The 63,048-nt window shown below is 41.3% G+C and overlaps 1 protein-coding gene across 1 annotated transcript; it reads left to right on the top strand.

Moving 5' to 3' along the window:
- Positions 1 to 5,245: 5,245 nt before the first annotated feature.
- Positions 5,246 to 54,997, top strand: AACS (acetoacetyl-CoA synthetase). Its single transcript, XM_067307083.1, has 18 exons — positions 5,246 to 5,414; positions 8,506 to 8,609; positions 13,375 to 13,495; positions 16,212 to 16,325; positions 25,910 to 26,007; positions 30,592 to 30,706; positions 31,289 to 31,370; positions 34,300 to 34,447; positions 39,811 to 39,891; positions 41,021 to 41,145; positions 44,845 to 44,909; positions 45,102 to 45,224; positions 46,502 to 46,615; positions 47,163 to 47,288; positions 49,343 to 49,412; positions 50,397 to 50,455; positions 51,775 to 51,977; positions 53,650 to 54,997. Exons 1-18 carry the CDS (start codon positions 5,297 to 5,299, stop codon positions 53,785 to 53,787), a joined length of 2,004 nt encoding a protein of 667 aa, XP_067163184.1. The 5' UTR covers positions 5,246 to 5,296; the 3' UTR covers positions 53,788 to 54,997.
- The last annotated feature ends 8,051 nt before the right edge of the window (positions 54,998 to 63,048 follow it).

Genomic DNA, 63,048 nt, shown 5'->3' with positions numbered 1-63,048 from the left:
CTTGGACATATATGCCAAAACTCAGTACACTTAATAGTGTGACTCCCTCTTCTGGCAGGTTTTGTACTGTTCTTTCTTGCAGAGTCAGACCAACAAAAAACTAGCTGAGAAGTGCAAGTTAGATAACGCTATCAGCTCCTTCCGCATAGTGAAACCCGATCAGGATGTTAGCAGAGTGAGGCAAGTAAGTATCCCAGCAGTTAGAAAAGCATTTTATTGCCTCTGTGGCACACTTTGATCCATCTTTTTTTTTTTTTTTTTTTTTTTGCCTGAGTTAGAGAAGACACGAACACAGCCATGGTGATATAAAAAAAAAGATTCACAGGTTTTAGGGTAGATTCTGCAGCAAGTGATGATGTGAGCTGGGGCAGAATATGTTTACTAAATAGCCCAACAGTATGTTCAAGGCATGGGAAATCCCGAATTTGCACCTATGTCCTTGATGTTTTAACCTCATAGCTGGGCCTAAGTCTGGTTGCTAAGTAGTCGAGTAGACATGCAGAACATAGACTTCTTGGTTATTGTCTTATCCCCCAGTTTCAGTCTGGCCAAAATGCTTCTTTTCACATATAGTAGACTGGCCTAGACCTTTCAGCATATTTATGCTTGGCCCTGAAAGAATTGGGCCCAGATCCAGGAAAGTACTTAGGCTCCTCTTTTATTTCAGGAGGATGTTGAGGCTTTGTATCTTTATAAATTTCACCCGTGGTGCTTTCAGTCTCTTACAGGATGGCCTTGAAACTGCTGATGTGTTAATACTTGTGTATATTCTGAAGTCTATTTCATATTCTTACAAAACAATTTTGGTAATTGATGATAGGTATTTTTGAAGTTCTTATGAGGTTTCCAGTTACATAATCTCAGTGTTATGCCATGATTAGATTCCCAACCGCTGGTAAAGTGCCCACTTCTAGGGCATTTTGTGCATGTAAAGAACCTTGCAGTGCAAAAGCATTACTGCAATGTAACTCACTGTCATGAGTGTTGCTCCCTGCACCAGTTATACTCTTTTGATTGACTTCCAGTTGGCATGGCCGTCTCTGAATCCCCTTGTGCTGGTTCTGATCCAGTGGACATTGTTTCTGGGAATTTTGGAAAGTTCTTATTTCTGTATCTATGCAAGTCTCTGTAGTGGGTTCCTTCTCATAATCACTTCTGCAAGGAGTTTGTTGTTTCTTTATATATATTCTTTACAGAGGGTTGGAAGCCTATTTTAGCAGCTGCCTTTGGAAGTCTGCGCTCATGGTTGTCCTTCATATAAGGTCAGGATAATTTGGGAGTTTTCCCTGGTATTTAATTGATTTCCTGATGTGTCTCAATGAGCCTGTTTCAGGTAAGTTAATCTCTCCGTATCCATAGCTCTTACAAAATTATACAGTATTTCACCTTTCTCTTGTTTACATAAATGAAATCATGTCTGCTCAAAGAATACATTACATCATGGCATTAAATATTGATCATATTAGATGTAATGTTAAGTGATTAGATTAGATGTTCATGTTGTTCTTTAACCACATTGAACTGTCTAATTAGGACAACTGTGTGGCTTCTAGAAAGATCCTCAGTTGAGGGTCCTATTGGAGGGGCACTACTGTACTTCTCCTATGCTTTCTGATCTAAACTAGAAACTAAATGACTTATTCAGATGTGGAGATGTAATAACATTCTGAGTAATACTTGAAATGAAATGGGGTTTTCCAGACATCAAAAGAAAGTTTTATCAGAGCACAGAGTCCTCTCTTTTGTGATTACTTTATGTTCAAAAAAATCAGCACAGCCTTTAAGAAAGCCAGCTAGTGTTATTGTGGACTGGTCCTCAACCTTACTGTCCGTTATTTTTCCTGTCTTTACTCCCTATTGCAGCCTCAACTCATCATGCCTGATTTCTGTATGACTGCTTGTCCTTTTAGGCCCTTTCTCTGCATGTTTTGCTGCTAGCTCTGTTAGACTTTTCTTTGCTCTATGTCATTGCTTCTTTCCTTTTTTTCTTCTTCCCTTTCTGCAAATGCATTTGATTGTATGTAATTCTGATTACTTGTATTCCTGACACCAGTTAGAGGTTGCAGAGATCCAGCATGTCAAATGAGCCAGAGGTTTCTTATTCTTATACAGACCTTTTAACCAGCTCATGGCTACTGTGAATATAGGGTCTTCTAAAACTTTCCTAAATCTTTAGACTTTATAATCCAGGTTTTGGATCAATGGATCATGGTCAACCCTCAGAATACAGCATAGACTGCCATGAGGTATTATCACAAAACTTTTAACTCACAGGTCCATGTATTTTATCGTTTGTTTTCATTTCACAGACTGACTACAGATTAATTACCTCTTAGACCACAAATGAGATGGTGCTATCATCATTATTATTGTTAATCATTTCTGAAGTGTCCTTTGAAAGGTCCTTAATCTAGTCTAGAAAAAAAAATTTTTATTTGTAACCTATTATTACAATTATTAGGTACAAAATGAGGATTAAAAGGATCTGAAAAATGCTGAATTACAGTTAATCTTATTCAGGCTGTTCCTCCCCAGTTATTCTAATCTACTTTCCAAACCATTTTTAGTAGTTGCTGCAGCCCTTCCAGTGCCCACATTCTTGTGAGAGGCTTATTTTTTTTTTTTTTAATTATGTTTTTATTTTCTAAAGCCAATTTTGAAAGAAGTTTTGGATAGGGAAAAAATGGAATCAGGTGACAAACACGGAGGAAGAAAAGATTATAAATAAGGATGTAATGGCAAAACTGCCGCTAAAAAGTTAGAAGCTCGCTGTCAAGCCTTCCTAAAAGCACAAAGGGTATCACCAGATTCCCAGTGCGTCTCTCACTCCTTCGGCAGTAAGTGGGTCAGCTCATATTTGGGTCCCTTCTCGGGTGATTTGCCTGCGCCTTTTTTTTTTTTTTTTAATGTAGGCGTTGCTTTGGGGTGGAGGAAGGCTGCTGGTCTTAAACGGATCTGAAAGCGGATAATATGTTTAACTGGCATCACAGCGGTGCCACGACCCCCTCGGGGCACCCTCAGACCTGTGGAGAAAGCACGGGGTGCCCCCCCGCCACTCCCAGCGCGCAGGATGACACCTGCCCTCCGATTGGGCGCACCTCCTCCTGCTGCGGCCGCTCATTGGTCGACAGAGAATAGCGCTTCCAAAACCTCTCGGGCGATTGGCTCCCGCCTGCGTCAGCTCTTGCGCGGTCAGCCTAGCCGCGAGGAGAGCGGGCTCTGGGCTGATGTGGGGCCAGGCGCGGCTCAGCCAATGGGGCGGCGCGGGCCGGGCCGCCGTGTGCCGCGCGGATCCGTCCGCAGCGGCGGCCGGGCCCTTCCCGCCTCCCGGGACGGGACGGGACGGGACGGGACGGGGGCAGCGGCCGGCGGGGCCGCACGGCGCGGCGAGGCCGAACGGGGCCTGGCAGCTTGGCTCGGTGCGCTCGGCGGGAGCGTGTCTCCATCGGCCCTGAAATAACCCGCCGGGTGGTTTAATTCTTGGAGAACTGTGGGAAACCTGAGCAAAAATCCATCTGTACCCCCCAGAGCAGGGCAGGCTGTAAATCCTGCGGGGGATAAGTGACTGCTGAGGGCTGGAGTGCGGGGATGGGAACACATCTGCAGAGGGTTGGGGTGGAAACAACCCGGCGAACAGCCTCACCCGAAGAGCTGAGCGTAATATTCAGCGTCCCGAGACAGTAATATGTAGCCGCATCGATTAACACTCCGCTCTGGTATTAAATGTCTTCACAACTGGGAGAGCAAAAAATAAAGCTTGGATTATCTTTCCCGTGGGAGTGAACGGAGATGGGGTTTAAGTAGCTTGTTTTTTGCACCACCAGCTGTGGATCACAGATCTAGGAGAGGTGGCAAAATATCTGGGGGTATGCCCACCGAAACACAGGTCCGCTTTCCTCATTTATCTCCGGGCTTTGGCAATCTGTCTGTGCAACTGGATTTATACGTCCAGTGACCTCTCCGAGCGTAGCTGCCAGGGGAAGGGAGGTGCATTCAAGTCAATACAGTGACCTGGTTCCACCTCCAGCCTCTCCATGTACTCTAGGCTCTGGAGAGATTTATTAAAAAATGTCATACTTTAAGGGTATTTCTTGGGGAAAATGAAAAATTGGAAGATTGTCCAAATTATGTTCCTATGACCTTCAAATTTAATAAAGTAATTGTATTCCAGTAGCATAAAAATTTTGTATGAGATGTACATTCAGTATACTATCATCTCCTTCATGCATTTTACTTTCGTATTTATGCTTGTACAATTTGCCATCAAATTCACATTATTTTTCAAGGCTTCTAGGAATCATGGTGGAGATCATGACCTTGCAAATATCAGTTACATAAATAGCATAGTTATGTGTGTGGTATTATTCAGTACTTCTTCTTGGCTAAAATTGGCTATTGCAATATACTGATTGTCAATAATAGGAAGATCTAACATTTTGAAAGCAGAAAAGCAAGCAATTTTAATTCAAGGAGGCACACATGTAGGCAGAGAGCTTTGCAAAAGTTTAACTGGGATAGTGGAAAACCGAGGATATGAAGTAATACGTTTCTTGCTTCATTATCGGGTCAAAGACATTTATCAGCAGAGATTTCTTCAAATCTCTCTAAAAAAAGAAAAGCTGTGATAACTTTGCAGCGATCTCTTTGAAAACCGTGAAGTGCAGGTTCCTGCCCTCTGTCGACACAGCGTTCGGTGGCCTTTCGGGGTGGCAGGGACCCAAGCGGCGGGTCTCGGGCGGCCGCGCCGCCACCGCGTGCTCTCTGCATGGCGCGGGCGGCCGAAGGGCGGGAAGCCGCCCCGACACCACGAGCGCTGGGCGCCTTTGCGTGTCAACACCCCCCCGGCCCCCCAGCACAGTGCAACAGGGCGCGTCAGACGTGCTGAGAGGGCCAGGCTGGCGCGGGGCCCCGTGCGGGACCGGCTGCCGGGCTCCCGCTCTGGCTCGGTGGCTAAATTAATAAAGCGCCCCCAGGCCCCGGGGGGGGGGGGCGCCCAGGCGGGGCAGCCGCGGCGCGGGGTGCGGGGGCGCAGACCGAGGCCAGCACCGGGGTGGGCGGCACCGCGAGCGGGCCAGGACGCCCCGGGGCCGCGGCGCGGCGGGGGCGGGGCGCGGCGCCCCGCACTCCTTTCTCTGCGGCGGAAGGTTACGGCGGGGGGCGGGCGCGGCAGGGCTCGCCGCCCCTTAAAGCGCCGCGCCCGGCGGAGGGGCCCGTAGTGAGGGCTGGGGCCGTGGGAACAGGGTGCGGCGCTGCCGGCGGGAGGTGACGGTTGTCCGCGTCGCTCGCTGCCGCCGCCATGTCCCGGGAGCCCGAGATCATGGAGTCGCAGGTGATGTGGGAGCCCGACACGAAGCGCAACACCCACATGGACCGGTTCCGCGCCGCCGTGGCCAGCAGCTGCGGGCTCCGCCTGGGTGAGCGCAGGGGCGAGGCGGCGGCCGCGGGCTCGGCTGCCCGGCGGGGCTGCGGGCGGCCCGTCTCCCCCTGCCCGGCGCGGCGCTGCGCCCGCGCTTCCCGCCGAGGCCTCCGGCGCCGCATCCCGCCGGGCGCGGGCGTGATGCCGGTAGCGGAGGCGAGCGGCCCTCGCCGGCGCTGCCGCGGGGCCGGGCGGGCTCCGGGCGCGGCCCCAGGGGCTTCCCGGCGGCGGCGGTAGCAGCGCTGCGGCGGCGGCTCGGCTCGGGGCCGCTGCGGTCGTGCAGGGAGGCCCAGGTGCGCCGCAGCGGCGTGGGGGGGCTCGGCTGAGGCTGTGCTTGCAGTCTCGTCCTTGCCTTTGGGAAGTGACTGCTTAATTTAATCCTGATTCTGTGCTGGGAAGCGAAGGGTGAGGTGTCAGCTGGCTTAGTGGTGGGAGCCAAGGCTGTCCTGCTATGAGTCTGCTCCAGCTATAGCACTTGAAGCTCTGCTTCGTGTTCATTCAGAAACACAGATCTGGCTGTAAATAGGTATGTAGTCAGCTGAGTTAGCTTAACAATCCCTTGTCTTTGAATTTCACCCTGCTTTGAGCAGGGTGATTGGAGTGGACTCCTTCCAGGGGTGTCTTCCAACCCAAACTAGTCAGATTCCAGTGACTGCTAACTAAGCAGTGTATCCAGGGCATCAGGAATCGGATGTGTTGGTTGTGTGGGCTCTTCCACCCCATGAGTCAGGTGGGTTTGAATGCTTACGGGGATCTGACTCCCCAGTTTTGATTAGCTTGCTTACACTGTCTGTGCCATGCTAAGTATTTGTGTCCAGAGAATCTTGTGTAGCTTTCCTGTCTTCCTAATCTGACTGCCTTAGGATGGGTCATGGTGGGAGTAGCTTGCAGGTGGCCTGACAGGCTTGTAAGTCAATATATACTGTATCTGTGGTGTGAGTCAAGGTGTTCTAGAGTATTAGCAACTTATGTGACATTTCTAGCAATTCATGCCTGGAAAATGAGTTGTCACCCTGATCAGAACTTGAGATGGAGGTAAGCCAGGTCATTGGTTTGACTGCTGGGGAGTTTTTCACTTGAACACTCAAATGTGTAGTGTCCAAGAGCCCTGCTACATAGGAAGCATGTTACTGCAGGATTTCAGCAAACTTTCAAATGCAAATGTCATGTAGCTTGCACTCATGTGCTTAAGATTGTTTCAGCTGTAAACATGGGCAGCCCTTCTGAAACAGCATTCAATCAGAACTGTTTCTTCACCCCATTTAGATGTGGCTGTGTCCATTCATGAGTAGATTCCTTTGTGTATATAGGAATCTCTGTCCACTCCCACTAGCTTCAAACTGATGCTCACTGGTCTGTGTGCTATTTGGGAAGAAAGGATTTTTTTATGTAATATCAAGATATGGACTTAGGAGATCTAAGAGCAATACAAACATTTTACCAGCATGGCTCTGTCCAACCCTGAAAATGTAGTGATGAGATGCAATGTTTCATTGCTAAATAACAGGCCTGTGCCCTGAAGGACTTGCATGGTAAAGCTCATTTGGGGACAAACTGTATAGACAAGACAGAACAAGCTATTCTTCATATTGTAACAAAGCAAACTAGTGGTGTCTGTAGCTTTTAGCAGTTATCAAATATTCAGAGCATGTTCTGTAATTGGTTTTTGAAGGAGGAGACAAGCTTGAAGTTAGCTTTAGGGAGGTCTTGTTCCCACACCAATTTATGTGCTATGTACAAATCATGAAGAGCAACTTGGGTGGACTGTTTTTAAAAAAAAAGTTGGAGTCTGAGACTGAGGCAGATAAGTAGGCAAAAACTGAGTTATGGAAAAGTCTTTGAATTTGACATGGTGGAAGCGAAGACAAATTCCTGAGGCATGCGTATCTAGTGAGTAATCTTCTACTGACTGAAAAGATTGAGTGGAATAAGGTGTGAGAGAGACAGACTGGGTAGGGAGGCACTTGTAGTGATTGAGGGTGAATAAGTGTAGAGAGGGTCTCAATCTCTTGTTCTTTTATTTAAAGCTGGAAGATGTCCTACCTGTAGGAAGAGGACAAAAGATGATTTCTGAAACAATCAATTGGATAACAGGATGACAAACCAAAGATAATTGGAGAAAATGACTTCAAGTGGCTTAGCTAAAAGCATCAAATAGGAAATGCAATTGGCAAGCAGGAAATGTGCTACTCTGCCACTGATAGTGGGTATTCATATTTAGTGTGGCTATTGGCACAGCTTCAGCCAATATGAATGACTTGAATATCACCTGTTAAGTTGGTGATAAGATGCTTCAATTGTCCATACCTAAAACTACTTTAACCTCTGAATTTCAGTATTTTGTTTGGATTTTGTTTTTTGCATGCATTCCTCAGGTTACTCCATCAGTTTCATCATCATGTAAAACTTAAACTGCTTATTTCAATGTTCCTGATGCCACCTCTTGGATGTAATATCTAGCTAGTAAACATCTCATTTTTGTCTCACCTGGGACATTCATGCAGTTTTAGCTTGAAAAGGTAAGCTGTAATTAATCAGACCCCTTATTTTGCAAAGAATAATTCATGCTTGCTTCACGGTATTGCTGTTTCACTTGTTATCCAACTGTAAGTTTAACTCTTCTCCATGCTACCGTGTGATCAACAGCAGTCTTTGGTCCTAGACTAGAACCAGACAGCAAATGTGCCTGCTGTTGGTGAGACTTGTTCCTCTTGTATGGTATTAAAGCATCATGTTGATGTGATAGGGAGTGGAGGTGTTGTCAACAAGCAGGACTCTGTTCTGCTGTCTATCTCTTGAATTTTGGTGAGGGAAGATAGATGTTCCACAGATCTATTAGGAAAAGTCCCTTTCTCAGTGTACTGGCTAATGGCTTGTAAAGCAGTCAAGTGAAATGAGACCAGCTGTTCAGATAGGCTGTTTCTGATGCTGTAGTCACTTGGCTCGAACAGAGAAGTGACTTATTATGATCAGTATTATCTTCCTGGTTGTTTTCAGCCACAAGTCTTGAACTGAGACATCCCTAACTGTAGTTTGCTGTCTGACTTGTAATTCTCTGCATTACACTAATACTTATCTGTTATTTCTAGCCAACTACAATGACTTATACCAATGGTCAGTGGAATCCTTCTCAGACTTCTGGGCAGAATTCTGGAAGTTCAGTGGCATTGTATGTTCTCACCTGTATGATGAGGTAGGTCAGTATTTGTGTTGCATGCAACTGTTTAAAACAGTGATATTTTACAGTAAATCTTTTGACCTGTTCCTGGAGCCTACTAAACTGCTACTGAGTAAGCACTTGTGCAGGTGATGTGATGAACCCTTCATGTATACAGTCCTGGACTTCCTTGTGTAGTAGATTGTAGTGTTCTGTTGCTGATGCATTTTTGTGCAGTGAAATTAAAATCTGTGATCTTAGAACAATTCTCAGTGTTGTGGTGTCCTTGTTCTGGGTTCTCAAATACCCTGGCGCTCCTCTGGCTGCTTATGTGAGGACTCTGCTGGTACTGCCTTCTCTTTGATTATGATGGTGGCGCATCATCCTGCTTTTGAAATGCTGGCAGGCAGTCAAGTTTGTTTGTTCCTGAGCCAGCCTACCTGATAAGCACACCTACACCTGTTCCACTCCAGTTTTGTGGAACTGGTTCTGGAAGTCTTGAGACAGATGTAGGCTTGGAATATCTTTGAGGGAATGGTGGTGGCTGAACATGAGTGGAATACCAGACCATGCCACAGAGCACCTTTGAGGTAAAGGTGACTTGGCCTTCCAAATGGAGGACAAAGTTGGAATTCTTGTACACTCCTGGCATGGGATATCAACATAAACCTGTGGTTTTCCATCTGCGGATTGACTAATCACTTCAAAAGCTTGATACAAAGGAACCTTCCTGGGACTTGGTGGAGAAGGGTCTGAACTTGGTTCTTAATTCCTGGCGGCCATCTGTTCTGAGAACACTTGGAGTACTAGCGGTTCTGCAGAGGAAACTGGTAAGATGAATTTCCTTCTATCTGGTAGACTTGCATTGCGTGATTTGATAGATTAGCAGTTTCTTCCCTTGTGACTCCTGTCATGAAACTTCATGCTCAGGTGTGAGACAGTAGTTCTGTCTTAATCCATCCCACTCCTTAGTGATTAAAATCAGCAAGAATGCAAGAACAGGCCTGCTTCTTGAAGTGTGTAGTCTAGCTGTAAATACTTTTTAGTCCTTTTCATAATTTCTTCTATAGTTAGTTGTTCAAAGTCTAGCCAGTTTGGATTTGGGATACTTGTCTTGTCCTCTTCTTTCTCCCCATAGTCTGTGCTGTTAGCAAGGCTAGTTTTTCTGAATTACTGTACAAATGTAAGTTGTCCTGAGCAAACAGTTCAGAGCAAATATTTTCCACCCCTGTATCTGTACTGAGCAAACTGAACAGTGAGTAATACTACTTGTTCTCTTGTCTTACAGGATGGGCATTTCAGGAAATCTGTCCTTACAGACACCACTGTTAGCATATTCAGTGACTGGACAATTTGAAAGACTAAACCAGACAATGGTGGCCAAAGTGAACCTGAGGATAAGAAGCAAGAAGACAGGCATGCCTAGGAAGGCTTTAACTAGAGTTGGTGTGGAAGAAGCAGGTGGGGGGGGGGGTCTGGAAGATCACAGAAAGACCTTGCTGTGATTGAGACTGTAGAACAAGGGGCTGTTGATGGGGCATATTCTTCTGCAGTACTTTGTCCATTCCTTATGAAACTTATTGTTAGCCTCTACCTTCCCCTCAGTGTCAGTACTGAAGTATCAGCTTCAAGGCTTGGCTCAAATTATCTTGAGCCTAGAAGGTGTCATTGTGGCAAGGATTTTCATGACCAGATTCATTTCTGGTGGATGTCAGGAGGAAAGGCTGGTCACAGTAACTCTTCTGGGACAGCAAAGAGCTGAAGAGTTTGAGGCTTCCTACAACTTGATCCTTGCTGTTTGTCAGCAAGTGTTATGCTTTGAAGAAAATAAAAGTTTTAATGAATCAGATTTGACTGTTTTGTTCCTAACCAGTGAAACATCTCTACTTTCACAAGTCAGGTTCTTGGAATACTGATAACTTTGCATATATTTAATATGAGCTTCTACATCAGTCTCAGTTTGGAGTCAGTGGAAAGACTTTGCTTTTCCTTTAGGAGCTCTGTAGGCACACAAAGCCTGTGAATTGAAACAGCAACAGCTTTCCCATTTGTGGAAAGATCTTGGGCTGAGATGGATGCTTTCCTTGGGGGAAATAGCCAGCATTTCATTTAAACTTAGTAAGGGTGTTAAGCATGCTCTTTATACATGCTTATGTAGCTCTATAGTGATAGATACCCATGTCACTTCTGAAGAGAAATGGGTACAGCATATAAAGCCATCCTGGTGTGACAGCACTGTTATCTGCTGTGTCAAGTTACAAGTAGCTGCTGATTGAGAAATACAGCCTAAACATCTGTGCTTTACTCCTGAGATGTACCTGATGGCTTTCATCTTGTGGGGTATTTGGGAGGGCAGGCAGGCTGCTTTGAGCATTCTGGTAGTGCCTGATCCCTTAACTCTTCATGAGGTATGCAATTTGTATCCAGCAGATACAAAACATTACATGTAGCACAATTTAATATAGGGACTGTCTCTTTCATATTTATGGTAAAATTTCATTCTCAAAGGTATAGTCTGTGCTTACAATAGTGCCTAAGGCAAGCACAAGCTTTCAGTGGCCTGATGATGCATGTTAATAGCAGACAATGCTATTATCTAATAATAGTTGTGCAGCAGATTGCTTAAATATGCAGCAGATGTGATAGGGTACTGTTGATAAACATGAGTTGCTTGTTCCTAGCTAGTGAGGTTAGGGAAGTGGTCACTGTCTGGTCAGCTGCTGTGAAGAGCAGTTGTAGAACAGCGGCTGGTGGCATAGGAGCGCAGCATGTTCTTGTAACCACACAAACTGGCCTTGTATGGCTCAGCGCTGCTGTGAGTAGGAGTAAAGCCCTACTCATTAAATGAGGGCTCGTGTTGTCAGCAATGCTACTGTCAGCAGCAGTTCCTTCCCTTTCTCTGCAGAGCTGCTGAGCACTCATGTTGGGCTCTGAAGTCTGAGTGAAAGGCTTGTGGGTTTCATACCCTTGCTGGAACTGGGAATGATCTTCTGCTAAATCACTAGCAGACCTTGAGTTTCTGTTGCTTGCCAAGAGCTCTCTTTTAAGGGAGAGACCAGTTTGTTCATGTAATGAAGTAGCACCACTGAAGTGATATTGGGCCTAACTAGGATTTCTGGGCATCGTGCTAGCAGAAAAAAATGGAGCATTAAGTAGGTGGATCTTGTACCATATGCTGGTGGAGCTCTTGGAAGGGACACTTAGCTTCAGGAAAAATTAGAGCTGTAATAAAGCTTGCCCTGGGAAAAGCTTAAAACCTTCTTGTTCGCTTCTGTTAAAGCTGAGGAAGTCAGTAATAAAAGTCTGTTTTGAAGAATTCCTTCTATTTATTGCAGTAGTATAGCGCTATAAAAGAATTATTTCTGCAACCTGGGTTGATGAATTGTGTAAGCATTAAGATAATTCAGTTTAGCTAATTTTTATGAGCACAGAGATCTACCTGGCATTTTCATTTTAGGAAATTCACTTGAAATAAAGTAATACAGTAGTTTCCGTGTAAGCTCTAACTTTCTCTTAAAAACATCAATTTTAGAATTGCCTCTGGTAATACATACTGTAAATCTCAAAGTACAAAAACATTGTTTGAGTTTTATCTGACTTTCAGAAGAGAGCCTTATACTTGGCTCAAAAGAGCTCTGTTTCCAGAAATGCCCATGCCTCATACTCTAGAACCTGAGGGCGTAAACTGAAGCTTTCAAAAACACAGCTATACAAAAAAGTTTCCATTTAAAGATTGCAGAATACATGTGCTGTTGGGTAGCTGAATCTAAACACTGGAGCATTTAGGATGGAGGATACAAACCTTTGAATTATACTAAGAGCCTCTTTTCCTATTACTGTTATTAAAGGTATATTCCTAAATGTGACTTACTGGGGGTAATTGAGTTCTCATTGAGAGTGTTAATTAGTTTGTGATGGTAGGAAAAGTTGTTTCAGCTGAACTTATTTTTGTAACTTCTTTTCATTGTACTTCTCAGTTCTTCTCAAGTCTTAGAGTCCTAAGTGGTAAATTATTTAATATGCATTTATCAAGTTGTTGAACCCTCTTTTTAGAAAAGAGTAAATCAATGGTAGAAACATGTACTCTGATATTTTACAGCACAACACTTGTTAGTTGTAGAGGCTAGTAGCGGTGCTTTTGCACTCTGAATGAAGCTGTGGTATCTTTATGTTTGTTGTAACTTAATCTTAAAAAATGGAGAAGTAGAATAAAAACAAGATCAAACTTTTTAGTTATGTATGATTGTACAGGTCACTAATTTAGCCTATGACTTGTTTGAGTTACCATTGCTGATGTTGGCTCCTGTACTTTGTGACTCATGTTGGGCAAAACCGGATGCTCTCACCTTTCATGCTTTGGCTTTTGCGAGGGGAAAGCTGACCTGTATGGCCTGGTAGAGAGCTGCACTATGCTGTAGCTAAGTCCCTGCTCCGGATGATCCTAGAACCAAAGCCCTGACATGTACTGCACTTTGCCTGTGTTTTGCAGTCTACATATAGTCATATGGTTTGGTTCACTTGCATATTTGAGGCTGGTCTGAAAGTAGAACTAGGAACTTTTTCAGTCTGGTTCTAATTATGATTTTGCATGTGATAGTTGACAGATTGTTAATCTTCTTAGGCCTGTAATTGCGGGATCTATTGTCTGTTTGCCATCTGCAAACTGGGGGAGGTGGTTCTTGCCTAATGGAGTGCGTTAAGAGTATGAAATTAGGTAGCTAATATCTCTATAATGCTCTGAAAAAGGAAATGATGTTACAGTTTTCCAGAAACGTATCCTTTTTTTGTTGTTGTTCTTCAGGTGGTTGATGCATCCAAAAGTATTGCAGATGTCCCAGAATGGTTTAAAGGTAGCCGTCTGAACTATGCAGAAAATCTTCTAAAGCACAAGGAGAACGACAAGATTGCACTTTATGCAGCGAGTAAGTATTAATTAGTAGCTTTATTGTATTTTTCTCTAAGGCTAAGTCCTGTGAACTTTAAAACAGCTCTGCTTTTTCTGAAACCTTGAAATAAACTGGCTTTGGATGAAGAGAGAAGAGGAGAATAAGGCTGTCAACTCTGCAGAATCTGTCATCCCAGTCCTCAAAATAAGGCGAAATATGCTCCAGGAATATAGCTATCTTGTTCTGAAAAGTTCTTGGCAATGTAAATCAGATTTTCTTTTACTAAAATGTGCTTAACTGCATCAAGGTAGTGGAAGTCATGCTGTGTTTAGCATCACTTGCTATTTGAGCCACTAGTTCACGTTTGTCATACACTTGCCTAATGCTTGCCTTCAGGAAGCTTTTTTGGCCCTGTCCTTCCCATCCACCCTCCTCCTTTGCTCTTAGGAAATTAAAAGGAATACATAAGGAATATGTATACACAAGGAATGCATATGGTGTGGGTAGGAATTAAATCTCTTTTTTTTGCCAGTACTGAAAGGAAGGAGAGTTACGTGCATGGAAGAGTCAAAATTTTCCTTTTATGGAACACTAAACTTTAGCCTTAATTTTTTATTGTATGGAGGAAGATTTAAGTCCAGGTAAATCAAGGTTTCAGCATAGTATGAGGATGGTAAAGTTAAGATAATGAAGACCTTTCCATGTACTTGCTGGCATTTGTAACTTTTAAAAATGATTTTTATCTCTGTTAGATGGCTTTAACTTCTGTGCAGGTGTGTCTGAGTGCCTCCTTACTGAATTGTATTGGGAGCTTTTCTTTAGCTGGACCTAATCTTTCTCATTAGACTGACCAAGAGACAATGCTTCTTAATAGCTTAACAGTAAACAAAGCAGCCTTAGAGCTCATTATCAGAGAAAATTATACAAAACTATGGATTGATTGCATGTAGTCTTGTCTTCTGACTTCTGGGGTATGGCAACAGCTTTGGTAGCTGTTGAAAATAAAGCGGTGTGAGCGAACAGAGTCCTCTTCTGGAAGCTTAGTTCTGAAGAAAGGAAGCTTACCAGGTGCATTTTACTGCTCAGAGGTATTGAAACAAAGCTCTCTGATCATATACATAAAATCAACTCTCAGTTCAGAGAGGATGGGAAAGTCTGTGACCCAGTTTTGGTGTAGTAAGAATTCATCTGGTAAAGTCTGATAGAAATGAGGATTGTAATAGAAAGCTGGCTTCAAAATGATGAGCTTCAACTCATCACTTTCAAATTCTAAGATCTTTAGGAAAGCTTCTTATGTATTAACTAACGGGAAAATCAATATAGTTACTGTTTAAACAAGTCCTTTGCAATAGCTGAAAGCCAAACACCAATCAGTAAGTTGACTCTAAAATTATGTAGAATTGACACGATTGATTTCTGTCGTCTCTGGATAAATGTTAAAAGGTAAATGCATCACTGGAGAAAAACAGTGAGTTTCTCAAATATTTGTCCAAATTATTGAAGGAATCATTAGCAACTTAGTGAATTAGCTGGTTTGATATGATTACATTGTCCCTTTAGATACTGTTTCTTGTTAGGACATCATTAGGTATACTGGAGACTCACTGCTTTGTGTAGCATAATCATGGGGGACAATATCAACAGGAACAAAATTATTTCCCAGTTGAGTCAATGCCTGAGCCTTCTCCTGGGGGCCTTAACCATGGCACAGCATCCCACAGTCCTACTTCCTGTTCTTCCGTGGGAACACAATCTGTAGATAGGCCCTGTGCAGGGAACTACACATTACACGTTACATTGCTTCACATCACCACCTGCTCTGTTGCTCTGTGTTGGTCTAAATTTACCTGGGTGCATGTCTAAGAAGGCAAAAGAGAAAAAATAATGTTCCCTGCTTAAGGAAATCATTCTTACTGTAGCTGATCTGGAAAGACAAATACAGTGCGTTTTTGTTGCTGCATCCTTGGCATGTGTGTTTTCACGAGAAATGCTGGATACTGGAAATAGGATGGGCCAAGTGGTTTGCAGGAGTCAAAGTGAGGAAGTACAGGAATGGACCTTTAAAATGACAAACTTTGCATTTCATAACATCTAGATTTGTTTTCTTTTGCCAGTGATTTATTAAGAGCTTACATAACATCTGACATCCAGTACAGAAATGAAAACTCCCTGCAGATCTTTTCAGAGATGAATGTAGTCCAGTATGGTGTATATGCTTTGTGGTATCTTGGCAAAGACAGATGTTTAAAAAGCATACTGAAGCTGAGACCTTAACAATGAGTGTGATTTTCTACTCAACAGTGACTTGCCTTAAAATCTAAACTTAACAACTTACTGCTTCTTCCTGAGACTGAGAAAACTGAGCAACAAGGGGAAATGAGGTTGTTCTTTCCATGTTAGAAAGCAGCCTCAGTGAGTGCAATCTATTTATCATGAATGCGCTTTGAGAACACACCTTTCTCCAATCATCAGCTTGCATTTTCAACGGTGTACGTTCCTGCCTTTAAAAAAAGTCTTCATGTCTGCTGAGTGAACACTACTGATTGATTAATACGGGATTCCTATTAAAAAGAAAAGCTTGGTACAGCCTAAGAGGAACTTGAAAAGCCAAAAATACAGTTGAGGGAACTTTTTCCCTAGAATTGCTTCATATTCTCTTCCTTCCAGAATTATTTGTTTGTACTAGATTCTACTACTTAGGTTGCAATGTAAAATTTCTGATTGGTTGTACTTGTAAATCTTTTTTCCTCAGAGGAAGGCAAAGAAGAAATTTTGAAGGTTACTTTTGAAGAACTGAGACAAGCTGTAGCTCTGTATGCTGCAGCCATGAGGAAGATGGGAGTTAAAGTAGGAGACAGAGTTGTGGGTGAGTAACTTTATTTTTTGAAGGATAGGAGGTGAAATTTCCTTGAAATATGCAAATGAGTTGTCAGGGTTATAGAAACATGAATATTAAATCCTCTTTCACAGAAATATTCTAAAGAAAAGGCTCTGGTGCTGCCACATTTATGTTTGTATGAAATATGTTTTTAGAGGGAATGAAGCTGGATTAGCCTGCAATTTCTCAAGCACTGGAGGGGGAAGGAAAACACTTCATTCATTGCTTCACTGAAGTCTTTTATAAGCACTCTGGAAGCAGGATTTTGTATCTAGCTAAGCTTTGATTCATGAGGTCTGGCAGATTCAAACTGGGGCTGTGCTGGGAATTATGGTTCCCAGTTTTGTTCCTTTTTTGTGCCAGCTGAAGTCCCTGCAGCCCCAAGTAATATGCCGCATCGTGAACTGCAGTTCTTGAGGACTGGACATGTAGTCGTTTCTGGCACAATGCTTCTGGGAACCATGACTTCCAGCAGAACAGTGAACAACTGATGAGCAGTAACTTTTCAAATCATCCCAGTACAAGTTAATAGAGCTTAGTAGTTAGAACCCTATAATCCTTTCAGTAACTTGCAGTATTTTCTGGAGAAATTTAAGGGCCTTAGTCCTGTCATAAAAATATCATGCAGATTTTTCTATATACACAGGCTTTTCTTTGTCTTGTGAACAGATTGTACAGTATACAGTCAAGGCATAGACAGGAGTTACTCAAGCTGGCCTCAGCTCTGTCAGTGTACTCTGTTTCTGAATTGCTGGTTTTGTTCTTCTTGTTAAGACACTGCATGTCTGCATTTCACATCCTCTGTGCATTTCACCACCTCAGTGTGGTGCAAGTCAAAACTAATATCATTGAAGCTCCTTGACTCCTACCTAGTTCTACTGATTTGGGTATCCATCTTACTATTGGAATCATGGGTTCTTTGAGCAATACTTGGCAACTATCCTAAGTATGTATAAATTCTGATGTGGTGAAAACACGAAGTGAGGAAACTACTCAGTTTATCTTCTGCATGTTACAAAACAGAACTTGAACCCATATCTTCAAAAACAGAAGGTTGTGCATTATTATTTTTATGAAAACCACTGTAATGACCTGCAAATGAAGATGGAAAATATACTCAAGAGATTTCATGCTTTGCACATGTGGTATGAGTATTCTACAGAACTGGTAACTGGACTTTTGATTATCACAGCTGTTAGCATGGTGTTTTGCATCGAATTATAGAGCCAAATCGTTAATCAGGTATGAGCCATCCATCAAAGACAGGGATGATTGCCTGAATGAAGACTTAAGCTAAGATGCTTTAATTTTGTCTCCAGTTTCCATTTTAACACTGGCAAATTCATATCTGACAACTGACTGAGGAGCAACAGCCTGTCTGAAACCAAACTAATGAATAGGAAAATTTATATTCTATAAAGATCAAGTATTTAGAACTTACAAGTGTAGTGTTTTTTACTACCTGTGCTCTGATGTGTACATCAAATGATAAATGTGGGTTGTATGTATCTAAAAAAGTTGCCACAACTACATTGGTAAACTGTATCCAGTTATTTCTTATAACTGGAAGCCAGGAGATCATGAAACCAATCCAAGTTGTAGTCAGATTTTTGTAGACCCTCTTTTAATACTTTCTGTGAACATGACTTGTCATGAAATACACTGATTGCACTCTTATGTGTCTTTCATAGTGAAATTTCTCCTGATACATTCAAAACAGATTGAGTTCTGTTTTGTATACTGATGCTTATAGAGTTTTATTACACCAAACCATATTGTTATATAAATAGGTATAAAAAAGATGTTATAACAGGGCTCTCAGAACAGTTCTTTGCATCTGTATTGCTGGTTATGAAGGATTAGATTTCATGTACAAGTGACAGAAATGGGCTATGTACCAGTTTGAGATCCCATAATATGCTGCAATGTATTGTGGAGAAAGTGGTGGAGCAATTCAGAAGACGAATTATTGGATATGTGTTGTCATTTTTTTGGTATGATTGAAAATTTTGCATGGAAAAGTCTTTGTGTTGGGGGGCAGTAGCTATAAACGATAGTAACAGCAGCTCCAGCTGTAGCTTTGGTGTCTTCGTGTGAATAGATACCTGCTGTTCTTTCCTGCTTTACTATTTCTCAGGTTAAAGTCCATTTGTTAGCATGAGTCATCAATATACAAAGCCTAAATGAGACTTTTTTAATAGCAAAATAGAAGAAAATATTGTTCCCTAGAGTAACAGATGGAACATTAATGTTTAAGTATGACCAGATGCAGTCCTGTCAATTGGGAACATTCGTTGTGAATCAAGATTAAACCATTTTTTCTACATGAGATTTTGTTGTGTTCTAAAGTACAAATTAAAGTGCCGTTTACAGTCTTGATTAGCCTTTCTAGAACTGTTCTTATCAAAAGCATTAGAAATACTGTTTTGGGGAAAAGGCAAAAAATTTGGGGCCATCATTTTGTTTGTTTTGTAAGCAGTTCTCTAAGATATACTATGTCAGAGAAATCTGCCTTGTAGCTGGAGAAGAGGAGCAACTGTACTATTCAAATACCTGTTGGAGTCACTAGTAGTAATAATTATACTAATAATGCTATTATAATTTAATAACAATTCCTTTTAGTTAATGGCAGTATTTTGCTTAGCATAACTGCAGGCTGGCTGACTCTTGAGTCTTGTTTGTTTTGGCAGTGGCTCACCTCTTTGCATATAATTTTAATTAAAAAGCATAGGTGATATTAAAAAAATCACATGAATAAAGTAGCACACTGTAGATACTCCTTATATTTATTTATACATTTTTTTAAAATGTGCTTGCAAATGTTAACAATTCCAAATTTCTGTTGATAATTCATCCTTATTGTCAGTACTTACTTCCACCTAAAGAGTAGGATTTTAGCTGTGCACTTTAAGGTCCTATTCTCACAAGAGAAAATGTGCTCATTGACTAATGGGAAGCCCGGATGTTTAATAATTGCAGTCTCTGGCTTTCTAGTGGTGTTACTGTTAAAATAAATAAAAAGAGGGACAAACAAATATACTGAAAGTGCAAAGAAAAACACATGTGATGTGGCCAGACTGCTTTGTTTTTAAAGCTTTTGTGATCTATTAACATATTTGAATTATTATAGAAAGGTCATTTTTTGCAAATGTTATACAGTCATAAAATTTCCTTATAGTAGTTCTTTTCAAATACTTTTATGCTCTTCCTGTCAACTTAAATGAATACAAAGGGGGAGATGTTCAGTTATAAAGGGTGTACTTCCACTTTCAAACTCTAGGCACCAAAGCAAATACAGCTACAAGATTTTGATTTCAGCTACTATGAGATTTCTTCTTAAAGAACAGATTTTTCTGGATTTTTCAGGAAAACTTTTAAGGAAGTTATAGTATCTAAGGAAGAATATCTTTCTGGTGACACATGATGACTTTCAAGTTGGGGTAGCCTAGGTGTTATCTTACGACTACTCCCTCACTTCAAGAAGTGTTTTATATGTTTTTTTCAGAATGCCTTTATTCGTATGAAGTATGCAAGGTAGCCAAAGTTAAAACTTGCAGAGACTTTTGAAAAGGAACTAGCTGTGCTAAAGCAAGTAATAGTAGTATGGTAGGCTGTAAGCTATGTCCTGCTGTAATTTCCCAGAAGAACATTTTTTTGTGAGTGAGTGAAATGTGCATTTGGACTGTAGCTAGTTGTGATATTAGGCACGTAATTTGTCCTTTAGCTTTTTAGTTTTACCAGGCTACTCTGTTTGGATCCTAGCTTCTTAAATGTATGGAGTTAAGCTCTCAAGGCTTGAGTAAGCTGCAGTTGTTTCTTTCCTTGGGCTTTCTCGTATTTTGTAAGCAAGTTTTCTGTCTTTCATGGGAGAGACCTTTCTGCCCAGCTCCTGGGGGTACCAGGTATCGGTGCTGGACCCCTCAAACATTTCAATAGCTTAAGCACACCGTTATTAGGAATTACAGTTTATTTGTGGAAGCAGACATGCATTGCTCTTGGAGTCCTTACAAAGCTTCTTTCTTTTATCTACACGGAAGAGACTAATGAATTGGGGCAAAATCTCTTTGTGTCCTTAAAACCACTGTATAATTTTGGGCTCGGGTAGAGCCTTTTAAATTATCCAGGGTCTTCACTGTGTAGTTTGTACTTTTTGTTCTTCTGGACAATTTTCTCACACTCTAATTTTTTTCTGCACTCTCCTCTCTTACCATGGCTGGTGAGAGACTTTTACTTGTAATCTCTAGTCATATGAACCCGTATCAGCTCCATCAGTTGAGCTGTTGTGTAGTTCCCCTGGACCCTGAGTGCTGGACTCCTGGCTTTGACTGATTGCTTTGCCCTTGACAGCAGCCCATATCTAGGGAGAGCTTCCATTATGAAAGGAATCCAATAGGATTTTTAACAGCAATCCAATTATTTATATATATTTTAGATTGAGTCGCAACTTGTCTTTCATTTGTTTCTCTCCTATGCCAGATGATATTGGCAGTCTTTGGAGGGGCTGACACGTGACTTCACAGTTGGAGGCTGAAGCTGCTGGCTGTTCTCCAAATCCCAAATGGAAATGGAGGAAGACATGTTAAGTGCTGGGTGGAAAAGCTTGAGTCATGCACCCACTTGTGATATCAAAGATTAGACTCCCCAAAGTTTACCAATACCCACTGGGACCTAATTTGTTCCCAAATTTATGGCAGATGGCAGAAGGAAGGGTCATTCTTCATGTGGCTTCATGTGGCTTATTCATGCGGTAATTTAGGGCATGATTTTACTGCTTCTGAAAAATCAGCTTCTAAATAGAAGGGAGATACTTTAATCATTTTATTATAGTTGCCTAACACCTAGTCAGCCTGCCAGGCCCTGGTGCCCTTCATTGCAACTTTCTCTTAAAATCACTTAAGATCTTGAGCTGTTGACCATTAACATTTTTTTGCTGTGAATTTCATTTCCATTCTTTACCATCTCTAAGATAAGACTAGTTTAACTTTTCTTTGCATTTACCATATCCTTTAGTTTGTTAAATGGTTTGTTATAGTTGCGTCATGACAGTAATAATATGCTTAAGTCGGAGGTGGGTTAATGTGGGTGGACAAGCAGCATCGTCAGCACTTTTTCAGCTTGATTTCTCCCTAGTCTTTCATTTCCATCACTGAGGAGATTGCATTTAACAGTAAACATAATTGAAGCAGATGTGTTATGAAACACCTTTTCTTCTAAAGATACCTTGCAGTACTGTCAATGATGCCTGAACAGTTGGAAGAGACAGATACAATAGCTAATCCAAGCTGCACAAATCCAAGGGCAAAGCACTCGTGGTCTCCCACTGGCCATCTGTTTGGTGACTAACAGTGACTGCTGCGGGAACAGAATAAAACTGGGAGTGTCTGTGTTTTTAATCTCGGGATAGGTTGCACCTATTGTATCCCTGTAGGCAGCTTTGTTCTATTACAAGTCAGCAGTTAAAAACAAACTGATCTTCCCCCTGTGTTGACACAAAAACCCCTCAGCAAAGCGTCAATGAATTACATTATTTAAAGCTGGTGTTTTATCTATAGTAACTGTATTAGTCCTAGTGCTTACGTGGGTTTTAAAGCTAGCTTTGTAAGAAGATTAGCTTGTTACTAATAGTCTGAGGCTGCAGTAATGCTAGGTAGGATGACCATTTTAAAATCCTACAAGAGTATGAAATGCTATACTAATAACCAACAGAGGACCTGGAACTCTGATCTTTGAAATTGCCTTCTTTCTGTTTGTGAGCCAGGGTGGATCAATAGTATGAGCCATTGAGAGGATATTTTGGTTGCGGCTCCCTGCTTTTCCTTCCTCCTTTTGCATTCTTTCAAGGCTTAAACTGAATCTTTGATGCAGGGTCCAAGTTGTTGGGTTTTTGTTGTTTTTTTTTTTTCCGTTCAGATTGCTAGAGATGTTTGGATGCCTCCATTTCTGAGTACACGTTTATGCTGCTTTATGAAGACATTAGATGCTTTCAGGGAATGTGTTCTCAGCCCTTTGAGAAAATGAGATTTGCTATAGTTTCCAGCATGACTACACCCAAAATTTTTGGACTATGGTTTTCATCTATTCCGTTGATAAAGTACTGTAGTATAAATGAACGTGTACGTTTTAAATTTCAGCATGCACTAGATTAAATAGTGATTAAATAAATAGAAAACACTGTCCAGAACAGATCAAGCAGTAAAGTGCCTTTAAAAAGATCCATACAGTATTGGTAAGATATCACTTGTCCTGCCTAGAGTTTTTGTCATAGGTTAAATTTTCCATAAAGGCAAATGGAATAACTTTATATGTATTTATGAGTCAGGAGGAACGCTGCTAGGACCTCTAGTTCTACAAACTCTGAATTCCTAGCTGCTGGCTCTCAACTTATGTGTTTTGATCCCTCTATTTGATTGCTTTCTAGTTCACCCAAAGAGAGAGTGAAAATCCTCCTTCCTCACTTTCTATTAAAAGAGGATAGTTTCCTCCCTTCTTACCAGCTTCAAGAAAGGGGAGGGTTCTGCCCAGAGATGTATCTTCTGTAGACATTACCTGTGCTGAGACACACCAATTTTGATCTTTTGCTGAAATATCATATCAAGGAACATGGAGACTCTAGTCAAATATATGAATAAACACCAAATGGATAATTAAATTAGCTGTGCCACTAATCTTCTGTAGCATGGAGCTTCTGTACATAGGTCATTGTTCTGTGAGCCCTGAAATGAATCCAACTAAAGGAAAGTTGGATTTTCCTCCTCTTTGTGTCTGCAATGTTTCTGTTTACCAAGTTTTGACCACTTATGACCTATGCCAAACTCCTGAATGCTTTGAGGATTCACTAGATATCTCAAGGGGCACAGTGAAAGGCAGTGTGTTTTACAAATATGATAGTTATATATCTATAATTGGTTTGCAGAATCTCTGATGTGAGAAAGGAAGAAAACATTTTTATTTCTGAGAATCCAGTTTTAATTTGGAAGACCAACAGAAGTACTACAGTTTGTAACTTTGGGATTTGGGAGCTGTTAAGGGACAAGTAACCCAAGTTCTTCTGTTGCTATGTTTGGAAGATCTTCTAGAACAAAACCACATTATTTTATTCATGATGTGTGGTGTTTGAGAATATAACAATGTGAAAATCCCGGCGAGCAGGCTGTTTGCCTTCAATGATCAGATAAAGGTGTAGAAACGCAGAGTAAGTTGCATTACGTGTTTCATACCTTTTGGCAGTTTTGGCTGATACTCTGAACTCAAGCACAACCTCAAAGCCAACTGACAAATAAAAGTAATGATTTAAAATTGTCTGGTTCAGAACAGTAAACAGACTTGTGTACTTGCCTTGAGGGCTTTTGTAGGAACAGTGAAGAGGAGACCTTGCATATAATAGAACTAATACTTTTAAGCTATGGGTGGGTAATCACACTGCTTCAAGGCTTGAAGAGACATCTTCTAGTCTTCAGTGCTATCTGACCTGTCGATAACCCCATCTAAGAAATGCAAAGTGGAAATGTTTGGCATCAATTAAAAAAAGAACTGCTTCCATCACACAAAGACAGTTCAGGCTGTTCTGCTCTGTAGATTTCAAATAATTGGTCTGGAGGAAGATTTATCTTAAAAATAAATAAAAAATTGAGCCTTTGCTGCCCTGTATGTACTTACAAACTTTACTGAACAAAACACCACAGACTGGAGGCAGCTATAGTGAGCAATTTACATCTTAACATGCCATGAGGTTTTTACACATAACTGATTTTTTTCTAGAAATTGTTGGGTATAAGTCACTTACTATTTTCAAAGGAACTGAAGTTGATAGTCCTAAAAGCACAGCAGTTTACAGATTAGCTGAAGTCGGTCAAGCCTGATTAATAAAACGAATTTCACTTACTTTGAATCATGGTGAAGAAACATCTCAGTCTAAATTAAGACTTACTATTCAGATAAACTATTCTTTATGCAGTTGGAAAAGGATGGATTTTTCAAACTGTGTAGACAAACTGGCAAAAATCAAACTCAGTGCCATTACTTGATAAAGTTAAAACATAATAGAAATCATATACTAAGATCTGTGGTTTTAGTTCCTGTCCTGAAAAGTACTTCAGTAAGTATCTTTCAGTTTGGAAAGAACCAAGCACTAGTGAGTTTTTGCTACCTGGTAGAAACTGTGGAGTACCTGCAACTTGCACTGAAGTCTGGGATCTGTAGGTGCTCAACAGATTTGTAAAAGACATTTGAAAGCATTTTTATTGCTATTTAAGTCTGTTTTCAAACAGAGTTCTAATTAGATGTCCAAGTGTTGCAATTAGGCCAATCATTTGCCTTCTTTTAAGTACTTAGACATCATTCAGTTGCTTAAAAAGGCTTATCTGAAACTACAGATCTTTGATCTAATTTACTGTGGTTTAAGTGTGAATTACGGATGTATGTTCTTAATTTGTAGGTTGGATTCTGATCAATTGAGAGTCAGCCTCTCTCATATAGCAGGCTTTCTAGAGAGTTGCTTAAACTGAGCCAGCTGAATATCTAATGTTTGACATTAATTTCTTCTGTTTGCCTTGATAAAGTGAATTTAAATCTTGAAAGCTTGCTGCAGGCTAATGATAAAGCTGAAGAGCTAATTTGAGGTAGGAATGTTTCAGAGCTTGTCCTGCCATATTCCCTTTTCAGCTGAGACACTGGTTTTGCTAGTTTGTGTTTAAGATTCTGGCAGCACCTACCAGACAAAGTTTAGCTATGTGAAATTGAATCTCTGCTTTGGAACCTTAATATACTTAAAGCGTAAAACAAAAACATGAAGAAAACCCTGTCCACCCTCCTGCTCCAGATGTCTGTACCTAGAATATTGCTTTCAGATGCACCGTACATGCATGTCAGCATACATATGTTGATCGCAATTAGAAGAATGAAGCCAGGTAAAAGTCACCTGATCTCTTCAGGTTATTTATGTCATTTCTGCCAAGCAAGCAATGAAATGTTTATCTTTCTCCAGTTAAGTTAAATAGCCGAGTACAAAATGTATTGAAAGGGTGTGTGAGAAAGGCATCTCTTGTGACATGATCTAAGTGCATAAGAGAACCTTAGGAGACATCAACAGTTAGCCAAACTTGCCTTCTTTTGAGATCCCTGCCTTTCTAAATACTACCAAGTAGTCCTAATCTTTCCTTCCAAATATTTAGTCACCTTAATAGTAACGGCCTGTTGCTATTGCATGGTGCTATATTCTTAGTCTCTATGTAGCCTGTTCAATCTACTAAATTACTCCTTCTCCCAGTCCCTCTTTTCCATGTGCCCTCTTCTTATCCTGAGAGTCTCATTAATAGAAAAAATTGTAGATTGAGAGTAATTTTGTGGATATCAAATCTGCTGTAACTGCTCTTTTCAGTGGAATTATTTCTATCACTGTGGTGATTAGACTTTGAATGAAGACATGAGTGGACGTGGCAAACTTAGAGTTAATTAAATGATGTTTCAGTCTAGATTTTTCCTTTTTTTTGGTGTAAACTGGCTATTGCTTATGCTGTAAGCATTGATCATTTTTTAGATTTCTTCCGCGTCTAACCATTCAATTTCTGCCATAGGTTACTTACCAAACAGCGTTCATGCTGTGGAAGCAATGCTGGCTGCTGCAAGTATCGGTGCTATTTGGAGTTCAACATCACCAGATTTCGGCATTAATGTGAGTAGCCTTATTATTGTGTGTTCCAGAAAAGCTATCATTACGCTTCTGACAAACACGATAGTGATAAATTAGAGTGGCAAATGGATTTTGTTCGCTTTATTCTTACTGCCACCTCGTGGCAGAGCCGAGTGCCATATTTTTTTTCTAGCAGGGGAAAGTACTTAAGCTGAGATTATTCAGAGTTGCCAAAGGACCTGAAAGCCTAATTACCATTAATCAAAAGCAGGTATCCAGATACCCAAGATAGCTTTGAAGATCTCATCTTACTCCTCAATTTCAAAACAAAGCCAAGCTAAGAATACGCTGCCATCTGATTGTTTACTCACTGTAACATTGAACTGGGATTTGGTATATTCTCTCATGGATGGATCACCAGAAAGCACAGTCATGGCTGAGGACAAATGAGATAGCTGCTGACGAGTGGCCTAATAGGTCATAAGGAGGGGAAACAACAAGCTACTTAGAGTGGCCTCCCTAAAAAGTAAGGTAAAAATAGTGTAAGAATATATCACAGTCGGTGTGAGAGACTCCTTATTTTCCTGTGGCAATGAATTTATGATCTCAGGCATGCACATCATGACTTTTTACAATTTTACTGAAGTTAGTTTAACTGCAGGAGCGGCATTTAGCCTTGGGGATAATTTTTTCTGTTGGTCTACAGTGAGGTTTGTGATGTACCTTCTCCTTTTCTTCCAGTGATCTTTCTAGTTTTAATAGTCAAAAATGTGTGAGAATATTAAGATATGTAATCAAGCACCAAAAGAAAGAGGAATACCTGCTTTTTTTAGATTGCTGTGAGCATATCAAAGCTGCTTGTCCTCTAGAATGCTGATATTTGAGTGTTAATTTTGGAAAGTTCATTGTAAGGACCTATCTTTTAAACAGCATGGTCAAAAGAGTCAAAATAGCACCATGGTTAGAGGAAACAGTGTAATGCAGCCCTGATTTCGGTGATCTTCATCTTTTGCCAAGTACGAAGATACAAACCTAACTGCCACAAACTGAATGAAAACCCTTGTTTTCATGTGTCGCTAATGACTTTCAGCACAGTAGTTTGAGTATCATTAGTTAAGTGGCTCTCTGGGAGATTTTCAAGCAGGTCCACAGTCCTTGTGAGTTCTTATTATATTTCATGTGCATGCAAATGAACAATAATGCAACAGAGTTAAGTCATACCTTTTCTTGGGATTTAGCCCTTCCAAAATCTCTTTCCCCCAGTTGCTCACCCACACTCCAGTTTCTTTGCCTAAGTAGTCCCTTCCATCTGCCTCTTGTGTGAGTAAACTAAGCAACACCCAGTCACCCTTTTTCTAGAAAGTGTTATATTCCTCAATAAGATGAGGGATTTCAGACTAGTATCACTAACCTAATCAACTCCTTTTCAGTGTGGGAACAGATTTTTGTATGTGAAGGAGGGCAAGAAAATTATTGCTTAGAGAATTGTGCAGTTGAAATAGAATACTGTCAGATTGCTCCATATAATAGTTGAAATTTTTCAGTTTTATGGTGGTTTGAGTTTTGATTTATAGAACTGTTAGGCCACCGCAGTCATACTTGCGTTTGTATCTTGACCCTGAAGCATGTGTAGCATTGGGCATGACAAGTGTGTGTTGGAATAGTTGCTTAGCTTCTGAATAAAGACAAAATTGGAAAAATAGAAGTTTAGAATAAAATATGGTAAAAGTAGTCGTGATATTCACACAGACATTACAGTGTGCACTGGAAGCTTTGGGAGTATATTCTGCTTTATTTTTTTGGGAACTTTTTAGCAGATCACGAGCAGTAGCAGATACAAATAATTTTTAAAATGGAGCGTTGAATCTTTATTTCTTCTACCTAAATGTTTGCATAAAAATATTTGGAGAATGTACGGTTTTTATACTGCTGAACACAAAGAAAATATCAACGTTTTTAGGCAGTTTATGTTCTCAATCTCAGTGTTTAATCCTGGTAGGTGGCTAAATGTATAGGACTGTTATCCCTGGATTAGCACTAGAGGGCAGCAGCATACCATTTCCTTACATTTGAGATTGTATCATTTGGAAAAAAAAATGATTAAAAAAATCATTATACCATGTAATGATCAATCTGTTCTGCAAATATTTTCTGCTTGCTCAGAAAATGACAGTATGGAGTATTTTCTTTGCAATGTGATTTGATCTCTCCTCTGGAGGAAGACCGTTCGTTTTGCTTGTATTACAGAGTACAGGTATGCTTTCTGTCCATGTTGATGTGCTGTTATTTTCAGTGCCCAGCTTTATTTAGTTTTTGTGATAGTTTTTTAATGAAACTTAGCCTTGGAGCAGCAGTGCCATCAATATCATTTATTCTCCTTTGGTTAGCCTGCATGTGTTGGCATGAATTCAAAACCTAAAATCTTGAGGGAGATCAGCAGAGGTCCTCCGAGGTATTGGCTTCCGCCCTAAGGAGCAGATTTTCCTCCTTTTGTGCACTTGCGCTAGTACTGTTAAATGAATATTTCACATTCAAGTTTTGGAAATAGTGTATCGTTTTCAACATTTAATTTCAAAGCTAATTGTATATAGATGTTTTGTGCAGTTTAGAAATGGCACTTTTCAGAACTGCCTACACGTTGCAGGCTCTGAATACCATACATCTGAAGGCTTTGCAAGCACGCAGGAAGCCTGTTGTCAGAGAACCAGTGAATTCCCTCCCACGCAGAATGCCACCCTTGACAGCTTTTGCTTCATTTCTCTGGTCCTCCTTACCGTGTAGGTATATCCGTGTAGGAAAGTGGTTCTTTTCAGCCTTGCATAAGAGACTTTTGGATATGTAAGTTTAAGCAGAGGCTCTGCTGTTAGAACTACGTGAGAAACTTGGTAAGGCCTAGTAAAGCTAGTGCAGCTCCGTTCACAGGACCCTGCACAATTTTTAGTACAGGATTTGAGGCTCATCAAATAGAATAAGCCATGTCTGGTATACCTGAGCTTTTCATGAAAGCAATTCCTTGCTAAGCCATCTGGTTGGATTAAAGTTCCAGTGTAGCAATTACATGTTCCATCTGTTTGTATTCCCTTTGTATCACACCAAGCTGCCCTGTGGGATTTGATCCTGCCAGTGCTAATGAATCCAGCTGGGTGTGTTAGCAGGATTAATAAGACCCCGAGAACTGTAGTTGTCTCAGTTTCCAATTCACACTTCTTTTCCTTTTTCTTTCTTCTGTTAGGATACCCTTAGTCGTCTCCTTGGTCTTCAGTTTTGAACATCAGGCAGCATGGATAAGGGGGGGGTATGCTCCATGTTCAGCATGGATCTATACTGTGTGGTCAGTTCTTTGAAAAGGATGCAAAGAAATGGGTATGATAATAAATTTTAGGCAGTTGGAAATTCAACTTCATGCTCCATACTTTTGGAGTATGCTCTCTTGCAACCCTGATTAGCCCAGCACGGGAAGATGATGTTTAATAGAATTTAGTTGATTGTGGGTTTTTTTTTTGCATCAGTCTCTTAATTTGGCTATAATCAGACTCTCATTTTGGCTATAAAGTAGAAGATAAACCAAGATACAGATAAGGATATGGGGTTTGGGGAAGAACAAGCACATGACTGAAGTCTAGTTTTGCAACATGATTTAGGAGACCCTGTTCTTAAACAGCTGACAGTTTTACAATATTGAGTAATCTTGTGGTTCTTAATGTTTCAAGTAATGCAGTTAGAGAGGGATGAACATAACTGTGTGCTGAGAGCTTTTATTGAAAGGATTTGCTTTTTGCTGTTGAATACAAAAGGATCCATTTCTGGAAAGCTGTGGCATGCAGTGTATGTGAAAAATAAAAGAAATGCCAAAAGAAAATTCTCTAAAATATAATAATAGCTGTGGTGAATTCCTGAAAGCAGTTTTAACTGGAGAAGACACCTGAAAATTTAGCATTTGAATATGTGCTGCCTCAAAGGTGCTAAAGGAACCGTGGCAGTCTTGCTAGTGGTGTGTATGTGTGTGTTTGCAGTATCTAGGCATGCTGGTAAAAATCAGTGGAACAGTTTCCTTTGCTAATCTTAGCAGAACAAAGCTGTGAATTCATGTGAGGTGCCACCTTGCCATATATAAATGCATCTTCCAGAAGTCTAAAGTGTTTTTCAGTTTTTCCATGAAAACTAACAAACTGTAAGTACACTGTTGAAGCAGCATTGGGGTCAGTTCACAAGGGTGTATGGAGCACCTGTCTGAAGATGCAGATAGGAGTCTTGTGGGCCTTCAGTAAGCCTTTGCTTATTCTCTTTAGATTAATTTATAAATTTGATTCTCAAGATGAGTTTTTAAGTGCTTAGATACCGTGGTAAACTTGGTCGTTCAGTGAATGATGTTCTGCGATGATCTGTGGTGACTTTTCCTTTGTTATTGGTTGATAGATGTGGGGGTAATGAAATAGGGTGTTATAAACCTGGTGTGCCTTGAAGATCTCGGGCGAGCAGAAGACACAAGTAGGCAAGAATTCTAACAATTCTCCTGCCGATTTCTATCCTTGTTCCTTGCTTAAAACAAGATTTGCATTTAGCAACCAGTAGGTTTTCCTGTTTTAGCAAATCATTTTTTTAAGTTGTTTTTCTTGTTTGTCCTAGGGTGTACTGGACAGGTTTTCCCAAATTCAGCCTAAGCTCATCTTCTCTGTTGAAGCTGTTGTATACAATGGCAAAGAACATAACCACTTGGAAAAACTGCTTAGTGTGGTAAAAGGTATTTCACTGCATGCCGTCTAATCTCATCTGTGCTGTGCTTCTGTGAGTGCTCAAAGCCTGTACTGTCACTGAGAAGTCCCACCTCTGACTGCTTGTCCCTGTCCTCGATCCTTTACAGTATCCCTGTGGTAGGGATCCCACTTAGAATGGCAGAACTGATTTGAGTAAAAACTAACTAGTCTTTTGCTTGCTTAATTATAACATAGTCTTTTGCTAGTTTAGTTTAAATATATCAGTGCCTGTACCAGCATAAATCAGCGGGTAGCATAAGTGGGGGAACAGGGAATAGTGATACTTTTGCTTTTTTTAAGCTGATGTGAAGTGCTACTGAAAGCTACTAAAGGGATCGTACAGAACTAAAGCTTGCTGATTTAAGCATGTCTTTTTTTTTTAAGGTTGGCAATAATGAGGAAATCTTATCTTACTTAGGTGAAATAATTTAGTCTTTTGGGGTTTCTTAATATTTAAAATTATTTCCATTACTCAGTGTATTACACTGTACAATCCAATCAGACAGAAAAGACCTTTGGTTTATATAAGTGAAAGTAGTAATGTTTTCTTTCTTTCTTCTTTCTTCCAGGGCTTCCAGATTTAAAAAAAGTGGTGGTGATTCCATATGTCTCCTCAAGAGAAACCATAGATATTTCTAGGATTCCAAACAGGTAATTGGATAAAATGAGCTTTTGAGCTGCTACTGCCCCATCTAGGGATGGAATAGACAGAGATTTATTGAAATTTCTGACCTCTTGAACTTGTGAAAGCCAGAAGTTAGCCGAATTTCTTGATGTGGGTCCAGCTTCATACTGAATAACGAAGAAATTTTGCTGTAGGTGTATTGTTTCTACAAAACCCTGTGTCAGAATTAATGATTCTCAACAAGGTGGTGTCTGAAATGATCCTTCCCGTTCCCTTCAAAGTCATGAAGGCACCGAATGTGTCATGGGATGACAAAGTCCAGAAAAATTCAGTCAGTTTTCATTTTCTTTTCCTTCTCTCAGTTACTCTGATAGTTCTTTCCTCTTTAATAATGTTGGGGAGAGTGTAGCAGTTAATTTGGGATCATGGTCACCATACACGGGGTGACCAGGCTTGAACTAAAGGGCGTTCTCATGCAGCAGAGGTTGACTGGGCAACAGTTACTAGCTTTTCCTATGCCATCTCCAGCTGCTCTGATCAGAAGAATGCTCTTTAGTGGTATTATCAGGATGACAAGAAGAGCTGTGCTACATCTTTCCAGGAAAGAGTCATTTCTAGGCTTTCATTGGCTAGAGTGGAGCAGCTGTTGGTACAAATATAGGTGGAAGAGCATCTGTTGTAGAGAGAATGCTTGTTTTAATATTAAAACTAAAACTTTATTAAATAAACACTTTTCACAGCAGAGCTGCATCTACAGTGGAACCACTAGAGCAATGCGGAGAGTTTTGTTTTCTTTTAACTGATTACAAGATTGCTACATACTGTGGTTGGGATATAGGCAGATTCCCTGCTTCTTCATTGTCGCAATAATTTGGGCACAGCACTGTACCCCTGTGACTAGGCTGCATTTGCACAAGGTGTGGTGTGATTTCCAGCATCGTGTGGACTTGCTGGCTGCAGTATCCACTAACTTGAAGATACCCGCATCGTGTTCTGTTTTATGGTCTACCCATTCCTTTGTGCTCTTTTTTTAAGAGTACTGCCAACACGCATGAGTTTTCTGGAGTGAACTACTGAACTGTTTTAAACATAGTACTCTTATTTATTCCTCGCCCCCCTCATGGTCATTAGCTTTGACAAAGCAACGCATATGTCTACAGAGAGAAATATTAATTAATATTTTATCTGTTTTAAATGAATTTGCATGTTAATTTCAGCTTGATAGCACCTGATTTATAGCTTCCATTTCCTTGTTTCCTTTCTCTGAAGTACATTTGCATTATCTGTTACATGTATTTAACTCTCTCCGAAAAAAATAATTGATGTAAAATAAGAGCATCCAGTAGAATAACACTATCTAATTTAATTTTATTCTGTAAAACAAGTTAGTTTCAATAAAAAGTCTGTATTTTATTTGCCACTACTTTTCATGTGTGATTGCTGGATACTACAGGTAAGCCTTGGTGATATTTTTTGTTTTCATTTTTATAAAAGCTGTAAGTAACAGCTATTTAGTTTGATTTATTGATCATCTCAAAGGAAATGTCTGCTCTGTGTGAAATATCCTATTAGGAAGGATATTTCTATAAATTCAATAGGATGCAGTGGGAAGAAGAAAGTGGCCTTCAGAACTGAGCAATGAATAATTTAAATGACAGTTTTGGAGGTAACTTGTTTTGCTTATTTACTGTTCTGGAATAGGTAAATTAGGTAACTTTTAGAAAATGGTTGAGTTCCAGTATCAAGGGTCAGATTGTTCCTCCAGAGCCAGCTCTGTTAAAATTGACTTTACCAACCACAACACCATTTTCAGCTGTACCAAGGGATGTAGTTACAGCTTAGCTGTCCCCTGAGTCTGTCAGAACATTCTCCTGGTTGTAGTGCAGGAAAAGCTTTTGCCATACCAGTTCTGCAACTGCTGTGTCTGCAACACAGCATGGGAATTTGGCCTATAGCGCTTGAGGACATGATCCTGTATTCCAAAATTCCTCATGTCTGTACAGGCAATTTTTTCCATCTAGTAATGGGTGAGTGGGGAGAAGACTAGAATGTTCTCTGCAGTAGAAAAAACTAACAGAGTTAATACTGCTGCTGTATCTGAGCTCTGCTCATTTAAAGCCCACTCTGGTATCTCCATTTTGCATTCCTCTGACTGCCAGCAGAGCTTGCATGCTTTGGGATAGTATTTGCAAGGACAGAATCAGTTCAGCTCCACTGCTGTGCCCAAGCTAAAAAGGCCTTGAGGAATCAGGCACACAGCACAGAAATACTTGGCTTGCTCCAGGCAAGCTTCAGTTGATGCTGAGCCTGAGCTTATAAGCCCTTCTGGATCTGACTTGCCTGGGTATGAAACAGATTCTAGAGTTTTTGTATCATTTGCTGCTGTCGTTCTGATTCTGGGAGCAGAGTGCAGAGGCATCCACACTGGCTCTCTGCCCAGCCAGCTTGGGTCTTCTGGATCCAAGTTTGCTTTGTAAGTTGTGTATTCATGTTTGTATGGCACTGTACCTTGACTAATAAGCCTTGTGCGATCAATCTTTCTCCCCATTTGTGGCCTGATTTATAAGCAAGCTGCATAAGCCACCTGTGGATAAGAAGCCCGTCTATTGTGTAGCTCCTATCCGAAAGCCAAGCCTCCACTGACAATCTACCCCTCTGGTCAAGCTGTTAAGGCTAGCAGCTGATTATAGGTGCAGATTTATAGGCTTGATTTTGTTGTGTTACATCTTAATGTTATAGTGGTGTTTTATTTTCAAACGGAAACAGGAAACAAAACAATTTAGTGATTCAAATGAAGAGCAGAAAGAGACTAGGAGTGAAACTAATATACATAGTTTGAGTACATAGTTTATTGCAAGAGAGCTATTAGTTATGGAGGTGATCTCATATATGGGGTGGGATAATGTTTTCAAACAAAACTGAAATGTTCCTTTTTTTTCCCCCCCTCTTATGCAGTGTCTTTTTAGAAGATTTCCTTGCTACTGGGAAAGGAGATCAGGCCCCCCAGCTGGAGTTTGAGCAGCTGCCTTTTAGTCATCCTCTCTTTATCATGTATTCATCAGGCACAACAGGGGCACCAAAATGCATGGTCCATTCAGCAGGGGTATGTCTTTCCTCCTGGAGCTACGCTGTCTTATTTATAACTACCTGGGTTACTTTTTTTTTCCTTTAGCAGTATCTCATATCATAATGTAATTGTTAAGGAAGAATAGATTGCTGAGAGGTTTTCGGTAACTTGAAATGAAACTTTTGGTTTCTAGGTGAGTGGTTGAAAGCAAATATAGATTAATAAGGATAAAAAATAATTTGGTTTAGAGCTTGTTATGGAGACCCTTCAGAAACTTCAGCAATTTCCTGGGGGCAAATGTCTGTCTTGAAAGCACTAGTAGAGCTGGCACAACTGATACTTGTATCAGAAAAGCCAAAGAACTGAATGGGTGCTTGGAACTGATTTTTGGACACTTTTGGGTTGAGGCCCGTTGGCAAAGGAGATATGACAATGCTTGCACTCTCTATCTACAATATTTCTGTGACTAAAAAGCTTCACTCCTCAGGGTTGTCAGTTCAGAGCATATCACCCTCGGCAATCATTCTTTAAGGAAAGAAGTTAGAAGGTTAGCTAAGTCTTTTGGGTGTAAGTTTTGCTTTGTATGGAAGCTTTGTTTTAGGCAGTGTCTTGTGACTAAAGATACAAAGAAAGTTGCAGTCAAATTCAACTGTGCTCACATGCTCACCATTTGCTATTCATGTTCTAAAAGAAAGTTGTTCTAGGCAACTTGTTAAGTTCAGGTAATGACATCAGTTGGGTGTAGCATTCAAACTTTAAATCTGCCATAGTCCTTCATGAAAATCAGGGTTTTTATATTTTAATTTGCCTTAAGACAGGCAGAAAGTACAGCCTAAAACATTTGTGCCAGCTTGTACAAATTAAACTGCACAACTACTATCCAGGATCCATTGCCTCAGCTAGTTGCTCTGAAAGTCAGGATAAGCATCTCGTGAGACTGGCTAGAGTTGTCTAGGTAGCCTTGGGGCAGAGTCACTTTGATGTTAGGCCCATACTGTGTATGGTCTTGCCTCTGACGGCAAGGACTGGAGGATTTCCCCACAGACATTTCCCACACTGCCTGTAAACACTCTGCTTTGTATATTATCAATAAGGGATCATACCAGGCAGCATGTGACACACAGAACGGTCCCTTTGGGACACAAGTCTTATGTTTGTGAAGAAGAAAGAAGGAAGTGTATTTTGAAGTTTGACAGATGTTTTGAAGCTGTTCTAGCTTTAGACCCTTTGGTTAAGTAATTGCGGAGATGGATTAGCGAGAAAAGGGCGGGTGTTTTGTTCAGTGATGCATGATAAACAGTAGGGAGATGAAAATCACAGATGTAGAGCAGACAATGGGACTTTTTTCTGTTGCAAAGTTCTTTCTCTTTCCCTGTTATCTCTATGACTGCTAAGCTTGCCCTTAATTGTGTCTATACTCTTCATCTGAGTCATCTTTGCAGTTCATGCAGAGCTACCTCTAGAGTATAGGTACAGACTACTCATCCTTGTTGGGGGAGGAAGGCAGAATGTGGTGGTTTGTTGTATGGGATGTGTTATTTGTGAGGGTTTTGTGTTCCCACTGAGCAGCTCTCTAGCTCCTTTACTGAAGGGTGTGGGTTTTTTTTTTTCTTAAGGTGAGGTGCTAACAACTATGTTGATTGGCATAAAACAGAATTGTGTCATCATGGGCTTCCTTGTTTGCCTGCTCTGTATGTGCCACTTTGAATAGGGCCTACAAATAAAACCCATGCAAACAAGTGCTTAGACATCTTTTGCCCACTTGATTGGGTTCCTCTATTTGGTTGTTCTTGGGTTTGGTTGTTACTTTCGGTTCCATTATAACCATAAGAGGATTCTCATTGATTTCAACAGAAGCAGAATTGGCCTGTGGTCTTTGTTTCATTTTTCCAGCCTCAGGTTTATTGAAATTGAGTTTTGATAGTTAAAAACACAAAAGAGGTGGCCTTGCAGTGAAAACATTAAATTATTGCCTGTTTGCAATGCACTTTAATGTTGTTTTATTGTTGTACTGATCTTTTTATAGATGCTAATATGCAGCTTACTCTACTTTAAATTTACAACTCAGTTGCATTCTGCAATATGTTTCTAGTCTGTTTTCCCTGCACGTATTCTGTTCTCTTGTGGCACATAGTGAAAGTAACATGTAAATAACGAAAATGAAGCCAGATCATTGAAGATGTAACAAGTAATGCCTCAGAGGGAGTAACACTTTCCTGGTTTTGGAAACAATGGTCTATTGTACTAAACAGTTGGTTGTGCTAAAGAAATACATTTGAGGGGTTCTTTTTAATTCTCTAAAAAGATTAGCAAGTAGTTGCTCTTCCTATGTCATAAAAACATTGGCCCCCCTTATGTCATTCATACAGGCCCCTTTTCACATTTACTTTGCAGTTATTTCACATTCACAACTGTCTAAAGAGAGATAATCAGTGCACTTCTGTGTCTCTTAAGGACAGGTAACTGCCACAGGCTTCTTATACAATTGTAGGCAAATTACTGAGTTTGAATATGCCCTAGTATTCTGTCAGGCTATGGTATTTCTGCCCTCACAGAGTTCACACTACAGATCCCTTCCTCTTTTAGCTCCTCAGGCCTGAATTTCTTTCTCCAGTGCAACCTGACTTCCCTGCTCTCATGCAACATCCTTTTTCCCCATCCTGGCAGCTTTGTGGCTCCTAACCATGAAGTTTTCTGCTCTGCTGAAAATCAGCTTCAGTTGCCGCTTCGAATGTTGTGGGACAGCTCTGAAGTCTACAACTGCTTGCCCCCAGCACCTCTCCCCCCCTCTCCAGGCTTGCCACCCTAGCCTCATCCTCTAATGAGGATTTTTCATCCCAGACTTTCTGGGTGATGTGCAGAGAGCCCAGATGGTTCAAGACCAGGACCAGCAGCCATGAGTTACTGCTGTCTCTGAGCTACATAAGCACTTGCCACTGATCCGCTCCGTGTTGACAGAGTGGCTGAGGGGCAGCAGCACCTAATGGTTGTTAATTTCGATGCTCCATGTGCTCAGCACTGTATCGGCCATACGTTAAGCTCAACAAAGAGAAGCAGGCAAAGAAGTTCTTTTACCACCTGGCAGGTCTGTGCCATGACATGCTAAATGCTTAGGATTTATTCTGAGGGTCATACGAGTCCTATAAATAAAGTTGAGAGAGCATCTTAGGCTCTAAGCTTTTTAGAATGGCTATGCCTTCTACCACAATACTTTGCAGATGGAGATGTTAGCAGAGTTTTGGGGGAATAGTTCATAGACTCTACCAAAATTCATTGTTAAAAGTTTCCTTTTGTTCTTGAATTGTGGAATAATGATAACTAAATGGAGAAAAAGAAAGCCAATATTTATTTTAATTGAATCTGGCTTTTGAAATACAGCCTCACTATTTTGTGTGGCTCTTTAAGATTCTCCTGCAGAGGCAATGTGCTTACTTTTATATGTAGAATAATTATGTTAAACATATGCAATTCTTTTGGCAACACTAGAAATTAAATTAGTCATAGTGTTTCTAAATCCTGAATCTAAAATTTCAAAATATAGATAGTAGCATGTAGCTAGATGGCAGCATTGCAACAGCTTAGTGTGTTCAAACAGTAGCAGGTAAATTCAGACCTGGTTCCTTTGAATTGCAAAGAAAAAATCAATTTACTCCTTTATTTTTATTTAATATTTTTTCTTTTCTCCCAAAGCATGCGGCAGTTTTATGGCTTTTCTTTTTCATTTCAAATGTTTATCTGTAATCTATTTTCTTTCAACATAATTTGTTTCATGCTTATGAAGGTCTTAACAGTTCCCCTATAGCTCCTCACATAAATGCAAAATATATTTAATTTAAATCAGCCACATTAGTATGTCATTCCAGTGAAGTGACTTAGTGAAGCAGTTTGTAATTTTATTTATCATAAGAGGTTGCATTTTAATGATGAAAAAGGTACTTCAGCTGCATTTCCAACAAAAGAAAAAAGGGAATAATATATTTCACTATATTGTTGTTAATACTGGTGTTTTGAGCAGTGAGTTTTTCCACACTGCTAGTCGCTTGAATGCTTAGAAAAGATTTATATAGTAAAGTCTTTCATCTCCTGAGAGTTAATAGATGAGATAGTTTGGATAAATAGTGTTGACAGCCTGGAGAGATGGGCCGAGAGGAACCTCATGAAGTTCAACAAAAGGAAGTGCCGAGTCCTTCACCTAGGGAGGAATAACCCCATGCACCAGTACAGGCTGGGCACTAACCTGCAGGAAAGCAGCTCTGTGGAGAAGGACCTTGGAGTCCTGGTGGACAACAAGTTGACCATGAGCCACCAATGTGCCATTGTGTCCAAGAAGGCCAGTGGTATCCTTGGTTGCATTAGGAAGAGTATTGCCAGCAGGTCAAGGGAGGTAATCCTTCCCCTCTACCAGCCCTGGTGAGGCTGCATCTGGAGTACTGCATCCAGTTCTGGGCTCCCCAGGGCAAGAGAGACATGGAGCTACTGGAGTGAGTCCAGTGGAGGGCTACTAAGATAATTAAGGGACTGGAGCCTCTCTCATAAGAGGAAAGGCTGCAAGAGCTGAACCTGTTCAGCCTAGAGAAGACTGAGGGGGGGATCTTATCAATGTGTGTAAGTATCTGAAGGGAGGGTGTCAAGAGGATGTGGCCAGACTCTTCAGTGGTGCCCAGTGATAGGACGAGAGGCAACAGGCACAAAATGAAACCCAGGAAATTCTGTCTGAACATGAGGAAAAGCTTCTTTACTGTGAAGGTGACTGAGCACTGGAGCAGGTTACCCAGAGAGGTTGTGGAGTCTCCTTCCTTAGAGATATTCAAAAGCCATCTGGACACAATTCTAGGCAACGTGCTCTAGGTGACCCTGCCTGAGCAAGGGGATTGGACTAGATGATCTCCAGAGGTCCCTTCCAACCTCAACCATTCTGTGATTCTGTGAACATATAATAGCTACTACAGTTCACAGCAACAGTAGGTCCTTCATTCCTCCCAGCTGCCTGGATATACTGAAAATGAAACTCTGTCAAAGGGCTTATCTACATGGAAAATCTGACTGGTAAAACCGTAGTGTTATAATTGTAGCCTGCGTGGAGGACTGCGCAGCTCTGGGCAAAGTTGGAGCTGAAGGGGGTTATCTGCCCATGGGTTAGAAGTGATGTGTGGTGGGAATTGCTGAGGTCTCAAGAAAGGCTGAAAAGTTATGTGAAAGAGGAAATAGAGAATGAAGACCTTGCTGCTGTATATAGGCTTGGGATTTGCTTCAGTTGCAGGTAGAAGGAAATACTTACCTGTTATCCTGGAGTATATCCTGGTTAAGGATTGGCAACACTAGTTTTTAGAACTCTTAATGTGCTGTCAGAACTTTTCATTTATGCAAACTTACATTTTTCTTTCACCGTATTTTTTCAGGGTACACTAATACAGCATCTGAAGGAACACATTCTTCATGGCAACATGACCAGCAGTGACATTATTATGTACTATACAACGGCAAGTGTGGCTTACTAAGGCATTTGTAAAAACTCTTTAATGTACTTGTCTTGTAAAGATTGAGAGAATTTCCACAAATCTACAAGTATGTTTTTATGTATTTATAATTCTTATTCTCTAAGGGATCATCCTGCTTAACTGAGTTTAAAAAAAAAAAAAATCAGGTGTAAATAAAATGCAACTGGGAGCTTTCTGCTGAAAAGTCAAACCCATGTTAAATGTTTCTGATCTAATTAGTGAGGAAAATGGATTGATTTTTACAGTCTCTTAGGTTTATTGATCTAAGTACCTCATCAATTTCATCTGCAAAACAAGCTCCACCTTTGTGCATCATGCAAGGTTTGACCACACTGAAGATGAGATTTTCTTTTATGTCTTAGTCTTGATGGAGAAGGAAGCCACACATGTCTAGGAGTTGAGTAAAGGAAAAGCAAGAAGTCTTGTTGATCTTTGTAGGGGTTCAGTTATATTTTTTTCTAACGTTGTGGTAAAGAACGTGATTCTGCAGTATTCTATTGCTGTAACAGTTTGAGAAGTCTGTCTTTCCTCATGAGTTCCTTTCTGAACGTAACACTACTAGCCAGGTTGTAATATCTTCACAAAGGACTCGTGTATTATAATTACTTTGTCCCAGTTTTGTCTTATATTTTGTCGCATGATTTAAAGGTACAGGTATAGGGAGGTTTGGAATCCCCATCTCATTAGATGTTTTCAAAGGTAAGTTAGATGAACATCCACTAAGAACTATTTATGTGTAGCGGATCCAGTCTTGGACCAGGTGAAAGAATTAAAAGTGCTCCAGCCTTATTTTCTGATTCCTAAATAATATTAGATGTAATCAGTAGAAATAGCTATAAACTCAGGTGTTGGTTTAACAGTTTCTTAAAGCAGGAAAACTTGGGCAAGGAAGGTGGGGGGAAGATGGCACCTCTTGCATAAGGACAGGAAGAATGTTTTGGGCCAGATGATTCTGCTGAAAGCCGTGCCTGTCCATCATATTTTCTAGTTGCCGGTAGCTCCTCTCCCACCATTTGACAGCAATGTTCCTGGTCCTGTGATGGAGCTGCCTGCAAAGCTGACAGCTAGCTGACAAAGATAGAAACTAATGTAGGTATTTTCTCTTTTCTAGACTGGCTGGATGATGTGGAATTGGTTAGTGACAGCGCTTGCTACAGGAGCTTCAGTGGTTTTGTATGACGGATCTCCTCTAGTTCCATCACCCAATGTGCTCTGGGACTTGATTGACAGACTAGGGTATGTAAACAAGATTAAATGGAATGATAATAGTCTTTGCTGTTACAATGACCACATACAACCTCATTAAAGATGTCATTCCCTTGGTCAGAAACTAGTTTGTGGCATGACATAGTTTCTTTTGGTTTAACCTTGAGCGAACTACTTTTTAAATTTTGTGCTAAAATAGCCTTTGAGAGAGACCAGAAAAGACAAAGAGCCGATTGTTTCAAAATTGATTCCAAGCAAACAATAGTCAGTTTTCAAGAGCAGCCTTTTCAAAAGGCAGTAATTGGGAGTGAGCTGAAGAGTAATTTCTCAGTGCACTCAGAACTTGAAAAATAAGAATCCTTTATTTCAAATGGCTCAACCCAGGACTGAAGCACTTTGACTTAGAAGACGTGAATTGACTGGAAATGCTCAGCAGGGCTTCTTGTATTTTCATATTTTGCTTTATAATCTATAATGCCTAATTCTCTCTGTTAAGCCACTCATTGTCTTACGCGGTTCTTTGAACAGTGTTCACAGTGCCCTCTCTCAAAGCCTAGAGAAATAGCAGCTGTCACATGAATAATTGTAAAATCCTGTAGTGGTATTTTACTACTTTGTATACAGGATAAACTTTGATTTTTGTAACTTTCCCATTTTGCTGACTGGATGTAAGGAAAAAAGCTGTATGATTTTGCTAGTTAAATGATGAGTATAGTTTTTTAATTACTTGATAATTAAAATTAATTCATTTGTGGTGGAAAGTGGATGCCAAAAGATTTACTTTCTGACTCTTGCTAATTAATAAAAGCTTCACTCTTTTCTGCTGTGTAATATTTAAAGAGTGACATTTTGGCTTTGACTATTATGATTGAAAGCTAATGCCTATTCAGAACGCTTCCAGTAAAAAAAAAAAAAAAAAAAAAAAAAAAGCCCTGGAACAACAGACAAAAACTTGGAATCAAGAAATAAGACAGCTTATTTTTAAGCATTGTTTCTACATGCCAAAAGTAAGTGAAGATAACTCAAATGTGTCTGCATGTCTCACTTTTGTAATCTGGTGCTAAAAGGGGTGGCCATCTGTGTGGTACTTCATAATGCAGTCTGTTCCCAACTCAGTCATATGTTACATTAAAAAAAAAAAAAAAGCTTCAGCATGTTTGGACTACCTTAGTTCTGCAGATATCCTAGGCTTTCCTTCAGATATCAGGCTTTTATAATATCATCAAGATATCTCATACTGAATGACAATCGTTACTTGAGTGGACAGTATTAAGATTCTGTTCAAGTGAACTGTATTTAGCCACTACCTGACAGTTATCACAGGGTTGTATAGCATTTGGTAGGAAATAATAGGAGACTGTAGTCTCTACATGTGTTGTAGAGGAAGTGTCAAAGAGTTTAAAAATAAGCAGAGAGAAGCATTGATGAATATTCCATCTATAAAATCAGCAATAGTCTGGAGCATGGAAGGAAAGTAAAATATTGCACAAGGGTAAAAATAGTTCACATTCACGTGATTGTGGTACATAACTGAAGGAGCAGTTTACTTCTGTGGGCTCTCATGGGGCTTTTCTCATGTGCCCGATAAAATTGCTTTATGCACTGATGTGTTTGTGCAACTAGACTGTCCCTGTCTTTACCCAAGGGTGGCAGCCTCTTAAGTAACTGTCATCCACCTAAATGGAAAACATCCCGTACTGATATTTTTCAAATATCTTTTCCATTTCTGAAACAGTATTACTATCTCAAGCTAGTCTGCTTTCAGTCTTGCTCTTTTGTTGCACTGATTTATTGCCCATGTTCTGTGCACTCAAACTGTATCTCTTTTGCTTGTCTGTCTCTGCACATTTTCTTGAATGAGCTTATTGCACTAATATAAAATGAATTAGCAGAAAACAAGGAATAAGATTTTCTGAAGAAGGTCAGCAAAGGCATCAGATTAGCACTTCCACTAACAGAGCAGGGAAGGGGGAGAGCCTTTGCTTCAAGTTTTGATTGTGATGTATTGAACAGCTCTTTTCTCTCTCTTCCTTTGCTTGGTAAGAGTACTGAAAATTACTTTCGTTCAGTGATCTTAAATTTCACTTGCCTCCTGGTGAGACTGATGGCACCCAGAGCATTTATGTTAAAGCAGTAAGCAAAGATTCTGTTTGAGCCTAGTGATGATTTTTTAACGAATGTAGATAAAGATTAGGCTTCATTGATTACTGTAAATAGTTTGACTTTTTCAAACTGAAATACTGGTTAATGTTTTTCTGGAGGATTAGGAAGCATCTCTTCTCACAGCATTGTGGTTTTCCGTTTTTTGAGAGTTTTCTTGGAAGGGTGTTTAGTGGTGGGAAGAAGGTGCTTCTGAGTTGTATTCCTGCATAGGATTTAGGTAGATCGCTTCATTTGTCTCTCTCTCTACATGGTCAAATGGGTATTTAAATAACACATTAGTGAGAGGGGCACTTTGCTTAATTAGGGGTCATAGGAATACTAATGTTTGTGGTACATGGAAGGGGGCTTAAGATGCAAAATTACCAAAAGAATTTCCTTTCAATTAGGAAGCCAGGGTTGCAGTCCCTGTATTCAACAGAAAGATTGCTTCCCTTGTACATTCACAGGGAAACAGATCTCGGAAAGCTTTAGGATCTTCCAGGATGGGGGCATCGGTTTTGGCTTTGAGTAGTTTGTAACAGCTCAGTTGTGTAGTGCTCACTGTGCTGCTAATACGCAAGTCGTTCTCCACACTGTTTGGCTGGGTACCAAAATGAGGAAAGTCACGTTCCTAGTTTGTCAAATGTGAGAAATGGACAACATTCTCAGAGTTGTGTTTTATTTATTATGTTAATTGAAATATTCATTTCACACTGTGCCTTCAGTGTTTGTGTGAATGCCCTATAAAATATAGTTGCTCTGGGGCTCGTGGCATTGTCATAAAGACCTGTGATGTGCAACTGGGAGACAGAACGGGCTGCTCAGTTTTAAAGGTGCTAACCATGATGTCTCAACATTAACTCATGCAGTGACTGTTGTAATATAAAATCACTGTATTTTAATGAGCAGCCAAAGCCAGCCAAATAGGGATTCTCATTGAATCTTCTCATCATGCTAGAATTCAGTATGCAGCCATATATTGAATACTCGCTCTGAATGTGCTCCTTGCAAGGTCAGTATTCATTTATTCAGTTAGCTAGGCCAAATTCCATGGTCGGTTAGGCATTTGCAACTCAAATTTGCATCAGTGGAAACTGAATATACGTCTAAGAGAAAATCATTGGCTGCTGTCTTCAGAACGAAGTATTTTTTCTTACACTGTGTCCTGAAATGGTATAATTTTGATATGTGAGAGTGTAATGTGGCAGCAGTTCTGTGTTAAACAGCTCAGTGGCAATTATGGCCAATTAATGAAGTAAATGTTGTAACATTTCGTGATGTCTTTGGAGTGTTCTGCAGTTACATATTTCTGTAAATGAGAGTGAATGTTTTGTGTGAAGTGAGAAAGCTTTGCTTAATATTTAAAGGTAGAATTAAATGTTTCAAAGCTTCAGCAACAACATGTGATCTGACTTTGACTGCTGAAAAGGACATGCCTTGTACTTAGAAAGCTTTAAGATGCTGTACTGCTTGACTATATCAATGCACAGAGTGCCTGCAGCTTCTGCTTACTGCAGTGGGAGTTGCAGGTCTTCAGAATCTTAACAGATTTAAATATGCAAAATATTTTAACTTTTTTCCTTCTAGGATCACCGTCCTTGGAACAGGTGCAAAGTGGCTGGCTGTGCTAGAAGAGAAAAATTTAAAACCATGTAAGATTTAAAAAGCTATTGAATTCTCTTTACCCTCCCTCTTGCCTCTCCTCATGGGTTCTAGCTCTGTATCTTGTCCACAAATAATAAGTCGAGTCTTTTATGCAATCTTTCTGGATTGTAGTGATGAATAGTTAAAAATCTCCTAAAAATTTAATCTTAACCTATTTCATTGATTTCTTCCTTTTTAAGGTGAAACACACAATCTCCAAACGCTCCACACTATACTGTCTACAGGATCACCACTCAAATCTCAAAGCTATGAGTATGTCTACAAACACATAAAAAGTAGTGTCCTACTGGGATCCATTTCAGGTGATGCTTCTATGCTCTAAGTCTCTTACTAATTTGTTCATTGCCTGTGCATTTCCTTCTTGTTTGTTTGCTACTGTATCTTCAGGAAGCTTAGGCTTGGATCATTGAGGCTTGGTTATAGTTAAACTAGAATTAATTGTCTATTTTGTGTAGTTTTTCTGCATAATTGAATATGCCATAATGAAGCTGGTATACTCAAAGACTTTTAGGTGGAATGTTTCTGACATAGCGAATGTTTGGGGGTTTTAGGTTTTTTGGTGGGTTTTTTTTTTGACTGGCTGTCCGTAGGGGTAGCAGGGTGAGATCAGGGAAAGAGTCTATTAACCTACAGAATATACTATTCTAAAATAGCTGACTTCAGCAGGAAATACCTCTTGGAGAGGTTTTTCCATGTTCCCATTTCAATTCTCTTGTGGCAAGTAATTGGCACTGCAGACAGATTTTTTGTAAATTATATTATTAGAGAAATATCAAGCCCACATGCTATGCAGTTTGTTGTGAGGAGTGCTAATTGAGGCAACTTCTGTTCATGTAAGGTCCCCCACTGAACTCCGCATTCTGCTGTGTAGTGAAGACTGACTTTTTCAAAGGACTTTTAACTTGGTCTGATTTAAAACCTGACTATTCTGCTACTGAAATCACCTCTGGCTCTGGTTTTAGTAAGAGTGGTGCTAAATCTTAGATTTGCTGCTATAGATATGAATAATCTCTAATATGGAGGAATATTCTTATGAGTAAAGCTAACAGGATTGGTCTTGTTTTTATTCTGCTTTTTTTGAAACAATACCACTGTGCCAATGAGAACAAGAAATACAAACTGAGTAAGTACTGAGTCAAGTAACTGGACTAGTTTAATGAAAACAAAAAGAAAACAAACAGTAATGTCACTTCTGAATGATCTTAAATATGTAAGTCTGTAAACTAGGGCCTGTTTATTTTCTCACTTCTAAGTAAACTAAGATTTCCTTAAGTGAAATATAAAAATATATATTGATCTAAAACTATTGGAACAAGAAAAGTCAAGCCTTAAGGAATATTCCTGCACAAAGGGTGTACATCTCTGCAAAGACACTCGTATATGAAGTCAGAAAAAAAGCACTTTTTTGTTACAAGTCATACAACATCCTAGATAATACTGACTGTATATTCTGTGCTGCTTAATGTGGATTGGATGCATTTGTCAAATGCGTCAGTCTGCTGTTCCAGATTCTCACGTAATTTTCCATTTTGATTTCAGAAGAGTACTGTGTGTTCTAAATGGACTTCTTTTATTGTAGGTGGAACAGATATAATTTCATGTTTTATGGGTCAGAATGTTACAATTCCAGTTTACAAAGGAGAAATTCAGGCCAGAAATCTTGGAATGGCTGTAGAAGCATGGAATGATGAAGGTAGCTATTGCCTAAAACGTTACTTAAATTTATGAAATACAACAGTTGTTGGTTTTTGATTCATGGTGTGAGAGACTTGTATAGGGGATATAACCTTAAGTTTCAGTCAGCAGATGGCTAACTGGTCAGCTGTAAGGGGTGACTTCACTATGGAGATGTGTTCCACAAACCTGAATTTGGACCCATTTGATCCAGCTTGTGCAGGACTCTAGTAAAGATAACCACTGTGTAAAAAGACCCTCCTTTTCCATTGCTCTGATAAAGTACATTAGGCCAAATTCTAGCCTCTGGTTTGTGTGCTAATTAACTGTGTTGCTGTGGATGGCATGCTGGCTTCATCCTATGGTGTAACTCTCCTGAAGTTACTGACGTTAAGGTAGAGATGAGTTTAATAACTGAACACGAACTCTTAAGACCACCAATGCTCTCATCTCATGTCTGTACACAGCATCTTCCATATAAGTAATAACTGTAGATGCTCTTTGCTTTGGTATCCTGCTGTTTACAGCAGCAAAAATGCAGAAATTACCTCTTTCTTTGTCAATAGGCAAACCAGTTTGGGGTGAAAGTGGAGAGCTGGTTTGTACAAAGCCAATTCCCTGTCAACCTACACACTTCTGGAATGATGAGAATGGAAACAAATACAGGAAAGCTTATTTTTCAAAATTCCCAGGTATGTAATGACAGGCTTGGGACACTGCTTGAACTGACTAAGAATGTAAATTGTGTTGCTGCTGTTAGGAAAGTACAGGTTTGTTCTTGCCCACCAATAGACGGGTGCAGCCTTGAGCCTAGATTTCTAGGGTTGAAAACTCCAAGGCATGTTTGATAAATAGCTCTGTTTTCCAGTGCTTTGTGTTGAATTTGGGTCCAGATCAGTTTAATTAGAATCTCTAGAAAGATTCTGTTTTGCTCCTGCTCTCATTGGGCAGATAGGGCTATAACCGCTTGATCATCTGTGGCACAGGCATAGACTGCCTGGCATATGAGCGTGAAGTAGAAGTGCCGAATAGGGCAGGGAGCAATGCTCCATTAATGAGTGCTACTGCACCTCTGCCGCGCTGCCCCTGCCTAGCCGGAGGAGGGAGTCCGGAGGGGTGAGTGCTGGCCTGAGGCTTGGGCTTAAACCTGTGCTGTCTCGGCAATGCATATTCTGCCTTCACACCATCTCCCAGTGCTGGTAAGAGTAAAGGAGCAGATACACAGTGGGCTGGAGGCTTTCTCCCTCATCGCTGCGGAGGACTCTGCCCCTCCAGAGCCTTTGCTCGTGTGGCACAGCAGCACTGAACTCCCTGCTGCCTACCAGGCAGGGGCTTACAGGAGCAAGACCTCAGGCTGCTGCTTTTTGGAGATGCAGGTATTTTTATAAATAGCAGCAAAACAGTAGATTCACAAGAGAAGTCAGGGTGTGCAGAGGGAGATAGTAATCATATAGGAAAAATGAAGGTTTTGATTTAAACGTTTTGAGTGGTTCCTTCTGCTATAATAGTAGTAGTAATAAATAGTAAAGGCTTTTTTATTGTCCCATTCTTTGACCCCTATCTTTCTAAACAGTTAAAATATTCCTAACGTGATTTTAGCAAGTGTTCTGTCCAATTGTTTATACCTAGTAGCTATTTCTTTTCAAGGGGAAAGAGAATTTGATGTCAAAATGCACACTGCGATCACTTAAACTTGCGATTCTACTACCAATTTATCTTCTTCTCATCTGGCTTGCTTTATTACCTGATGAGTTAAGATCCTAATGTCAGAAGGAACCTTAGTATACTTCAAAATGTTTTTGACAATTTTTCATACAGATGCCTCATTCACAAATGAAAGTACAGTATTCTGAATTTTGCTGCTGCTTCACAAAGATGGAAAGACTGCATAGCAAGCCCAGTGCGCGCTGTCTCGCTGTGGTAGTGGTTTCCAGCGCACAGATGCAGTACCGTTTTGCAAGCGTGTGGTGTAGAATTAAGCTTTACAGCAGTTTCCTCATTGCCAGGGTTTGTCAGCTACAGTCCACGTTCTTTAAGCGGCTATCGAAGCTGCAGGGGTCTTCTAAGAACAAAAAGAGATGATCACATCCATGTGGAAGTCGCAGTCTGCATGTGAGCCTGACAGCAATAGCTCTGAAAGGAAAAAATCACTGTGTGACAGTTGTTAAACTGGAATCTCTATGGTCCAGAGAGTCTGCCAGAAACTCCTTTTCTCTTTCTCCTGTGTAAATGGGTTCAGATGAGAAATGGTGTTATGTGCGCGTGCACATAAATAACTGAGATTATTTATGCTGCGCAAGCCCAGAGGTTGCTTCTTCCACAGAATTGTACATCATAAAAGTGGGTCAGGACAGACTAGCAGAGTACTCTTACCTGCGTGGAAGATTCTTTCTCTTCCACCAAAATACGGTGTTCAAAGCACCAGTTCATGCATTTTCTAGAGGGTACTATATAGTCATGCAAACGAGTAAATGATGAGGTAAACTGGGGTTTGATCCTAACGTGTGAGCTCCTCCCGTGTGTGTGGTGGCTATGCATAATGTATGCAGTGTGGATTGTTTGCACAGTGAAGTAAGTACCACTTCATTTGCTGTTGGTAGTTCTCAAGTACAGCTGATGTGTTTATATTTTTGTATGTAGTTTACAGCAAGAATCCTAAGTTACGTGAGTAGAGTTATGCAATTAAATGTCTATTGTAACTGGAAGAATGAAAATCAGCTGCTTAACCTTTGTCGTTCTCTAATAGGTGTTTGGGCCCATGGTGACTACTGCAAAATTAATCCCAAGACGGGAGGAATCGTCATGCTTGGTCGCAGGTATAGCATTTTGGTGAAAGTGTTCAGAGTAAACAGGTGCCAAAATTTGCAATCTTTACTTTGGAACATAGTGTAGATGATTCTCCATCATGCCTGTTAGCTTGATATTTGTCTTGTTAAATTCAATATTGATGTGAATTTCAACCCTGAAGTTGATCAGAGCAACTGGATTGGAGAGGAGGGAGTGCATTTCAAAGCTATACCCCATTTGTATGTGTGTGAATCCAAGACAATATTTTACTTGATTTTTGTTTTGCATGGTTTGTAGTGATGGATCATCTATTAGAAATGTCAGATTGAGAGGCAATACAGCACAGCCTAGATGGAAGATGAGGAAACTTGTCTTTTGCTCTTGGCTTTGCCATTGCCTTGCTTTACAGCACAACTTATTTACAGAAGGTCAGGTATTAAGTTGTGCTTAGCTTAAAAAGGTCACAGAAATTCAAGATCACAGTTGGGGCTAAATTTTATGCTTGCATTTGCAAGTTGCAGTTCAGAACAAATTTGAGTGAATGTCTTGAAGTTGTGACTAGCAATGTCACACACAGACCTACTCAACAGACATACTTACGGCATGAGGCTGCTCTATATGAGACAGGTTCCAGCTATAAGACTGGAAAGTAATGGCACACAATAGCAATTTGACGGTGTACTGGGAAGATTCTTGGTCTCTTATCACTAGTATATATGTGTGTTTGTGGGCTTAAATGAGAAATATCACTGGACCTGGTTGGGGCCGTTGGAAGGGGGAGGGAGGGAGTAGAAAAGGTGAAAGAACAATGTTGAGGTTCTTTGTAAAACTTGATTCTAATAAGCAAAAGGACTTTTGAAATCAGCTTATTTTAAAATTCTGTTTCTCATGTGGCTGCCTGTATATTCACTGCACGAAATATTGAGAGACTTGTTTAATTGCATCAAATTTTTTCTTTTCATCAAACTCTAATTACATTTTAATACTTCTTTTTGTTTGTGTGCAATTTTCAGTGATGGTACATTAAATCCAAATGGAGTAAGATTTGGAAGTTCTGAAATCTATAACATAGGTATGAAATTAACTTTCCATCTCTTTCAATTATGACATTGTCTGTAGCTGTAAGTCTGAAAGGTAAGCCTTATAAAGGTGGCTGGAAGGATTAAGTGATGAAAGACTTGCAATTTTCCAAATGAAAGTTATTAAAGAGCATATTAGTGTTAATAGTAAAATTCTGTTTTGTAGACTTGAAATTGGATGCCTTCCTAAAACATCTGCAGGCCTGGAGATGACCAGCTGAGCTGTGTTGGGTTCTCCTCCATTAGATTTTGCTTTCATCCAAAAAGGTCTTACAAATTATTTCATGCAGCTTTGTGAGAGCGAGCCTAACTGCTGAGGCTTTTCTTCTTTCCCAGGACAAGCTCTTGACACTGTTTGTTTTTCTGTGCCATTGTTGATGATTATAACTTACATTGCCATAACTGAATCCATGAGCGGAGGGACTGCCAGTGAAGCCAGGAGGAGGGTGGAGGGGTTAGATTGCACTGCTGTAGCTTATTGAATTGAAATATTGTTCTGCTGGGAACAGTGTCTTCCCTGTGCTGTGTGAGATTTGGAGGCTCAGCCTCCCCTTGTGCGTGGTAGAAAAACTGTGAATGTTTGTGGCAGCTGCCCTGGGTCATGCTTCACTTCAGCATTTCTGTACTTAAACCAGGGGGAACAGTTTCTCTCAGCGTTGGAACACGCACAAAGGCCCAAAGTTAAATTGGTAACTTGCATCTGGTTCTGGCTCCCCAGTATCAATGGTTTTGCAGTAAAAATAGCAGTTTCAACTGGGACTGTGATTTGAATATTTAGAATTTAAATCCAGTACAGCCTCTGAGATTGAGCTGCGCAGCGCTTCCCAGCTCAGAGAAGTTCTCTCTTAACAGTAAAGGCTGTGAAACTGCGTGCAAAGGTGCTAAGCTGGGACTTAGGCACCACTTGCAACTCCTCGTTCTTCTGTGATCAGGCATGTTTTTTTTTTGTCTATGCAGCAGTGGGGATGATAGCCTTGCCTTACCTCAGTGGTTTGTGAGAAAAGCCAAAGCAAATGGCTTTGTGTAAAAGCCATTATCAGTCCCAAAAGCTGTAGCAAATTTTGCTTGTCCTGAGCCAAAACATATCCAGTCCTTAAACCTGGATTTTCACTTGAGCAGGAGTCAGAATTTTAGATTTTTTCAGAGCACCCTGAAGAAGCTCTTTGAGAATAACCTCGTCAGCATGTCCTTCTTTCCCCTTCCACCTCTAGGAGATGTGATGTATTTCCTTTGGTGCAATTACAAAAAGGTGCATCCAGAACAAAACACAAATGCATATGCTAAAAGACTTCTTTTTTTCCTTTTTCTCCAGTTGAAGCCTTTGAGGAGGTATCAGATAGCCTCTGTGTCCCGCAGTACAACAAAGATGGGGAGGAAAGAGTGATACTCTTCCTGAAGATGGCCTTAAACTGTGCGTTCAGTGAGGATCTGGTGAAAAGAATTCGAGATGCAATACGTATAGCACTTTCTGCTAGACATGTTCCAAGCCTCATTCTAGAAACCAAAGGCATTCCGGTATGTCATGAAAAATGCTGCCTACTTTTTTCTTTGTCACCTTGAATAGTAATTAAGGAGCAGTTGTCATTGCTCTTCAAACCCACACGCATGGAAATTTTAGCATCTCAAAAGTGTATTCGAGCTTTATAAATAGTTTGTCTATGTTGCCTAGCAACTTCATTTCTTCTCCTTTTCAGCTAAGCATGTTTTTATTTTTTAACAATACCTAAAAATGCCCATTCTCAGGTTATAAATATACATGAGTTAAGTATATAGTCCTGAGAAAACACAAGTCTTTTAAAGAAAAATATTAAAAAGGTAATTTAACTTTGGCTTTTCAGTCTACCCGTAAGCTTATTTTGTTTTTGTTTTCCTGTTTCAAATGACATTCTCGTGAAAGCTGAGAGCACTGAGCAAATGTATAAAATCATTTTGTAAACCATTTCACTTCTGCATCTGTTTAGCCATTTAAATGTAGCTCTATCACTGTCTTAGCGATGACTAAAACGAAACCTTTGTGCAGGTGAGAGGGGGAGGGTGAAGTACCCACACCTAGAGACTCTGCACGCTCAGCCTGCTGGAGCTGCTCAGTGCGGGGCTCTGCAGCGCTCTTCCTTGCTGCGCGAGCTCCGAGTTGGGCTGCCTGTTTGCTGCTCCTCTCTGATGCTAGACCTTCCTCAGCAGCTCTGTGAACCCCTTACTGATTGCCAGGTGGGGGTGCGCTGTAGTTGTCTCATGTCCGGTCACACGTAGACTTTGATGCTTCCAGAGAAATGGCTTGAGACCTCAGACCAAATGCTCGATACTCTGATACCTGTGTACTTCCCAGTGTACGTTCCTGTGTGAAAACGGCCTAGGGTTCAAGCGTGGCAAACCTGTTCAGTTCTGCCAGCCTCCATAGTACCCACTGAGATACGATTCCGATCTGTGGAGTTGCTGCTCTTTCACGACATGTTGGGAAGCAGTATTAGGCTCAGAATATCTAAGTTGGGTGAGTGTAAGAACCCCTGAGCCTCTTAAATGGTGAAGCCTCGATCTTCCAGGCTGCAGCTGCGCTTCCTCATAAAACGTTGAACTTATAAGATGCATAAATCACCTGAATGTACAGGATAAAGTTGATGGCAGTGAGGTGTTTATGACAGTCTGCCCCTCAGGAGTGCCTGCTTAGATCATTAATTAGTTCATGCTTTGACTGAATTTACAATTGAATGAATTTTAATTACATTTCAGGTAAAATATACTGTGGCAAAGTGATCAAAGCTGTCTCCTATCTTTCTTTGAAGGTTTTGTTTGGAAAGGAAACCTCTTTCTATTTTCTGCTACTTTTAGAAATGTATTTGAATCCCCTTCTAAAAATAGCCTGTTCCTGATGATATTGTATACTGGCAGAAATTGGGGATAGCTGTGTTGAAGTGATTAGGGTTGCAGTGACACAAAGCACAGTTTCACCAGTTTAAATTGGAGCCTGGCCAGGTTCACAGTATTACCATTTGGAGTAATAAATCACATACAAAACTCTTTGAATTCACTTGCTCTTCAAGTGATGCACCAAACTCTTTCCTCCATCAAGTGTAACAGGAAAGGGAAGACATTATGTTGCGCTTTATGACTGCGTTCCAAGGTAGCTAATCTCTGTGTAAACCAACTACATGAAAAGTTTAATTTTATCATTGCTGGTTTTGTTTTTCAGTATACGATAAATGGAAAAAAAGTGGAAGTAGCTGTGAAAGAAATAATTGCAGGGAAAGAAGTTGCGCAGCGGGGAGCTTTCTCAAACCCAGAGACTTTGGACCTGTACCAAAATATTCCTGAGCTTCAGAATTTCTGAAGCCACTTTTTTTTTTCTTTTTTGCCTCTGTCTTTTGTTCTGTGTTTGTTTTGTATATACCAATACTGTATGTAAAGAAAAAAAAAACTCTATTTAATACCAGTGGTTCTTTTAAAAGAAAAATATTTCGTTAAGTGCATTATGAAAGGCTTGGGTAAAGCATAGCTCCCTTTTATTAGTTAAATACGCCATATGTCTTGGAGTTATTCTTCCAGCCTGGAAGGAGGAACCTGCCTGTTCTGATTTTTATATATATGATGAATGCATCTTTTCTGGTTAGATTTACGTCAGCGGCCCATCAAACTGGAACACCAATAGCAAAAGTTGCGGTTCATAATAGAATATTCCTCTTTCATAAAAGATTCACTTTCCTTTTTTTAACTGGATTTTTAGCTAAATTTAGTTTTCCAATCTGTATGTTTTAGAGCCAAATGCAAGGAATACATAGCAATTTTAAATATTTGACCATGCAACAAGAAAGCATTCCATACATAATGTGCATTTAAATGTTTTTATTAAGCCAGATCATAACACACTGCACCCATTTGACTTGACTCCAAATGATTTCAGTCTTGAAATATCTCACGGTACCCTTGAAGATAATTGCTGCTTCATTTTATGATGTATCCTTCCTATTGTTTTAAGCTTTTAGCTCATTGACTTTTAGGGATTCGGAAAGTGAGAGAACAGTCACCTCCTTATTCCTGGTGTAACTCCAGTTTATTTACACTGAATTTACTGGAGTTACTCTGGATTAACATCATTGCAGCTGAGGACAGCATTTCCCTTCCTGTTTCAAAGGGGTTTTTTGTCTTTAAGGCAACAGTCTGGCGTTACGTTAGCTGAACGGTTCCAGTGTGTTCATTTATTAAAACCTGATGGGTTTTGTAACTTTTTTACTAAATGCCATGTTGAAAGTGAAAGACTAAAATGTTTTCTAGCTCTGTATCCTTCCAGTTTATAAAGGGAAAAATACTGTTAGGAGTATATTAAAACAGTAAAATGGAAGCACTAAAACATTGTTTTGTTTTTCACAAAGAAAATACAATTGCAGTAGTTGTACCAAATCCCTGGCACTCGTATCTCCTGCACTATGTGAATATTGTGGGTTAAGTATTTAATGCATTAAAATCTTGGGTGTCTTGATAATTGTGTTGGATGCATTCAGCATTGATAAAGAGTTAATTAAAAGAAAATAAATTGATTCTTAATATAAGTGTGTGTGTGTGTATATATATATATATATTTGTTTCCACTTTCACTCAGTTAATGTCTTTGTTTTCTTTTCCATTTGATTGGGTGTCATGGAATCATTTGTAGCTTCATTTGTTATCTATTCTAACATTTTTATCCAAGTCCACCCCACTACAAAGCTGTTGCTCTCTGAAAGTTTTACCTGTTTGTTTTGTAGCGCCCAGGACAGGTGAGACATTGCTGCTATAGTTAAACTTGCACAACCAGCTCATTTAAAGGTCACAAGTCAACAGGAGCAGAAGAAAGTGTGCTGAAGATGTGCCCTGTATCAGCACAGGAAGAAGGGTTGTACGTTGGGATGTGTTACTGTTGTTAAAGGTGGCACGTCTGTGCACCGAGAGGCACGCACTCCTTTACTTAGCGCAAAATCTAGGAGTTCGTGTAGTTCGTGTTCAGCTGGAGCTAGTAAAAGTTAGTTGTGTATCCTCTCCGCCCTGCGACAGCTGCCGCTGGCTAGCGCCGGTCGGCTGAAGGCTGGAGCAGAATTCAAGTGGTTACATCAAATCCTGCTGCTGCTAATCCAGTAAGAGTGAAACTGCCTATAAATGCGACTCTCTGATGGTCTATGACTGCATCGTCCAGGTCCGCTGCAGGATGCAGAAATGCCTCATTAGCAAATGAGGCTTTAAATAAGCTGCTTTCTATTTGACCTTTTGCACTGCGCCAAGACAGACAGTATAGCATGCTGGGATCCTATATGTTTTAATATAAAGACCAAGCATTCATTAAAGAAGTACAGAAATGAGCAACCCAGCTGCCAATAACCTATGATTAAAAGTACTTTTAAACTCCTTTCCCCTCTGGCATGCTATATATAAATTTTAGATTAACTGTGACTTTGTATTCATTAAAACTTCATTATATTGTTCTTTAATTCATGCAAAATGTCTGGAGTTTACAAAGCCTACAGATCCTTATTAATAAGTAATTTTCAAATATTTCATTAATTAAAGACAGTTTAGAAGCACAGATACATTACGAACATATATAGTGCCTAAAGGCTAATGGATTTTCTTTAAATCCTATATCCCCCTTGAAACACTGTACAAAGTTTTGTTAACAGATATAATTTGATCTTTGCAAATGGCAGACTTTATAAAGCTTTTCCCAGACTTATATTTACAAACAAAGAAGAAGGTATAGTAATGCAGTGCTGTATTTGTATAATTGCATTGAAATTGTATTGCATTGTGTTTGTAAAACGTATTGGAAAGGCCCTGGTGGGCTGCGTGCTTTGCCCATGGATGCCGCCTGGATGCCTCAGCTGGCCTCCGGGGTCCGACCGCCCCGAGTGCGGGACTCCCACGGCTCCGGGATGTCCAGGGGAAGGAGGGTAAGTGGGGGCTCACAGCGGCCCCCAAGTGATTTACGCTCTAACGGAGGCTGCGGCGGAGCTGGGAACAGGGTGCGGATCTGCTGCGCCCACCTCCTCCCGTTTCAGATCCTGTCCCCTGAGCCACCAGCGCTGCCGGCGAGCGAAGCGAGGTGCAGGCAGCCCCTTTCTGGGGCTACTGCGCAGGGTAGCAGGGGTCACGCGTCACTTCAGGGATCCCTGCAGGCTGGCAGCGTCCAGGCACAGCTGCAAAGACCAGAGGGTGGTTTTGGCTGTGCGCGGTCCTGAGGTCGCTCGGCCAGTGCTGGGACTTGAGAAAGTCAAAGCCGGTGCAGAAAGCGTCCTGGGTTTTGGGGTCCCAGTGGTGGTGTTGGCTGAAGTCCTGTTGGCTGCGGCGAAGTTGCGGCTCCCGGCGGGGTAGGGCAACGCCTGGTATTACGGGGTTAACAGGGCTGGTGTTAGCAGTACCACAGCCCTGGGGTGCCCTTAAGGCACGGGTTATGGTAACCCTTGCAGAGGCTCCCCATCTAGCTTGGGCATTTCCAGCCGGAAAGTACCTAGTTGTAGACCGTAGCGTGCAGCCCCTTGGTTGCCTGTTCGTAACTCCGGGTTTGCTGCGTTTCGGTCGGGACGTTACATATGCAGAGTTTAGCTGAATGTGTGACATGCAAATAAAAGTCGTCCTAGAAATTGCTTTAAGCCTCTGACAAAAACGTTCAACAGCAAGGAAACTTGGAGCAGAGGGACTTCAGGCGAGGTGGTTTTCTGACTCGGTCCTCTGCAAATCTGAGAGCAACTCCATTGAGTTACGTGATGGAACTGGCCCATTTGCCCTTGATGCATTGAGAGCCGCTGTTTTATCGCTTCTCTTTTAGAAATCTGCTTTTGTCAGCTTCTCTTACAACAGGTACTTTCCCCTCCCGCTAGCTTATTATTTCTATTAATTTCCCTGGTTAGTGGTGGTTCTCAAAAAAATAAAATGAGCTGGAACACAACAGCCCAAGCAGGGCATAGCTGATAAAATTGTTTATTGTTATGTGCAAGAGAAAGTGGTTGTGTGAATGACTTATTCGGTGATTTTAAAAACACAGGTAATTGCCTGATGGAATGCAACTTCCCTGGGGCCATTATTGTCTTTCAGTTTAATGCCTGCATATTTAAAAGCATATCGCTTACAAGGCAGAGCAGTCAGTCAAACACCTAAATGGGTGTTTAAAATAATATATAAAATGCAGTAGCAAGGAGTAAAAGTTCGTTCTTCAGACAGAACTGTAGCGTTGGGTTTTGGTGTCGGTAGGGAACGCCGGGGCAGGGAGGTGGTGTCCGAGTGAGCTTTGGTGGAAGACATCTGGGAGCAATCGTCAGCGTCCCGTACCTGGTGCGAGTGCTGGGTCTTGCTGCCGTGGTTCCCCGCGGGTAAGTGCAGCTCAGGATGACCCACACGGGCGTTTGGTGTTGCTAGACGTCGAGGTGGCTTTCTTAAACATCTTCCTAAATAACGTGCGCATCTCGGGTGCGGAGCAAGCTGTCGAGGGAGGAGAAGGCGCGTGTGCCGTGAGCGCTCGCTGCCGTTGCGTGAGCCCTGTCGGACGGGGCCGCTGGAGCGTGAAATCAGCCCAGGGAGCCCGTGCTTTTCTCCTTGGTGCTCGGAGGCGGCAGAGCTTGGCTGAGGAGGGAGCGGGAAAGACGCCGTGTCGACTAATGTATTTGGAGTTGCCTGCCGGGCTCGTGCTTGGCTCAGAGCACGGAACAGACACGGGTTTGGAAGAAGCGTTTTGAGTAATGCTGCGTTTTCTTTCTGTTTCTGCACTTCCCCTTCTCCTAGGGGGTCTCTTAATCACGCATCTCACCCCAAGTCCACCTTTGGGACTCCATTTATAGACGTTTCAGAACATGCAAAGATTTTGATCTTCCTGCAGGGGAGCTTTGTCTGCAGCTCTGCACGGAGCAATTTGTCCAGTTAAACCTCTTAGCTCGTCCCTGGTTTCTGGAGGTGTCTGTCTCCTGCCTGCATCTCGGTTGTATCCTACAGAGATCTTAAATCCAAAATTGCTTGGGTCAGCTTCCTCCCTTCATGAGGCGGATATTTTCAGCTCTTAAACAATCTGGTCTTAGACAGCAACAAGATTTAAATTAATTTTCTCCTGTGTTTTTTGTAGAAAGAGGGAACTAAATGTGATACGTTATATTGTATCAGAGAGAAAACGGGGGTACAAATCACGGTGAAGCACAAGCACAGCCCAGCACGGCAGCCTTAGCGCTGAGGAGGAGAGCACATGTGTTTTCCTTGATGGGAGTTAGGGGCCTTTTTAGATTCAAATAATGAGATAATCAACATCGGTTTGAGCATCTTGCTCTACATGATCTGTGTGCAAAGCGGGAGCAAATCTGTTAGGCAAAGGGGAGGGAAACAGTCTCTGAAACACTGTGAGTGAGTCCCAGTGAGTCTCGGAGCGATTTCGGCCGCGGCGCAGTAAGTCGTCCCAAAGTTACGGACGTAGCAGGCTGCAGCTGCCCGCGCGATTCCTCGTCGTTGCTTCTGCCGGCCAGAGAAGTTCTTCCAAACAGCCAGTCAGAGACGGATTTAAGCAATAAAACAGTGTTGATGGGGGAGGCATGCACTGTCTGACCAGGTTATATGTAGCACATTAGTGCAAGCTTAATTGCACCTGGTACTTCCCAATTAGAAGACCTTAAAGAATTCTTGCCTTCCGGCTTTTGATAAGTGGTTTTGCAAAGTTCAAGAGGCTTTATTAGCATTCAGCATGCGACTCCAGCTGAAATGACAAGGTCCCTTGGAAAAAACATCATCTCCATTATTGTTAATTAGTTTACAATGGCGTATTAAAGCCCACATGTGGAAGTTCACATCCCTAACAAGGAATCTGCTCAAAGAAATTCCCTTTTTCAGTTTTGTTCCCTCTTTTGTAATGATTTAAGGGGGTGAGAATTGCACTGATGGAAAGAATATTCCTCTTCTGTTTTAGTTTTGCAAGGAGATTGTTCCTAATGTTTCTAGGCTATTGATTTACAGCCTGAGTTTTGCCAAGGAGTATGAGAATATTTCTTCTCATCATGTTTTGCATACCATTAGAAACACTGATTTGATTATACTACATTACGTTCTCCAGGGCTCTGCTACATGAACCCTGGGTACAGTGCTGCGGACAAGACCGCCTGGGGAATACCGTCCTTTTGAGGAGGGGCTCTGTTTCGTGGGAACAAGCTCTGCAGTAAGAGCTGGTCAAGAAAGGAGTCAAAATCGGCATCACCGTAAAGGTGCAGGAGTGGGTGAGACGAGGATGGGGTGTCTGTGCCGGGCAGAGGAGGCGAGGCCGAAGGGCATCAGATCAAGGCACCCAGCACGGTCTGCTGCGCTCGGCTTGTCTTAAAAGCTGTGATGTTCACTGAGGGCATCTGGCTGAATGCCCATTCCTAGGAGACTCCTGATCAGCTTGGCTTTGGTATTTTGAAAAATGCATTTTAGAAGCTATATGTAAAACTTAGTCTCGCTTAACGTATGTATTTCCCGTAACTTCGGCAGGGAGTAGAGCCGTATGGTCACACTCAACCAGCCTAAATTTCGTCCAGGCCCTGATCGGGTGTGACCCAGTGGCCAGGCAATTCTATGGACTAGATCTAGGTGGTAGGAAATGACGTTTGTGGAGATGTTAGTAGAAACTGAGGCCATCTGAATCTGAGCCTGAGATCACTTCGGAAACCTGCATTTGTCTGATTTTTCAAGGTATCCAGATACAACCCTTCTTTTCCTCCTCTTGGGCCCATCTTGCCCCTGTCTCGAATCTCTGGGCCTTTTCCTTTTTTTAGCACTATTGGAGTCCTAGATGTTACCCTACTTCTTGCTCAAGATTTGGGTAAGATGGAAGGCTGTAGAGTGTAATTAGGGTGAGCACGCAGCAGAGATGGGGTGCGACCCACAAAGATGAACCTTTGAAAGCAGCTAGATTGCAGAAGTTGACTGAATTCCCAAGTTCATGTCAAATTCCACCTTCCTTCCCACCTTAGCTCCAGGACCACTGAGAGACACGCTTTTGGCTTAACCTGTTAACAAAAGGCACCTCTCATACTTGGATCAGGTTTGGCAGGTCTCATTTGCTCTCCCTTCTCTTAAGAAGTAGAGTTTTATCTCAGGCTCTTCCAGAGCAGCCGGAGAAGAAGAGTCCTACCCCACTGATAAGGCTCTTCCACCTCTTACAAACTCTGCCAAGGTCTGCAGCCCTTCCTTCATCGCCCAGGAAAAGGTGGTTTTTAGGAGCTCAACAACATGCAGAGTTGCACCAATTTCCTCTGCAGCGGATTTGAGATGGATTGAAGCTATCTGGTGCAGTTGGTCCTGTGGCCCCCTGGATGAGGACTGGGGTTGGCCAGGAAGCTTGCATGGACCCTTTGGCGGTTCAGCAAGTAGGTGGTTAAGCGCCAAGAACTCAGCAGTAATTTCTGTGGCAGAGCATTTATTTTGCTTTAAAACAGATGCATGTCTCTTCAGCTTAAATTATCTAGGGAGAGGTTAAAGCTAAATTGAAATAAATTGCACAGGGAAACCTACGCACGAGTTTGTGCTAGTTTAACTAACTTGGTTTAAAAGGTGACCTGAGTTTAAACAGGTGTGACTTCTAAGCCTTGACGGAGCCTAAGGAGGTGGCCTTGAGTGTGCAAACGCGATATTCAACCGAGAATTTTAATTTGCATAGTTCTCATGTATAATAAAATATGCTAGATACATGACACTTCATGAATTAATGCAAGAGTGTAAAGCCTGCAGAGAGGTTCCTGTACAGGGTTTGCTCTTAAAATGCAAATGCCAAGCAAGGTTTCACATTGACCTGGCTACCTGCAACTGTGAAGCCGATGCCAGGCTTCGCTTTGGGGTTTGCTCCTCTTTCCTGACCCGTAGCGGTACTGGAGCGCGTGTGCCGAACAGCGCCCCATCGCTTTTGTCCGGGTGCTTTGCCCAGCAGGGAGAGCACGCGGGGGGAGGTTTTTTAATTTCACAGAGGAGCAGGCAAAAAACAGAGCTACTGCCAAGGTTTGGGCAATGAGCACAATAACCCACGTACGTAACCTCGGGGAAGGTCTGAGCCGTGGCTGGGGCTGGCGAACACTCTCCAGCCCGGCCCCGCTGCTGCGCGCCGCGGGGTCCCCGGCGGGGAGCGCCGGTCGGGGGGCGCGGGGACGCGGCCGCTCCGATGCCGATTGCGCTGCTGTTTGGGAAGCAGGCGGCACCGGCGGCCCGCAGCCGCTGCCGGCAGCGAGCGTCCTCGGTGGCGGGTCACCCGGCTCGCGGCTCTCGCCCCGAGGGCGCCCGGGCTCCGGTCGCGGCCAAACCCGCGCTCGCTTTCTCCACGCAAACGGCATGAGAAACGCCTGGACTTCCAAGAGAAAAGGCGGAATGCATTTCCTACCTCGTCCAAGAGGTTCTGCCTCTATTCCCTGAGGCACAACCTCCGCTGCTGCCGAGCGGCGTATGAAGTAATTACTTGGAGGCACAAAGTGGAGGAGGAGAACTTTTAAGCCGGCCGGCTCTGAAGCGACGATTCCATTAGGTTTCAGTGGTACCTGCTTGACCCCGTGAATTGAAACGCTGGAAGGTCCCTGGCTCTGTCTTATCATGGTATTTAATTTTCTCTGCTTCAGCTGCAGGGGGGGAAAGGAAGCTGGCGTGAGTTTATTCAAATCTGTGTAGGACCTGAGTGTGAGGAAAATAACTCTATTTTTAAAAAATGGCTTTAATCGCACGGCGAGCGCGTTCCTGTTCCCTCGTTCCTGCTTTCTGTCTCCCTGGCTCCCGAGCCGGCAGCGCAGTTTTGTTTCGAAATGATGGATCAGCCTCTCGGCATTGTGGGAACTCCTCCGTCGGTGCCGCGCAGTTTTTCATCTTTAGCGTTATAAACCTGTCTTAATAGAGACTTAGATTTATACCCCAACGACCGAGTTAAGAGCTATAGCGTAATGGCCAAGCTGCTTCTCCAACAGGCTCATTCCTGAAGTTAGGATCATAATAAATGACACGCATGTATATTAAGGATGTTAATGTAATTAGTAATTAATTAAGACAACACCAGGCTGACATAATTTGGGAACAGATGACATGATGAGAATTACTGATCCTGGGAAGCATCGTTTCGGGGGGAAGAGGGAACGAGTTACCGAAATCTCCCGTTCCCCCCACGTGCCTCCTGCACCAATCTTTGTCTTAAATATTCTCACACTGAGTTTTTCCGATGGTCTAATTATAAACTTCATTATAATTGTTCATTAGTTTTATTTTGTTCAATTAGCTTAACAAGTTGCCAAATGAAATACAAGACTGGCAATTAGCTTGCTCTAACCGTAATGAGCCACTCAGACTGGGTCACCAAATATGTTCCTTTATAGCCCTATTTTTTCTTTTTCAATCAGCGAACAATAACATAAATATTCAGAGCGTCTCCTGCTCTTAAGCAGTGGAAATTTCCCACTCTCAATTATTAGCAGGGAAAATGATATATCAATCTGTTACTCTCGTTCTTGCTTCAAAACCGCACAGCCAAAGCGACGGAGGCCGCGGCTCAAGGAGACGCTCGCGCCGGCCGGCAGTCCGCGTCCTCCGTCTCGGCCGCGAAACGAAACGCTGCTCGAGCAGCCGGCGGGTCGGTGGCCGGCGCTGAGCGTCC

This window comes from Apteryx mantelli, chromosome 17 (assembly GCF_036417845.1).
Source record: "Apteryx mantelli isolate bAptMan1 chromosome 17, bAptMan1.hap1, whole genome shotgun sequence".
Classification (NCBI taxonomy): domain Eukaryota; kingdom Metazoa; phylum Chordata; class Aves; order Apterygiformes; family Apterygidae; genus Apteryx; species Apteryx mantelli.
The sequence above is the reverse complement of the archived record's forward strand: the minus strand, read 5'-3'. Positions and strand labels throughout refer to the sequence as shown.

Excerpts from the sequence above, each read along its gene's own strand:
- AACS (XM_067307083.1), top strand. The coding sequence starts at position 5,297 with ATGTCCCGGGAGCCCGAGATCATGGAGTCGCAGGTGATGTGGGAGCCC. Across the intron at positions 50,456-51,774 it reads TTCTGAAATCTATAACATAG|TTGAAGCCTTTGAGGAGGTA; the intron begins GTATGAAATTAA and ends CTTTTTCTCCAG. Across the intron at positions 51,978-53,649 it reads TAGAAACCAAAGGCATTCCG|TATACGATAAATGGAAAAAA; the intron begins GTATGTCATGAA and ends TTTGTTTTTCAG.